Below are 65584 nucleotides of genomic sequence, written 5' to 3' on the forward strand. Positions count from 1 at the left end.
TCAATGTTTTGGAAAAATCATGAAAATGTGTTTTTTGTAATAAATTAAATTACGGTAATGTAACACATTGGAAAATATAGTTTCTGTGGCTGATAACCTAACAAAGCTCTAACATTTGTTTACATGTGAAATGTTTTGGTTACCTTTTTGTTTATTTATCATGTGCATTTCTTAATTTCCTCCCTTAATGTCTGCTCACTAGGCATGTTAAATCATTTTTAAGCACTTTGGCTGCAGGAGAGGGCCACAGAACTTTAAAAGGCTGAACAAAGTTTGAATCTTATATCTTTTAAAAATGCAGAGACACGTGGGGCAAGAAAAAAAAGCTTATTTTGTGTTTTTAACTTTTGTCCATGACAATCTGTGGGAACCCTGGTTATAGATCCCTGTTTGACATTCAAGCTTTTGTGTGTCTTTAGACAGTCACGAGACGCGAGACAAGTAGCATTAAAAAAACCCTTTATGTTCAGATTATCCAAAGAGCATCCTCGTGTTTCTCTTCTCAGTGACGGGGAATCTTTTCCTGCATTTAATCACAGTCTACCGTATCACTCCCCATCAAGACACGGCTGAAGATTGAGCAAAGCCTCGGGCCAGAAAACTTAGCCGCTGTGCAGCTGTTGCTCCCACTCAAGCATCCTACGACCGCCACCACTACCCCCACACCAACACACACTGACAATGTGTGAGACACACCCAAGGACATATGCCTCGGACTCGGAGCACAGTCACACCACCAGCACTGATTGAGATGTTTGAATCAGTGCCCCGAATTCCTCGCTGCTGTAGTGCTTTAGAGATGTTTAGGAATGACTGCTGTGCCTCTGACGCTGCTGCTCAAACATGATTAAATTTGAATAGCTACTAAAAACACTCTGAAATAATGCATTCCTAGAAATGAATTTATTATGTGTTTCCGCTCTCCAATTTTTGCTGAAGAGCTGGCAGAGTACGAGGTCAGTGGTGAAGTCACCCCAGAGGTTTCCTTGTTTAATTTCCAAGTGGAAGGCCTGATTGGAGGCAGTGAATGTGATTTTTAAGGCAGTCTCAACTTTGGCTTATCCAGTGTTCAGCCATAACACTTGTTTAGTCAATAGTAATTCACCGGGGAGTCATTGATCTGCAGGACTTAGTCTGTTTTCTCTTCTCTCGGCACAGAAGAACTGCAATTACCCATCACTAATCAGCAACTCAGCTTCTCACCATGAAAAGTAATTGATTGTTCTGTATTTCTCACCTCAAATGTGTTGCTTGTAATCTTTATCTTTCACCTTTTTTTAATAAATAGGTCATATTTCATCGTCATCCTTCATCACCCACAAACCACCATATCCATTTTAATCCATATCTAAAAACTGCATACAAATAATAACCGTAACAGCATATGGAAGGATTCCAAAAGTTTTAGAAACAAAAAACACACATTCACCCAGGTGATTCCCATGCAAAATTCGCATTAAAAAATAAAAAAAAGTAGTAGCAGTAATAGTCAAACAGTTACATTTTAGATGAAGACTGCAAACCATCAAAAACATACCCTTCATAACTGGATACATTTATAAAAAGATGACAAAAACTCCACTTTGAAGTAATTGTATAACCCTACAGTTTGTTTTTGTGATCAAATTTTTATTTAATTTTGTGCAGAGTAAAATAATACATTATAAATGCATGCTACATCTCATCCATATGTTGCCCAAATTCTGCAACTGTTTTAATCAGAAATTCTGTTATAGTATCTGAAAAATTTTCATAGACACAAAATAGGAATACAGCCCATTACCAATCAATATTACAGTAACACTTTGTAATAAGATTAATGGAGAAAGAGCCACAAAATGAATGTAGGAAGAGAGATGAATAATGAATAAATAAATAAGTTTAAAAAAGCAACTCTAAAAATAAGTGTTAAGAAGTGTCTTTTCTCCTGAGGCAGGTCCTTATTTTAATATTTCTGTAACTTGTACATCAGTCCCTGAATTATGAGAAACAGTAAATATTTCTGTTTGGAGGAAAATTTGGGCGTAATATTTGGTTTATGTGGATTTTACATAAATCCGGGGGCTCAATCTGTGCCATCCGTGAGGTTGATATTTAAAGATTGTCCTAGGGTCAAACCGGGTCCCATCTGGACTAAGGTATGAAGCGTGCCACACCTTGTTGCCATACCCAGTTGTTCCCGTTATGTGGCAGTTTGTCAGTGCAGTGCGCGTCTTGGACACGGCGCTGCGCTCTCGGCGCTCCGCCGCTCTGCTGTCTGAAAGCTCACCCCGCCCTCCCTCCACCTCCATCTCCACCTCAACCAGCTCCGAAACCACACAGCAGGAGCACAGAGGACGTCCATCCGCGTCTTTCATAGTAACCGAGCCACATAACCAGCCGCACTCCTTAACCAGGGCACCGGCGGCTCTCACCGATCAGTCCCGGAGCTGCGCCCCGCTCTGCCGCTCGCCTGCCAGCCGCTCCGCGCTCCGTGCCGCTCCGCCCCGGGTCGGTCCGATCGCTTCCCCCTGGAGAGCAGTTTCTTCCCTGGAAGCTGGATGAATTATTGGAGAGTTGTGAACAAGTGCGAGAAGACAGCTGAGGCTCGGGATCTGCCTCACCGCTCCGGCCAGGGAACACGACACTCCGCCAGAGTTGTGGACGATAATGGAGGGGACGTCCCTGTATCTCCCTATTGTTATTTTACTCATGCAATGTAAGTGGCACATGGAAACTATTCATTCAGGAGAACTAACCGTGTGTGTGTTTCCCTACTTACCTCCGTGAGATAAAGCTTAGGAAAAAGATGATTACATTTGATCACAGCTTCAGTGTACTTAAACCGCTCTGGTCACTTTTTTATTATAAGGATTTCTCTTTTTTATTCTAACCGTCCATGGATTTCCTGGGATCCATACTGGAAAAAAAAATATATATATGTCAAGAGCCGTTAAATGAATCACATTAGGGCACTTAGAGGTCCCTGGAGAGAAGTCCTATCAAATTGGGGTCCCATGTGATAAGATTTTGATTCCGGGATCTCCAAGTTAAAAGATTTTGGTTGTATCAAGACCAAAATTCAATGGTTGTGGACCACAACTGAGGAGATAACTGGAAGAAGAGAAATCTTTGGTCAGAAAAATTCCACCTCATGACTCTTACTCACACTTATATAGGGAATTGGATAATGAAAATTAATTTATTTTCTATTTATTGTTTTCTATTTTTGGGGGGACACCCCCACCCCCCATGGACCCCTGGTTGAGAACCAAAGCTCTAGATTTATTTCATTTATTTTTTTAATATATATATTTTTAAATTGGGGACACTTTATTTTATTTTATTTTTATTTTTTCAAACAAAGTCATTTTATTTGACTTCTCTAATTCCCCAGTTGAGATGAACAGCTCTAGATTTATTTTTTTTTTTTGTGATGCATGATATTAATTTTATTTTATTTTTTCCCAATTTGGAGACGCTTGTTTTTTAAGTGGTTTTATTTAGTGATATTTGTGTTTGATTTTTCAAAGAGACATTTGAAAACATGGATTTGCATTTAAATTTCTGGTGGCAGAGTTTCATATTTGAAAGATTTAAATGCATTATTTATGTAGTTGTTAAGTGTTATTCCGCAGTCCTCCAGTTCAGTTAAAGCCCCTCTGTGAGGGCCGGCTGTGCAGCCAGGCTTGGTTCCTACAAGTTGGCCCTAAAGTTGTATTTGGCCGGGTGCCACACTATGGGTGTGGGCGGCATGTTGGTGGCGGGTGGGCACCCGTTTTTTTGGCAGTAGAGGTGGCATATCTGTGCATGAGGTCAGCAGTTGGATTACCACCAGAAACCTCACACTGTTTCTCCTCGTCGAGGTGTTTTCATAGCGAAGATGTTACCAGGGGACTGAAACCGGAAAATACAAGTGGAGACAAACATGAGAAATTTGTTTGATTAAGAAAAAGGCGGCTAACTTTCCCTGATTGAAAGAGGAAGCCTTTAGGACTCCAGGGGAGCAGCGTGAGATGGATGTGATGAGACAGTGAGAGTGACGCAGATTTTACTCTGTGTTGTCCACGTTTTGCCACCTGTCAGGCCACTGGGTCACGAGTTCACAGAGGTGTGTGTGTGTGTGTGTGTGTGTGTGTGTGTGTGTGTGTGTGTGTGTGTGTGTGTGTGTGTGTGTGTGTGTAGTCCCACTGTGACAGTTATCACTCATCATGTGGCACAAAGATGTCAACAGTTTAACAGAGCAGCTTGAGCTCTACTGAACGTCTGTGGAGTGTATTGTTTAAAAAAAAAAACAGAAGGAAATGTTTTGGGTGGGTCTCTGTGGCAAGCTTCCTCGATCTGAACCCCCTCACACACACACACACACACACACACACACACACACACACACACACACACACACACACACACACACACTCACACCGTGTCTGCCTGAGACAGCTGTTGCTCACAGGGATACAGTTGCACAGAGAGGCTTTGTTTGAATGGAGAGAACACACACACACACACACACACACACACGCACAGTCCTCCCTGTTTGTGTCCGTACCCACACAGCCTTGAAACGTGTGCCGTCCACATTATCTGTATCACACAGCCGGACAGGATATGCACCACGGGTCCATCTCTCTTCCTCTTTCATTTGTCCTGTTAATTTGAATAAGTGCCTTAATTATGACTGCGCCATGCTTTTGACCTCGCCACAGCCCTGCCAACACCCACCCCAGTCTCTGTAACACTCTGTACGGACCACGTAATGAGAGTAAAGCTGAGTGCCAAGGAGCGAGCGTGCCATCTTTCTATTTTTTGCTCAGGCGAGAGGGTGGCTGTCCCTCAGTGAGTTTGAGCTGTCGCAGTGTTTGGTTGATGTTGATGCCATGCACGAGGTGTGTGTGTGCGCATGTGTTTGTCTGTGAGCCTGTCTGTGTTGACGCCTTTGTCTCGATTTTCTCTGCGCTTCAGAGCCACAACAGGCCGTCCGCAGAGGCATTCTAATTACCTTATCTGATGCCATGTTGGAGAGCCATCAGAGACCTCCTGCTGTGAGGCACATGAAAGACTTTTTTTTTTTAAAAAAAAAAGTCTATATTAGCAATTTTCCAACAGCCTTATTTGTTTGTGATTCATACTCTGTAAAATGATATTTTTGGCACAGCAGATCATGTTAAACTGAAGCTTTAGGCCATAAATTCTGCTGCTCAGGATCCCAAAGATGCTCTGCTCAGCACTCAGTGTGTTTCCATGATGTGAGAAAAAGTCGAATTATTGTGTTAGTCCGACTAAAACTGGACTTTTAACATGTTAGTCCGATTGAAATAGTAAGTTGAATTTGTCAAAGTCGGACTAGCACACCTAGATAATGCAGTTGGGGATCAATTTACTTCTTATGCATACATCTCAATCGAACCTGAACTGGTCTAGGCGTTCTGCGCATACTCCATAGTCCCCACGCCGGCCTTTGACCCAGAAGTCAAACAGCATAAATTCATAGAAGAAAGTCGGAAAAAACAAAAGAAAAAGAGAGAAAACAATAAAAGACGAGGGTTTAAACATGGCAAGTGCAAGAGCAAAAACCACACATGATGAAATGAGCAGCGCTGAAAAGTTATTCATTCAGTCAGGGCTTGTAAAGTTAAGACATTAGTTCGGTCTTCACACCTTATGTTCATTTTCATCCTTCTTTAGTAGGTACTCTTTTGCCATAGACTTCTCCAGGAATGGTTAATGCTCCCTGTATCGCTCTGATACGTCCCAGATTTGCTTTGCAACAACTCCTCATTTGTTTTCTGCTGCTTTATCGCCTGCATTCTGTCTGAGGAAGAACTTTAGCTCCAAATGTATCTTGTAAATGTGCCAATAAGTTGCACTCAAAGGAGCTACAGACCTTTCTTCATGCTTCCAGTTGCGATCTTTTATTGTTCCAGCATCTGCCCGAAACAGTTTTTGGATGGGAAGTTTTGTGTACTCGTTTCCCATCGCCTTGATTCAAGTCATTTGCCATTTGAACATGTACAGGCAGTACAAGTACATAGGAGTCTCACGTTACTCTCAGTAAGAGCTCCACCTTGTCATCGGTACAACCAAGGAAATCTCTGGTGGTTCTGTTCGCTATATCTATAGTATATTCTGTAATTACCTAACCGAAGGAAGAGTAGACAATCTGTTTCCTGTTTACATCCGCACGCACATGCCAGGTGCACATGAATGGACATGTGATATGCATTTTCATGTGATAGTATGGATGTAGATTATTTCCGAAACAGTGTTTAAACACTTGTGTGGACAGAGATCATTTTCATTTTAAAATGCAGTTTTTAACAAAAAGTTGAGTGTGGATGTGGCCTTAGTCCATGTTGCATGAGTATCGTTTATATACATTTTTCTGGCTGTCGCTTTCATTTAGTGCGATTCTGAGATTTTGAATGTTTGTTCTTTTCTTTTACAAACCGGCCAAAACCTAGAGCAACTTCACTTCTTGTGCGGCTTTTCGATGCCTTTTGCAAGTATTCAAACCTTGGAACCCTGAGCATATTGATGCGATTTCTTTCCCAAAAACATTGGAAAAAAGGCAATGAGCAACTTGTTAAAATGTTCCACAAATTGCAAGAAATAAGATTGGATTAGATTTGAAAAAAAAAGATAAAAAGCCAGGAAAAAATGTTGAGGGGAAAAGAAAAAACTAGGGGGAAAAAAAGTTTAAAAATATTATCATTATAATCTGTCCCAAGTTTCGATAACCTTGTTTGCCTGATTTTTACTTTAGCTTTTCTTTTGTACTTTTTTTTAAATGACGTTTCAGTTGCATAACATGTATATCAGTGGTCAAATATACAGTGTTTCCCCTCATGCAGTAGCACATTCCCACAGATAAAGAAAATTAAATTAACAATAACAATAATAATTCTAATAATAATAACAGATTATAAATTACCAACATACATTAATAATTTATTATGTTTTAAAGTAATAATAATAATTGCATAAATAATAAATAAAAAATAGAATAGTAAGTAATATAACAAATATCAAATAAATAAAATGGAAATGTAAGATGAAAGGCAGAATCAATACTTATCCATACAACATTTCCTTTTCAGTCAGTGATACATGTTTCGTTGGAAATGAAGTACATGAATGAGTCCCAGATGTTGGTTGATGTTGATGCCATGCACGAGGTGTGTGTGTGCGCATGTGTTTGTCTGTGAGCCTGTCTGTGTTGACATGTTGTGATTCATGTTGAAGTACATGAATGAGTCCCAGATTCAAACTCTTTTTGTTAACCTTTCGCAGACTCTCCCACCCAAGATGTGTCACCAGTTCCTTTTTCCACATTCCAAGTCATTTTTGTATTAACTTCTTGCTAAGTTTTGAGTCATCCTGTTCTTCATTGCCCTCTTCCTATGTTTTCAAAAGAAATTAAGCCAATTTGCTCAGGTTTCGCAGGGTTAAATCCATGCATCTACTGGCCAATACAGCCAGAAAAAAACCTCTCCATGTGAGAAACACCAGAGGCACGACACTGAAGTGCTCAGTGGGTCAACCTCTGGATGCTGGCACACATTTGTCTCTAAACATGAATAACTGTTGACATGTCGGACAGGAAACCTTTATTTTTTAGGAAGCTGCACCATGTTAACATTACCCACCATGCACTTGTGAAATGATCCGAACAGGCCATGTGTTCATTGTCTGCCTCGACGCCTTTGTAGTTAATTGAGGCCATTGAAGCTGACAGTGTGCATAGTAGTGGAGCACAGTGAGGCACGACACAGTGGGCAGCGGGACCTCACATACAGAGCCTCTTTGCTCTTTTTTTTTTTTTTTTGATGCGTGTGCTTTCGTGTGCATCAGTCAGCGCAGCGGTAAAGTGCGGACATGTTGTCAGCCCTGCTCCATTTCTTTTTTTTCTCAAAGAGACACCCTTCAAGGTGGCGGCAGGCCTGGTCTCACACTATGTGACAAGAGCTTCTTCCATTCACAGTCCCACTGTCTGAGAGGATCTCCCTCGCCTTCAATCCCACTCTCTCTTTTATTCATGCTTCTGCGGGTCTCTGCCCCCCTCCGCCGCCAACCTCCACCCGCCTCCTCCACTCCACTTCATTTGTATTCTATTCTTAGGGCCGCTCATCTCTCCTTTGTCGTCCCTCCTCGTCCCTTTTTAATCTCATTGTATCTCCCTCCTTCGTCATGTTCATCCTTTAGTGAGACAATGCTCCTCAGAGGGTGTCGAGGTATGCAAGCCAAGGCTACGATGATAATCCTGTTACACTGCCGCAAGTCAACACATGGCAAAGCGAGGGGAAGAGGGAGCGTCTGGAGGGAGAGTGTGCAGTTTTAATTCACTTAGCTCAAAGTTTGACCAAGTGAAGCTGGTGTAAATTGAGCCAACTTCAGGAAAAGCTTTTTTAAAAAAAACTTGATGCATTTGGGAGATTCCATTATTATTGTATAGGCTGTTGTTTATTTAAAGGTTAATTTAAAAATAGCTTGAAATAAGAGTGAGAGAGACCTTTAAGGTCCACTTATGAGCTCCAGTTTGAATGGTCATCCAACATGGCCGCCTTCCTGTTCTTTGACACACTTCCTGCCCTTTGTCTCAGCTTGCCCTCCATTCTTCCACGCCTCCCGTCTCTACATGGGAGAAAACTCCTGTAACTTAATTTGCTGACAATGGGCCGATGCAGGAAGTCACTGACAAACAGGAAACTGCTCACGGTAATTTTAACAGACGTGTGGTGAAGTATTGCTAAATCTGTGCTCGCCACGCCATTTGCAGAAACAATGGCAGGAAAAGTAAACGTGTTTGTGAGAGTGTGTTTTCTGGGAAGAAATTAAACTTTCAGGAATATGTGAAGGTGACATCTTCATTACGCCAAATTAAAAGTTTGTTTTTCATAGCCCTTAATGTTCTGAGGAAGCACCCTTGAGGCCCATTCAACATTTATTATGTAACTTCAAAAATGCATGGCCTTCGGTCTAAAAATCTTTTTCCCCTTTTCATAAGTCGCAGACCTGTGGGAGATGTTATAGGCTTTGGTGCAGCAGCAGAGAGTGTTTACTGTTTTCCTTTTTTTAAAAAAAAAAAGAAAGTTCATTACACATTTTCTGGTGTCTCCCATATTCCAAACCTTTTGCGGTATTTGTTTCATCTTCATGTGTATTGTCTTAATTTATTTTTTTCCCCAGATTCCTTGTTGTTCCTTGCCTTATGGAAATTTACTTTTGGCACAAACATCCACTTAGACTCAAGCATGAACTGATTACATTTTCTTGTCAAAGGTCAAGGTCACTGTGACCTTGCGGCTGTCTCATACTCATGAACATGATATATAAAGGCCGTGACACACCAAGCTGATAGTTGCCCTTCGGCTGCCACTGAGCGACTGCGCCCCGTGACGCCGCGGTGTGTTTAGCATGACAAACAGTTCAGCTCAGCGCACATGATGAGAAACGGTGGCATATTCACAGAAATGAACAATGTCAACAAACAGCTAAAGTTAAGAGTGAGGGAGCTGGAAACAATCTTGTTATATATGAGGTCAGATAGTTTTTCTTCTGCTATTAAACTTTTAACAGAAACGTTTCCTAATAGTTTGTGTTGTTGTTGTTCACTGGCACACAGTAAATATGCTTTGTTCTTTCTTTGTTTTGAATGATGAATATAGACAACCACCATCTGCTGGTATGGAGGGGAATCTCCTGCAGGTGCAGATGTCGGTTTGGTGTGTTTCTGTGCATCTTTTTGGCTGAGACACGTCGATGTCAGGTGACGCAGCAAGGGGCTTCAGTCGCCGCTAGTTCTCACATGTTGGCACAGTGTGTCGCTGCCTTAAGGGACACCTCATAGAAAAACGTCCACAATTTGGCACAAACGTCCACTTGGACTCAAGCATGAACTAATTCGATATTGCTGTCAAAGGTCACCGTGGCTCTAACTTAGCTGTACGCCTAATATGACAACATTTCACACAAATGTCTAATATGATTAAATGATGAAGTGATGACATTTTATATCCAAAAGGTCAAAGGTCAACTTCATTGTGACATCACAATCTTCTGCAAAAATATTTTTTCTGCCTATTATTCAACACCATAACTCAGGAACACAAGGGGAGAAATTTGCTTAGGTACTAAATTGGTGACTCTAGTCCTGAAACAGTGCTGATTGTATCGATCTTTGCTGCCGGGTTGAAGATTTTTTTAAGGCATTAATGTTTTATAACATGCATGTATAATTTGTGTGTCTTTGGCACCTGGCACAGGAGTGCAGACAGACATGAATGTGAACTTTGTCCATCTCACTGAGGCAGTGTTTTACTGTTGTTACTGTGGGCATGTCACTAACCTGCTTTTCCCCTCAGGTAACCTTCACCCACGCTGAACCTGTATTTAATAACAGGACGACCAGACAATAATCTGCCCTGTAAACCAATCAGCACACAGGAAGGGTAGCTCCTGCTTCCTCTTCCTGTTTGGATGTGGCGTATCAGTGACACACAGACGGCATGGGAAACAAACACAGACAGTGTGCCGGTTGCTCTTTGCTAATGCCCCCTCATACATCAGGTTAATCTGGACAAGCCTCCGGTGAGATGCTCGCTGACCTTGTCCTAACCTGCGCTTAAGTAAACATACGCTGCTTAAGCCGGCGGGATTAAAGCGGAAGAGGGAGTAATCCTGCCCTCACTTCAGATCTCCTGGAGACTCCAGTTGTGTCCGCCTCAGACAGTCGACCAAAGACAGCCATTAAGCATTCTCCTCTTGCAGTTGGCGGGCAACGTGGAGCACTTTAACCAATTCACCTTGCCCCCTAATGGATGACAAGTGATATTGCGTTCTGAAATGCTCTCACCCCTCTTTTTTTTCTTTTCTATCTCCCACTCTCCCTCCTCTCCTCCACCAGGTTCCCCCTCTGCTCCTGTCACCGTGTCAACCAACCAACACAAGGTGGAGGTGCACGAGTTCTCAGGTGAGGCAGAAAAAAGCAGCGGCTCATCTCCAGGCCGCCTCGTCTCGCAGCCGAGTCATTTTTACCCTCAGGAGCTGCTGCTCTATCAGATTCTCTCTGACAGAATAAACCATAGGCTATAAATAGACCAAGCAGTTAAAAATGCCACTGATTGAAGGCTTCTGCCATAAATATCTCATTGGCTCTCTGTCTTCAGATGCGGTGCTGTCCTGCACGTTCCGCACAGAGAGAGACCCGAACCCACGCATCGAGTGGAAGAAAAAGGGGAAAGATGTATCGTTTGTGTACTTTGATGGACACTTCAGAGGTGAGAATGCAGCCTGTTGCTGTTTATCCCCAGAGTGACAAACAGGGCATTTGTTTTAATCAGCTTGCGGGACCAGCTGGGAGAGGTTTGCCTTCATAGGATGAGAAAAAAACACCACCTGGATACTGTGAGACAGCAATGATGGATCAACTGTAAGAGATATTTTAGCACAGTCTGTGTCAATAGTGTCAAGGCATAAAATCTTAACCTGTCTCGTCTCCTTGATTCCTCTCCTTTGTGGGTTAGGATGAGGATTTTATGGGTGAAATAAATAATAAATCATACACTAGCTTTCACCCGGTCACTCTCTTTTATAGCCTGACAATGTTCTCAAATATGTCGAGCCTCCTCTTCTTCACAGATGAATTTGGGTTAAAAGGTGGCATGAATGAAGCTTTCACAATGTCAACAAGCGTCTAACAAATTCGTGAAAAGTCACTGAAACCGACTCTTCCACCCACTGGCTGGATTATCCGATTAGGGGTCCCTGGGGCAACAAATTTGCTGTTTCATGCTTGCTGATACATGAGGTACAGTACTGTGCAAAACTGGCAGGCCTTTGTTATCTTAGCATGGATACAATTATTGTTTGTATTTATTTCTCAGTAGTCTCTTAGGTTTAGGTTTGGTTTATTTAAAGAGGGACTGTGCAAATTAATAAATACACAAAGTATAAAAATGCCAGAATTAGCCAGGAAGCTATTTTCCATCCATAGTCTGCACTAAAATACAACCAGAACACACAGGAAATATGTGCAGCAGTAGCCAGTTTCCATTGAGTTTAACTGTCACAGATTTTGTATGTGATGCTGAACAGATAAAGGGATAAAGACCAAATGTGAAATTTTACAACCAAAACAAAAAGTAGTAAGTGGTTATCATAGTTTTAAACTGGCTCATAGTAACAATTGTGTTGAGTTTGAATGTACGTTGTAAGTAAGTAAGTAAGTAAGTTCCAGATAGATGCAGCAGAAAAACTGAAAGCAGTGATGCAAATATTTTGACTCATGATAAAACTTATCTGAGGCATAGTAGTAAGAAATATAAAGATCTTTAATCAGAGAGCTGAGCTGGTTTGCAAAGCAACTGAATCATGCCACATTTGACAGATATTGGTATCACTTTCTCATAGGGGCCAGTCTTCTTTCACACACCGATCAAAACAGACATTCCCATTCTCAAAAATCATCTGATCGAAGTACCATGATAACGTGTCAATATTTTAGCACAAGTCAAGACAAATAAAATATAGTGTAGTGTATGGTGTATGTGAGAGTATGCCATAAATAATGATCTAACTATAATTTTCCACCACAGCAGTTTTTCATAATTCAGTATTCGTCCAGGAAACATTGAGCATAAAGCAATCACTTGAACATGTAGAATAATTACTATGTGAACAATTTAATGAAGTCCTGAGGTTTGGAGGCATGTTGCTTTTCAAGACTTTATTAATGAAAAGAAACCAATGCACATCTCTTCTCACAGATAAAGGTTCCAGTCCCACCTAATGAAATGCAATGATGGGTGGATTAACTGTTACCTGTAATGTATCTGAGTGCAGATTGATAAACTGTATACATATTTCCTCTATGTTCTGATTGTATTTTAATAGAGACTAAGAAATAAATACGTATGATCATTATGTCCTTGCTAAAATAAAGTTTAAGGTGGCCTGAGACTTTTGCACAGTACTATAAATGTTCCCTGTGGCCTGCGCGTTTGTTTCACTACAGTGTAACCTGCGGCTTCAAGGATTCCTGGAGGTCTTGGGCCACTTTGCCGAATTGGTAATCCAGCCTTGGCTTGGCTTCCTGTTTTTAGGATTTACAAATGCTTTGTAGTCTATCTGTAAGCAAAGCTATTCCTGAAAAACTGACTTGTTAGATGTTCAGACGCAGTTATTGGCAGATTAGCAGATATTGGTTTATTTTTTATTTTTTGATGATATGTAACAACTCATTTGGCTGATGTCCTCCTTTCCTTTCTTCGAGGTTCCTTTGATGGCCGGGCGACCATCAACGGGGCCACGGTGACGCTGCAAAGGGTGACCCAGGAGGATGCTGGGGAGTACCGCTGTGAGATCAGTGCTCCTCATGACACCGTCAACCTGGGCGAGACCAACGTCACACTCAAAGTCCTGGGTACGACTGAAAGAGAATCAACAATTAAAGGTTTTAGGAGATTGGCTTGTATTTCCAGCTTTTTCTTGTTTCTTTAACTTTTTCTTTGTACTGTCCTGCAGTGCCCCCACAAATCCCATCCTGCGAAATCCCCAGCGGGGCAGTGACGGGCTCAGTGGTGCAGCTGCGCTGTAGGGACCAGCAGAGCATCCCACCTGCTACATACTCCTGGTTCAAGGACAACCAGCTGATCAAACCGCCACGCCACGCCAACGCCACCTACCTAATCAACTCACACACAGGAATACTGGTGGGCAATACACCCGTCTTATGATATGAAAGTTGACTGTTATATTGTGTACATGTGCAGATTTAGGATATTGGAGATTTTTAAAAAAAGCAACTAGATTATAATCTCATCCTTATTGTAGTTATTTTCAAACTTATCACACATACTTCATCATAAAAATGTTTTCAATTTTCAGTTGAGTTTAGAGCGCTCTTTGGTTTTCTCCTTCCCTCTCCATCTCTAATGCAGGAGTTTAAAGCAGTAGCCAAAGAGGACACCGGTCGATACAGCTGCCAGGCCTCGAACGGAGTGGGACAGCCCAAGAAGTGCGAGGGCAAGCACATGACGATAGGTCTGTGTGTGTGTGTGTGTGTGTGTGTGTGTGTGTGTGTGTGTGTGTGTGTGTGTGTGTGTGTGTGTGTGTGTGTGTGTGTGTGTGTGTGTGTGTGTGTGTGTGTGTGTGTGTGTTTTTCTATACTTCCTCCTGCCTCTTCACCACAGCTTTCAGCACTGCAGAAAATCAGAGATGCAGTGGAGAGGAAAGGCCTCCGAAAACCCATTTCACCCTGTTTCTATAATCTGAAGCACCTTAAGGACTGACCTTAAAATTTGAACTTCTGTACCCTTTTTGGGACAAATTACATGGTCTAAAATGAGGCTGTTTTGTTGGAAAAGGTCATTAGCTTTTTAATGAATTATATAATGTACTCTAGGTTAATGCAAGCAACCATTTTATGCACTTAATAAATTATAGGAAATGTTATTACAGTACAGGAGAAGGCATTAGACGGAGATACATTAAAACATGGCCTTCGTGTTGACATACGGAGACTTAATGGTTACCACAGTTAGGAGTTCATATATTTCCTCCTCTTTTGTGGGGTACGGCTTTAATAAATTGAAACTGGAGAGCATCCCGATTGGTTATTTGGGAGGAAGCGTCAAATACTGGACAAAAGTATTTGTACCGCGTTTGATTTGTACTTGTATACAGGGTTCCCACAGATCCTTAAAAAGTCTTTAATTCATTCATCTAAAAATAAAGCCTGGCATTAAAAAAGTCTTTAAAAGTATTAGATTTAATTTGCATTAAGCTGTAGGAACCCTGCTTGTATGTGTGATTTTGATTTATAGCTGTAAACTTTGGACTCATTATTGTGTTCTTTGTGTACTTTTTCAACCCAGAAAATTGACTTTCAACTTGAAAACCTTATTTTTGGCTTCCAAAATGTGATCTATTTGTTCAGATATTTTTTTGAACAATGTGTGTGTTTTTTTTTTTTTTTTTTGTAACGTAAAGTTTCTTTTGTAATATAACCAAGGTCAGTGTGGACCGTAAGGATATATCTTATATAACATTTAAATAGTCTATGTTACTTCTAAAACCCTGGAAAGAAATTAAAAAAAACATATACAAATATATGCACATGCATGTACATACATATAAGTTCAGATATTTCTTAACCGATTTAAATATTTAAATTCATTTGATCAAAACATTCTTACACTTTCACACATTTGAATGTGCTCATATAAATATTTTCACACATTCAGATATGGTCATCCACATCCACAATCCTTTTGTCACTATTTTGACTCCATACCACTGCATATGGGAAACAGACCATGACTCTTTGTCCCCCTCTCGCCTCCAGAGGACGTCAATGTCTCTGCTGTGGTGGCAGCTGTGGTGGTGGTCTGCCTGGTCATCATCATCTGTGGATGCGGGGGACTCCTCTTACACCGTAATGGTTTCTTCAGCCGTGAGTTTGTCTCTTAAGTTAGATTGTTTGCTGTGTTTTTTCAGCCAAACAACCACTTTATCTCCTTGCACGAGCATTAATTAATAGTTTTCTGAGAAATATATAAACTCTGACATTGACTGTTTTCCATCACATGCTCCTCTTGACTCATCCATCAGCAGGACACAGAGGAAGGTAAGAGCTTTGTGATTGCATTAACATCGATGTGAACAAACACAGGCTAATACACCACACACTTAGGATGTGGGGAGGCGGGGGAGGCTGTGGGGGAGGCTGCGTGGGTTGTTGTTGCACTTAGACTGCGTGTCTGTGTGCTGAGTCAGGACAGTATACAGTGACAGCTGTGGTGGTGTGTGTCTCAGTGTGTGTGTTTGAGCCACAGCAGCGCTTGTGTTCCTGCTCGTCTAGTGATTGGCAACAACAGATGTAGAAACCATGGGAAAGGATTTTTTTTTTAATTGATTGCCACTCCCAGGCAGACGTACAACTGTTGGATTCATGTCAAAATGTAGCAAGACAGATGATGTAAAAATGCAGACATTTAAAGGGGGGAGAAATAATCAGTGCCACATAATTATGGAATAATTACCGGCTGTTAATCAGCTAGGAGGGAAATATTGGCAGTGGGAAGAATTGCGAGCAATTAAACTGATTGGATGGGTAATTTGGAATGGATTATTTAGATATTGCAGAGATTGAAGAATGAGACTGTGGCATGACAGAGGGCTGTTAGCGCAAGAGTGGGTGAAAGGACGTTTGGATGCTCGGCCGGTTTTTAACCACAGAGACATAAATGCATGTCCTTGTGTGACTGGCCTAATTCGCTTGACTTTATGTTATTTGATTACTGGCTTGTTACAGCACAGCGTTTGATGGAGAGTCACTGCGGAGCTCTCCTTGTAGCTGATGCGAAAGCTCTTTGTCTAGGTTAAAGTCTGATGCTTATCCCACTGAGCTAACTGGAGCTGTCAGTGTCAACTTCCTATTTATAGAACAGGCTTCTTCACAAAGACTCAAAGACAATGTGACACCGTATCTGATGCACCAATAGTAGGCACAAGTTAACAAAGCAGGGATGCAGATCTCAGATTTAGCTCCGGCTTTTATTGGAAAAATGGTCCGCGGGTGAGATGGATGAACGTTATATCATCCTGAGCAGTGGTCCAATTTTCAACTGTCCTTACAGTGGATGGTTGCTGGGGAAAAAAGAAGGCAAATTTGGGCTGTTTGTCACTGAGATTTAAGATCCTAAAAACAAAACTTGACTTTAAACAAATAAAATGTGCATCTGCTCAAATACACACAGCTGTTGTGTTGCTCGCAATTCTTCCCACAATATTTTCCAATATTTTCCAATATTTTCAATATTAAAGGGTGATAATTATTCCATAATAATGCTGCGCTGATTATTTATCTCTCTCTAAATGTCTGTGTTTTTCCATCATCTGTCCTGCTACATTTGGACATGATGATAACTACAGATGTGTGTCTGCTTGGGAGTACATGGTTTTATTTATTCATAGCTCCCTAAGCTAGTGTTTGAAGTGGATTTTTGATGAAACACTTTGTTTTTTCACTCACAGTGTAAATTTAAAACACTGTGTAAATATGTATAAAAATGAACTTGAGATAATTCAAAAACACAAGTGATACTGTATATATATATATCTTTATTGACTTAATACCCAGTTAGAGCAGATAATCTGTAAAAACCAACTGTGATGCTTCATTTTGGCTCTACTGTTTCCAATATGGTGGTCACAAACTCTCAATTTACAACTAATCATTCCAATAAATTGTGCATTTTAATGAATTATTAATATGAAATTATGCAAAACTGTCAAACAAGGCAGCACTGATCAAATGTAACTTAAGATTCTGTCTCACCTCAAATGTTTTCGGAAACATACAGTATTTTAGTGTACTGTTTAGAAGTGCTGGGAAGGTTACTTTGAAATGTAATAGGTTACAGATTACTAGTTACCATGTTAAAGAGGTAAGATTCATAACTATTTTAATTACTTCAAAGTAATATAATCCATTACATTTAATTAATTTCCTAACAAATGTGTTAAAAAAAAAAAATTTAAAATGTATTTATTTATTTTAAGTTTTGCAATTATTACTAATCTATTTATGTATACACAGCAAGCTGTTCAAATAAATTGCCCCTGGCGGGATTTATAAAGTTGAATCTAAATGCATTATTTCACATATAAACTTTTTAGTGGAAAGATTTTTTTTAAATTGTAATCCAACATTTTGATTAATAATTGTAATTTAATTACACTTTTTTTTTCCTCAGTAACTGACTGATTACAATTATATTTATATTAATTAATAATTTAATTATTGGAACTAGTTACATGCAATCAACATGTAGAGCTACAAAACTTGGGAAACATCTGTAAAAGCCCAAGAACAATAAAAAAAAAAAACCCTAAACCCAACAGGAAGTCCACCAATTTTAATTTTATTAATATTTTTGGCCATTTTTTTGTAATTTATGCTAGAGCCCAACTGATTTTTCAATATACCTATATTATCAGCTGATATGAGCCTTTCACAGACATAATGGAGCAAATCAACCTTGATGCATATTTTTTTCCTTTATGTGTAGATAGGAAAACTGTTCACAGACCGTATAATGCAGAAAATGATGCAGGGTGGTTTTGAAATAGTTGCATTCTATAGTTTGTCCAGCAGATGGCAAGCCTGCAGCAGCGCTGTAAGTGGCAGATCACAACACACACGCGCTAAAATTACTTAGCACATCTCCAGCCTTAGCTCTACATGGAGGAAACACTAACTCACTGCTGCGTGCAGTATTTCGTTTTCACAGGGAGACATGGGTGCATCAGTCGACATTCAGAAAGTAACCCAGACATGCGCGGCGGTGCGAGTTTCATCACTGCTTGCGGTTTTATTTTTTGTAATTATTTAAACTTTTGACATATTTGACGACTCAGTTCAGCAAGATTCTTGAGACATTTAAACATTTGTTTTTGGTCTTTTCAGCTTTATTGCTCTGTTTAAAACATTTGTTAGAGGTAATCAAATATAATTTGCATTACTTTGAATTAAAACTATATATTTTTAGTAGGGTAACTAGAAATCTGTACCACTTTAAGTAATTTGGGTCAACTGTTTCCAATGTGGTGACCAGGTCACAAAAAAAAAAAAATCATAAATGTCAGACTGCGCTGCACTGATCAAATACAAATTAAGATTCTGTTTTAAGTGTACCTTTTGCAAATTTGTGAATCCTAGCGTGGAATGGGCTCTAAGGGGATTAATAAAGTTGAATCTAAATGCATTATTTCACATATAAACTTTTTAGTGGAAAGATTTTTTTTTAATTGTAATCCAACATTTTTATTAATAATTGTAATTTAATTACACTTTTTTCCTCAGTAACTGACTGATTACAATTATATTTATATTAATTAATAATTTAATTATTGGAACTAGTTACATGCAATCAACATGTAGAGCTACAAAACTTGGGAAACATCTGTAAAAGCCCAAGAACAATAAAAAAAACCCTAAACCCAACAGGAAGTCCACCAATTTTAATTTTATTAATATTTTTGTAATTTTTTGTCATTTCTGCTAGAGCCCAACTGATTTTTCAATATACCTATATTATCAGCTGATATGAGCCTTTCACAGACATAACGGAGCAAATCAACCTTGATGCATATTTTTTGCCTTTATGTGTAGATAGGAAAATTGTTCAGACCATATAATGCAGAAAATGATGCAGGGTGGTTTTGAAATAGTTGCATTCTATAGTTTGTCCAGCAGATGGTAAGCCTGCAGCAGCGCTGTAAGTGGCAGATCACAACACACGCACGCTAAAGTTACTTAGCACATCTCCAGCCTAAGCTCTACATGGAGGAAACACTAATTCACTGCTGCGTGCAGTATTTCGTTTTCACAGGGAGACATGGGTGCATCAGTCGACATTCAGAAAGTAACCCAGACATGCGCGGCGGTGCAAGTTTCATCACTGCTTGCGGTTTTATTTTTTGTAATTATTTAAACTTTTGACATATTTGACAACACAGATCTGCAATATTCTTGAGACAACATTTAAACATTTGTTTTTGGTCTTTTCAGCTTTATTGCTCTGTTTAAAACATTTGTTAGAGGTAATCAAATATAATTTGCATTACTTTGAATTAAAACTATATATTTTTAGTAGGGTAACTAGAAATCTGTACCACTTTAAGTAATTTGGGTCAACTGTTTCCAATGTGGTGACCAGGTCACAAAAAAAAAAAAATCATAAATGTCAGACTGCGCTGCACTGATCAAATACAAATTAAGATTCTGTTTTAAGTGTACCTTTTGCAAATTTGTGAATCCTAGCGTGGAATGGGCTCTAAGGGGAATCATGAGAAACTGAACGTCAGCAGGGTACTTACACCACCTGAAAATACTACTTGAACCTTAAATACTGTTTGGAAAAAAAAAAATAAATGCACAGGCTCATCACTGTGGAGGCAGAAACAGGTCTCTGCCTCCAGACCAGTTATATTTATTTTATTATATTTGTTCACAAAACTCAAAATAAGCAATGTAATCAGACAGGCAGGGACAAACTGCTGAAAAGAAAACAGAACATTAGACAAGAACCTCAAAACTCTTAAAGTGTATAAAAATATGCCTTTATTACAATTATTTGTCTTTCAAAAAGGCCTTAAGATGAATTCTTAATAGTGTTATTATAAAAACAGTCCAAATGAAAGTAACCCAAATGAAACCAAGCTGAGGCCACTTGTGGAGAGGCACCACCACGCAGTCACACAGCAATCCTCACAGCAAAAAAAATGGTGCAGCCTTTGTGTCCCTGTGCAGTTACACACAAAAAGTGAAGGAAAAGGACTCACAAAAGGATTGGAACTACTGAGATGTAACCCAGTTGGCTTAAAATACAAAACTACACTACAACTCAGAAAAATATGTCAAAATAAAACAAACCAACAGACTCCAATAAAATAAATCACAAAGGTCACCATTCAAGGGCCAAAACAATACAAATGTGGTAATTCCAATTTAACTCGACACAAATTGCAAACAAATGAGCAAAATAGGACTGAACTAAGAGAAACTAAAGGTATAACAAAAGGCAAAATAATCAAGGAAATTAGAGATTCAAAACTAAGTTAAACATTAAACTAAGGCAAAACCAAAGGGTTTTGGTGTTGGTGAACCTGGAAGATAGAGAACTGCAATTAGCCAGGCTCATGCACTGTCCAACAAAAATGGATTTTAAAGAAACAATAACCCTACTTACCACCACACAGGGCATTAACCAAATACAACTGTCAGGATCACCAAGGCAGGGGGAAACGTCCTCACTACATGTTCATCAAGACTTTAAATAAAGGTTAACATTTGATATGGTTAGTGAGAATGTGCATAAAAATGTGTCTTCAAACATACCTGTGGGAACCACACACCAACAGCCGCAGCAGTGACAGAGTTCAGGAAGCAGAGGAAGAACAATGGGCTCAGGTGCCTTATATAGCCTGGCCCTGATTGAGAGAGGAGGAGGAGTCAGGGCAAGGGTGCATTCACTGACACCATGGTCAACACAGCTTTCTCTAGCACTGAGGGAAGTATTTCCCACCACACTAGGATACCCTTCTGAATTTTGATTCATATTTGATCAGCGCTGCCGAGTGTTACAGTTTGACTTGAGGACACGAGCAGTAATCGACAGGATTGACAGCTGCGTTAAGAGACTCCTTGGCTTTGAATGGGTGTTTTCGTGCCACGAAGCACAAAGAGGAGGAGGAATTATATGGTTTTTACAAAGATTATCTGTCTCATGTACTACTGTGTGGATGTAATGACAGTTTCAGCAATACAAAAGTAATTTTAATGAAACCCACCAACTGTAGCTTTAACACCCAGTAACAGGTCCACAGCTTGCATCCAATCCTAAAAGAGAGTGACAAGATTCAGACATCATATATCAGGGTTTTGGATTGCTGCATGTGATTGGCTCACCACTTGACCCACCAAAGCATATTGTTGAGCTCTGCTGCGCACTGATTGGCTGCATGTCTGTACAGGTGTGCTGCTATAACCACAGCTGTATAAACGTGCACCTATAATTCATGCACATCATTTTTTCATCATAATGTGTATATTTGAAGTGGTAATGAGAGGGTTTGTTGGCGAGTCTGCATGCTGTCATATTTGCAGAGAATTGTCCTCAACATAATATTTACTGACAAACGGTGCAGCGTGCAAACTCGCCAACAAACACTCTCCAAATATACACCTCATGATACAGGAATCATATACACACGTTTACACAACTAGGCTTACGGCTGCACACATGTCACATCAATTTTACTAATTAACCCCCCTCGCAATCACATATTCAAGCATGGTGTGCAGTGTGACCCCAAAATGAATCCCCCTCTTGTTAACCCTTTTAAAGCCACCATGCTGACCCCCACAGGTCATTTTGGATCTCCCAGTGTCACGGTGCAGCCCACATCAGCAGCCAAACCCTGCACAGAACTGAGGACACGTGAGTGAGACCCTCAGGCCGACAGACAGATATGGAAGCGATAATAATCATTTCAGTGTTATACACAAGAAAGGAATACTTTCACACTGTAATGATTACGCTTTGGCCACTGTCATGTCATGTAATCAGCAATAGTTTAGTAAATAACCTCCTGTAAAAGCAAATAGTTGGTTTTCACGCCTGTTTTTAAACAGTCTTAACATACGAGATGTAGAGTGTTAATTAGTTTTAGAGGTGCTGTTAGATTTATTTTACTTTTGGGTAAAGCAAAGCGAACCATTCTGAGTCTGTATGTTGAGCGAACAGTCTCTTTTCTGCAGATTCATATTTAACAAACATCATCATATAATTCTTGGTAAAAACATCTCAAAATTAATGGTAAAAAATAAATAACTGACATTCTTATTTAACAACCATCTATCTGAATCGATTTGTTTTTGGAAATGCTTCTTCGACATTTTCAGTCTGTATTTTCAAGTTGTGCAAAGGTTTGAGGAATTTTGAATTTGTAGTCTCCAATTTTAAACATAAAATAAAAGTTAAATAGAAGCTCTTAAATTCAAGTGGCGTACAACAAAAGTGGTTGCCCACTTTCACTTTGGTGAAATTCAGGCACCAAAATTCACAATAAAAGATTTGAGCATCGAGCTGGCAATGATTATTGAATGCAGCAACCTGATTTTTTGACCCGACTTTAAGTCTTAGAGCAATTTTATTTTTTTTTAAATTATTGAATATTGGACACTTTAAATTTTCTCTGAGCTGGTGCATTCTGAAAACAGTTCCTCAGATTTTCAAGTTAAACAATTTCAATGTTATTTCTTTTTCAAAATTCAGTTTAAGATGTTTAAAAATAGCCTAATTTGCTTTTTTGCCGTGAGTTAGATGTTTGTCAACGAAATACACTAAATCTGCAGCCAGGAGACCAGATAGTTTAGCATAAAGACTGAAAATAAGAATACACAGAACAAATCTGCCTACCAACACCTCTAAATCACTAATTATCACTTTGTGTCTCTTTTTAAAAATACATGCAAAAAATGTATGTTTTAAAGTGAAAATTGACAATTAGCGTTTTAATGGGAGAGGTTATGTGCCAGACTTTCTTAGCCAAATGCAGCGACTTCTTGGACTGTCAGCTAATTGCCTGACAGGAAAGCAGCCAAAGCATTTTCATCAACTATTCCCCTAAATATTTAGCATTTTATAATTAGATTTTCAATTGCAGATCCTTAAAAATCTTAAAAGGCATTAAATGAATTGATCTATAAAGAAGGCCTTAATTGGTATTAAAATGAAGACATGAGTTTGTCAAAAGTCCTATAAATGCTTAGATGCTGAATTTTTTGTTGATTTACCATAATGCTGTAATAAGCGGAATTATGATGGATTTTTATTTATCGTGACAGGGAATGTTAAATTTCAGCTATAAGACCACTTTAAACAGGACCTGTGATTATATTACTCATTTATAATGCTCTGAACTTTTGTTCCATTGCTTCACTAAGTGGATTTGACAGCAATTTCCAAAAACATATTTTACTTTAATGTTATTTTGCTGAAAGGAGAAATGCTGTACTAAGTGGATTTGAGAGCAATTTCTAAAAACATTTTAGTTTGTTTACTATGTTATTTTATTGAAAAAACATGTTGCGCTACGTGGATTTGAGAGCAATTTTAAAAAATATTTTAGTGTGTTTGTTTTGGTACTTTACAGCAAAAGGCACATTTTATTTTATTTTTTTTTTAAGTGGAATAGAGAACATTTATTAAAGACATACTTTAGTTTGTCTACTTTGTTATTTTGTGATAAAAAAAAAAAAAAGCTGCACTAACATTAAAAAAACTGCACTAAAAGGAATTGTGATAAGAGCCATACAAAAAATATTTTGTTTGCTTTGTTATTTTGTGAAAATAAAACATAGAACCCCTGAAGGGACTGTTTGGATGCCGACATTTTTTCTTGTATTACATGTGTATGTTAGCATATAAACTGGATTGATTTTTAACAGTTTGAAAGTAGCTGAAATTTGCATTGTGCAGCTGTATTATCCAGGTGAGCACAAGTATCAGATTGGGGGCAAAAAAACTTGAATGGGAAATTCCTGTTTTTCAGTTCACCTGATTTTAATGTTTTGGCTGATCGCTGTATATCGACTGTTTATCACAATCCCTGGACTCCACTTTTCCATCCCCAGCTTAATATAATCCTGCTCAGCTGGTGAGAGTCAGACTTTCCTTTTTACCCAGTGGGAGGTTTGCCATGTATGATGTGCATTATTTATGCAGGGCAAGATATGACTCAGGATACAGCTGTCCGCCTCGAGTTTCTTCTCCTCTCTGCGACTGTGTCAAACTGTCCAATGTGCTTACCCATGTCTTTGTCTTTCAGGTCCAATGTCAACTACATCCCTCCGCCCCAAGAAGTAAGTGTTTCTTTTTTTCCCCTTGTCCTCCCCACATCCTCTCTCTCCCATGTTGAGCTCCAAGTGTTGACATGAGCAAAGCGCTGACTCAAGCACCAGCAGTTTGTACTTACCTAATGAATGTTGCTGTGTTTTTGATTGAAATCACGCCGCCGTTACCTCAGGAGCCATAATTCTGAAATGAGAGAACAATTCAATACTTAAAGCACTTATTATTCTTTTTTCTCTCTCCCCTCCTTCAGCCCCAGGACTTCAAACACACCCAGTCATTCATGCTCTGAGAAGCTGGCCTTCCTGTGAGAACACATCATGATAAGGTGCCAAACACTGGATTTATTTGCTCTCTGGACTCTGAATGAGCTCTTGATCTTCCAATACATGCTCATTTCAATCTCCCTCTTCCACTCCTGTCGGATGGCAAGGCTTCTTCTTCTTCCTCTCTTACTTTGCGTTGTGTGGGTCACCTCAGTCATTGACGTTTTTCTGCTCTCATGGGATTAAGTTCAGTTTAGTGGCGCTCTGCTCCCCCCTGGTGACCAGATGTTGAATTCAAGATGATGTTTTCTGAATAGTCCAGGGACTAGTTGAGCTCTCTACACACTTATATTCTTCCCTCTGCAGGTCAATCATTTCAACTACCTTTGCTTTTTCTTTTGGTTTTTTTACCAAAGACTGACTGTCTAATTTAAAAGAGGGGATTCTGCTTAAAGCCATAGAGAAAGCATTGTTGTCAATCTACTCAAATGCAGTTTACCTCAGCATCTGCCAATGTTTTGTCTAAAGTAATACAGGGGCCCCGGCTTCCTGAGGGGCCCCACAAGATCCTCATGATCTTAGTAACGATAAAAAAACAGACAAAGCAAGTCGAGGCGAACAGGAAGCCACTCCGGCCAATTCTATTGAGACCAACCCCGTTCCATCCTAATGTGCCTGCATGGTCTTTTTATATATCTACATACACATATACATATAAATATATATATATAGATATATATACCTTGTGCCTTTTTAATTTGTCTGTCATATTTATCTATGGATCACACTTTTTTGTAAAGAACTTGCCTTACTTTTTTCTGTCTTTATATTTTTGTGCCACTGTTTGTCAATGTTTTATCAAAATGGAGTGTCTGTTTTTAGACGGTGTGTGAATGGATTGTTCAGAGTTTTATTTGAATGGTGTATCAGTAATAAAATGGTTTTCTATTGAAAAGCATACTTGCCATTATACTTGCCATAATGATTGGGACTGCGGTTGCGATAGGGATTATGTATTGTGCAAACTAGCTTGATTTCATTAAAAAAAAAATGGGAAGAAGGCAATGAGCAACTTAAGTAATGACCCAAAGTTTGTGACAAGTATAAGAAAATTATCAGAAAAATTGCACAAAAAAGTGAGAAAAGTGAAAAAAGGGAAAGTAAGACAACAACCAAATCAGAACAAAAAAAACAACAAAAAACCCAGAAAAACAAGAACAAAAAAGGAAACTCTAAGAAGCTTTTTTAAATCACAGGTAGCATTAAACATTAACAGTTCACTCTATTATTAATCAGGATGACATAACTTGCATATAAAATGTGGTATTATTCCTTCAAATCATACCATTACATTATGTTTTTATGCTAAATTCTGATTTGCTGAAGTCAGTTTTACACTGCTGGTATATTACAGCAGATGGATTAGTCTTTGGTTATTCATCATAAATAATATTCAGTAAGTAAAATTTATTTCATTGAGATTTGTCCAAAAAACTAAAGTCATTTGCATGTCCCCTTCAATAATGTCAGACCTAATAGTTCTTGATTTTAATGTTTAATTTAAATTAAATTAAATTATCATTCAATAATGTGAATCCAGCCACCCAGCCTATCTTTTTTTAATTAAATTTTACTTTTTAGTGCTTACTCATCATTATACAGCTTTGTGTTCTTTGCAGTTTACTGATCTGTGCAACATTGTTCCTATTGTGATACTTAATTTAATACTCTTCTTTCTTTTTTTAATTGACATTCCTTTTGTAAATGTGTATTTATATAACCTCAAACGTTATTAATGACTCAGATACTTTTCTGCCCAAATTATTTAGATCTTCTCCATGCACAGCTACATGTTTTTGAAATAAATCAAGCACATTTTCCAGGTTTCAAGGGATTAAAGCTAATTTGCAGAATATAAAGTAATTAAAATTAGACATTTACAAGATGCAATATTTAAGTAATTTAATCATAATCCAAATCATTCTGAAATTGAACATTCTGCATAATAGTGTACTAGGTTAGTATATTGAGATGCTTTAACTTGTATTTCTACATATTAATGCTGCTTTTACTATTATAGCACAATGTTGTTATGAGCCCTGTCTGTAGAGATGGTCACGTCAGTCCAATTAAGTGGAGTACTTATTAACCACTCTAAAACTTATTAATTGACAGCTTTTTTGTGAACTACTGCATTGTCATTGCTTTATTATTGACACTTAATGCATCCATTTCATCTCTCCGTCATCACATACATGCTGAAAGCCTCTTCTGTGCTCCCGCAGAGGGAAATACTGAAGCGCAGTGGCCCGGCTTGCAAGACTATACATTAATCTTTCAGGTGCATTTCCTGCTGACAGGCATGTAGAATCAGAGAAGGGTTGACAGATGGCTTTAGCTCAGTGAATGAGAGCAAGAGTTCAGTCCCCAAATTACAGTTTAATATTTAAGAGTGAACACTAGAAATAAAATGCTTTGACTTTCTCAGGACTCCCCACTTATTTTTTTTTAAAATTCAGCCATTATGGACTAAATGGGATTTGACCTGATCCTTGGTAGCAAATGCATTTTCTCAGTACAGTTAAGTGCAAAATTGGGACCATGAGTATATCCAAATTCTGCTACTTTCCACATCGAGGCATATGCATTTCAGAAGAATATATACTTTTTTACTCCTCTACAATTCTCTAAAAAGAAATAAAAATGAATAAAATATGCATGGCTTTAAATTAAACTACCCAACAGGGGTGTCTGTTTTTTGTTTGTTTGGGTTTTTTTTTAAATAAAGTTGAGTTTATGATTTTTTTTCCTGTATTTTTAAATAATTTTGGTGTTCTGTTTACGTGTTATTTATTTATTCAAGAATTTATTTATTTAAATATTTATTTATGCATTTAGATATGCATTTATTTGATCATTTTAAGTTTGAGGCGTTTTTGGGGGGTGTTATTTTCTATTTTTTATAATGTTGAGTTTATGACGTTTTTTATTTTCTTTCTAATAATTTAACTTTTTTGGGGGTGAAACAATAGTCTCATTTTAACGCAAATCCTAAACTGAATTAAGGTGGAATTTCACAGAATAGCAGTAAGTACTGTGTCAGCGTTACATTATAGCTCCGCTGTCACGTGAGGTCAGCCCTGCAGTCTGAGGTCGGCCTGATCATGCGCAGCGCTGCGCAACCTGAGCGCAACTTTGAGGTCCGCGAACCCCTCCTTTCACCAAAACAGTCCCACAATCCACCGCGGTCCTCCACATTTGGATTCTGTACTCTGTGGTGTCAAACCCAAGGTGAGTACTGAGCTTTAAATTAAACGCCATAAAACACGATACCGTACTACAGCTGTGATAACTGTACATACATACATACATCTAAATATACCGAGCGCGTGCAGCGGTAGCATGAGCCGCTGGATCGCTGTTAAAAAGCTGCGTCGCGTCAGCTAAAGCTAGTATAGCGTGTTAGCATTAGCAGGTGTATTGATAGATGAAGGAAGTAAACACTTAATAGAGTTAATGTGACTTTATACAGCTTCATTGTGACTTTAATAATGTAAGTCTACTGTTTAGTTAGTCTTACGGATGTTGCCTATAATGTCGCACTTGTCAATCATGTAGCTAAGTCAATGTCATTCAGCTAACGTTGAGCTAACATGCTAACTGTAAATGCAGCTCGCGCTGTTTAAGTTTGCTACTGCTGTGATTAAAGAATTGTTCACATCCTTTACTTAAGTAAAAGTACCAAAACAATCCTGTGGAAATACTCTGATACATGAAAAAGTCATACATTGTAAATGGTTCTTCAGTAAAAGTAAGTATTTGCAACCAGGAACACACTCTGAAAGTATTGAAAGTGTACAAAAAGTAATTAAAGCTGTCAGATGTAGTTAAACAAAAAGTACTATGTTTCCCAATATTCAATATTTCTATATTGTAGTGGAGTCAAAGTACAACGACTCAAGTAAAGTACCTCAAATGACTATTTCGCTACAAAACGTAACAGGCTTCCCATGAATTCTTAAAAGGTCTTAAAAGAAATAGAATTAATTCATGGAAAAATAAGGCCTTAATTGGTATTAAATTGACTGAAATTAACCTTTCAAAAGTCTTGAAACTGCTGAGATATAGGAAGTCGAATTTTATGAAGATTTTTTCCGAAGTTGCATTGTAAAATGTCAAAATAATTGGTTTGGCTAATTGTTAATTGTATTTGGCTTTTTTTTCTGAACAGTTTTTTTTAAATATGTCATTATGGGAATGCAAGGAGTTGAATCTCACGTGCAGATTGAGTAATACAAAATCATCCAGAAGACAGGCCAGTGTCAATGTCAATGTCAGGTATTTCCCACTTCAGTTGGTAATCCAAATAAACACCTTTATCATAATATAATGTATTCATTGTCTTCCATGTGCTCCACCCTAAAAAGAGTTATTTACTTTTGACGTAAATGGTCTTAAATTTTTCATCAGATAAAAAAGTCATGTTTTTGTTACACTAGACATGTAGGCAAAATAAAATTGTCCTTGTTCAATTTTGGTTATTAGTAAATTGATCTTAAACTTAATTTTTAGCGGCATTTAAAAAAGTCTTAAATCTAACTGGCTTTAAGCTGTAGGAACCCTGCTTGACTAAATGTATTTAGTTTCATTCCATCATGGCATATATACGATACATATACTGTGTTTTGAATCGGCTGGATTCGAGTTAAAAACAAAATGGCAAAGCATGATATCTTTTATACAAGAGGAAGTTTCCAGCCTTCATGCTGGTTTTTTTTGGCAGACATGTCCTGCTAAATTCAGGTTATGCATTTCCTACTGAAGACAAGATCACAGCCTAATGTCAGTATAAAAACAAGTTACTTTGTCCCATCAGATGGCACTTCACCGGTTATTCCAGCTGTCCTCCCTGCTGCGCTCTGCCGTGGGTCTGACCCTGCGCAGGAACATCGGCATCTCTGCGGTGCTCTTCAACAAGGCTAAGGAGCTCGACCCAGTCCAGAAACTGTTCCTGGACAAGATCCGGGACTACAACACCAAGAGCAAGTCAGTGGATGATGCTCAACTGCTGCAAAATGAAATGTCCATGCTTTTTCCAGACATCATGTTTAGATCAGATATAGATAGATAGATAGATAGATAGATAGATAGATAGATAGATAGATAGGTGGATAGATAGATAGGTACTTAATTAAATCTTCACAGGAAATTACATTTGTTACGGCATTTCATTGTTGGTTAACCTCACACAGCCACACATAACATAAAATCACGTTTATAATTTTCCACAAGAAAAAATCCAAAAGTAATAAATACTATGTAGTGTAAAAAATGTCAATGTGCAAAAGTGCAGTATTTAAATAAAATTATTAAAGGTATATATATATATAAAGTTATTGAAGAGCATTCAAATATGGATGATTAGAGTCCAGATTGAAGCTAGCAGATAGAAGCTCAGAGATTCTGGTGAAAAACTTTAAATACCCTTGAAAAATGACAAAAGGTACTTTGTGGCGTCTTCAGTATGCACTAAAATAGAAGTGTCTACTTGATTACTACTAGATAACTGTATGAAACTGCTAATTTGTGGCTTTACTCATTTTATGTAGCCTTAATTTATCTGGTTTTTAAGTGGAATTATTGCTTTTATTTTTTATGGAATTAATGAATTTCAGCAAGGAAGTTCAAGTGTTTGTATGTATTACAATATGTTTGTGTCGATGTTGTATGACGCAGCAGCTTTAAGTCCAAAACAAATTTACATGTGGGGCAATAAAGTATATCTAACCTCACAAACTTGTCGTGGCTCTCCCAGGATGTCTGGTGGCGTTGTGGACGCAGGACCTGCGTACCAGAAGAACCTGTCCGAGGAGGTGACCAAACTGCAGAGGCTATATGGCGGAGGGGACCTCGCCAAGTTTCCTGATATCAAATTCACAGGTTAGTTTGGGCTTTTGTTTACATTTTGTTCTGTGATTATAAAGAAAAGCGAATGTGTTGCCTTAAAAGTGGTAAGAATAAATCAATCTCACACATTTTCAATTATGTCATTTTTATATAACAAGCGGAGGTCTGAACGTTGACCCCAGTTCTCTGATATGAGGAGGAGTTTTGAAGGACAAAGTGACCCAGACAGCCTGTTTCGTCATTGATCCAAAAAAGACAGCGTGCATTCAAATCTGTCTTCTGTAAAAGAAAAGTCGTGACTTTGGGTCGGCTCCAGCACTGGAATGACAATTAGATGTGCTTATTATGGCATAACTGTTTTTAATGCCACTACTTTCAGAGATTTTTTTTGCTTTCACGCAATTTAACAGTTCCCCCTCATAAATATTTATTCCTTTGCCACTTGAGAGACACACTGTGATTTGGGGCTTTGTCTGCGTCTATATATAGCACATAGATAAAGACACTTTCTCGTGCTGTTTGAAACTGGTTCAGGAAGCTTTTGTTTTTAGCTTCACTATATGATGTCTAGCCAGTTTCTAAATGTTGATGTCTTTGTGTAGACTTATACTTTTACTCCACAACAATTAAGAGGAACATTTTGTACTGTTTACTTCATTACGTTTATCTGAACACCTGAGTTAATTTACAAATTAAGATTTTTGCAGAAAAAAAAGAAGAGTTTTAAAATATAATGTTTATGTGATAAAAATTTTGTTTTATTTTTTTATATTTTCCACCTCTGCTCATTTCAAAAATCAGAAAATTGCATTTACGGGGTATCATGACTAATTGTTCTCTCTTTTTTTTTTCCAGAGCCCAAGTTCGATGAAGGAGCCAAGTGAACGCTGTCCATGTTGTAAATCTCCTACATGTCAAAAATCTGTTGTATTTAATAAAAAGAGAGTGGATTGAACCATGATTGTTGTCTTTTAAGCTGCCTCACTCTGCGTAATGATGAATTATTATACAGTTATTTAAATGAACTGTTCAAATGTTGATATGATTGAAAATATTATATATTGCCCTGAAACTTGATAGGCACTAACTTGGTGGCCAGAAGAAAATGTTGCCATTGTTCATTTATGAAAACCATGAACACATTTGTATGTTTTGTAACATATGGACATTTCTTAAGTGATGTAAGTTATCAGCTGGATTTGTCATCATGAGGTGGAGGTGATGGTGGATGCCGTGACATCGAGGTGAGACAACCCCCAAGCTACAAACCACTGTTTGAGACCAACAAACAACAAAACGGGTTATTTCGTGGAGTCAGTGCTGTGTTTTACATGACATCTGAGCTACCAAATTGAGTATTTTTTAATTAACTGTAGCTGTTTTTACTGCGAGGACAGTGCCACAAAAAATTGTTTTACTTTTTTACAGACATGGCAGCAGTCTGAACTGTGATTGTGCCACCAAAATATGATATTTTCCAAACCATAACCAAGTGGGTTTGGTGCCTAAACGTAGCTGCACAATAACTACAACTTTATGTCAGGTTTTGATGTATCTGCTTAAAACAACTCATTAAATTAAACAATGCAACCATTTTTAGCAATTTGGTTAAAAGTATCTTACATTATTTTCAGTTAACAACCCTTTGAAGTCAACATCAGTTTCCAGATGCCCATCACAAGCTGTCCGACCCTTTGAAAACGAAACAAATTTGTTTGACTTCTTTCAAAAACATAGAACAAGGCAATGAGCAACTTGATGAGAAATATTCCACAATTTGCAAGAAATTAGCAAATAAAAAGAATTATTTTTTTTTTTTAAATTTTGGGGGTGTTTTTGCCTTCATTTGATGGGACAGTTGAGGCGTGAAGGAGTGAAAGAGAAGGAATGACATCCAGCAAAGGGCTGAGGCCAGAATCAAACCTGCAGCCACTGCAGCAAGGAAACAGCCTCTGTACATGGGACGCCTCTAAAGAACTATTTTTTGAAAAGCAAGGGGAAAATGTACAGGGAACTATGTTTAAAGTGATCACAATTATATATTTGAAATGATTTTACTGTTCCAGTGCTATTATTATTATTATTATTATTATTATTGAGTTGGTTTTAAAAACAAGAGGGTAGGATTATTACAACAGAAATGAAAGATTAACGGAAAATGACCAGAAAATGATTATTTCATTATCGTTATTATTATTATTATTATTATTATTAGTAGTAGTAGTAGTAGTAGTAGTAGTAGTAGTGTCATATCTAAATTTGAAAAAAAAAGTATAACTAAACAAATATTTCTCTCTTTTCAGATCATTTTCATAATGTTATTTTCCCCTTTTTTGGTGTTTATTTCCAGGAAGTGTTCTTGTTACATTTGTTTGTTTTCCTGAAATGTTCCTTTTTTTATTGCCATGTCTTGTGAAGTAATTTGTCACTTTCTCCTCCCGAGATTTTTAAAGAAATCAAAAATATTTGCTCAGATTTCAGAAAGTTAACGCATTCAGATTTGTTCACGAGTTGATTTTGGGCTCGGCAGTTTTCCACCAATCAATGATTGGCAATCATGCGCAGCCGCGATGGCGTCACACTGCGCAGCCGCGATGACGTCACACTGCACAGCTGAATCGTGAGTGGAGACGCTGCAGGCGGAGAGGAAATGTTTGAGTAAAAACTTCGAAAAAAGTGAATCATTTATGGCTGTTTTTGTTTGAAATTGAGTCTAACCGATATGTAAATCAAATGTGACACAATCTGAAGTGATTTTATGTAAAAAATAATCGGTTGATTGCCACGATTGCTCTCCCGCAGGTGCCGACGTTTAGCATGAGGCCCGCTGTGCAAGCTAGCCGTGTTTCCGCTTCAGTGCCGGCATTCAGCGTGCACAAGGTGAGCTACCTGTTTCTGAATGACTTAAAGTGCAGATATCTGAAATTCGCCAACGATAAATGACAGTCGGTTACATGTTGGCTGACCTACATCTGAAAGTTGCTGTGTCTGTGAATCACTCCTCATTGTTCGGTATTATGCAAAGGTTTGAAATGCATGTAAGCCTCTCCAGGATTAATATTTGAAGGCCAAAAATAGCGTCAGAAAGGCTACGTTTCCATCTGACCTGCTGCCTCGAGTTTTAGAGATTGTGCAGCCAAGCTGCAGTTAACACAGCACATGGCGGCATGTTGAGTCTGCGGGGAGGATTTTTTCAAAACCTTATTTCACTGTTTCTCTGGATGGCAATAATAACAGGACAAGACTGATGGAAAAAGTACTGACATCTGTTAATTGATTAAAAGTAGCAATACCACATTGAAATGCACATTTTATTTAAAGGGCCTGGAGTCTGACATGGAGGTTACAATGTAGTGCTGTGGATAGGACCAGAGACAAAACACATTTTAGCCACCTTAAACAAGTCCCACCAAAGGAAAAAAAATGGATAAAGGGACTGTTCTGAATTAATCCGAGGAGTGGGGTGACTTCAATGTTTTGTTTTATTTCATTTATGTATTCGGGTTTTCTTGTTTGTTTCCTTTTGACATTCCACCATAAATTAGTTATTTGGTTTTGAAAACTTAAAAATTAAAGACTAAAATCTTGGATTTTTAACTCTTGTTGTGCATGCTGATAGGTTTGTTCTAACGTTTTATATTTGACCAAATTATAAATAAGACGTAGAATTAAGTGATTTTGTTAAAATATCATTTTATGGTCACATTTGGGTATGTCTGCTTCTGATGGAAGCTTTTATTGCACATGATGTGTCCAAGGACCGAAAATCAGACAATATTTTCTGTTTTTACAGTTACTGGTTAAGATAAATGGTGTAACTTGGACATTTTCTGAGGTAAAATAAATACAAAATACAACCATTTAAAGTTGTATACCCCTTGCCTAATTCAGCATGTACCTAACTCCCACCCCTGAGCTTAAAAAATTATTTCACATGCCTCTCCCTTTTTGCACCAGCCCCTTCTCACTCATAAGTAACAAACAGTCCCTAAATATTTTATAAAAAAGCCCTGGATCTAATAAGCTTGTACTCCAGTTAATATACTAAGTTACATTACACTACTTTTATCATCATTTATCACAGCCAAAAATTGGAAAAGAAACAGAAATTATTGCTGTATTTTCAATCAAAAGTGTTAGAAAATTGCAATGACAAAGTAAAATGTAAATGTAATGTAATGTTTTGCTGTGTAGATATAGAAAAAAAAAAAAACCTTTCCCCCTCACCTGATCAGAAAAAACCCTCAATATTATAATATGAGAACGCCATAACAATGTATGATATATAATATTATATCAGAAAAAAATAAAATAACAAAAGTCAAATTAAAAAAAACAAACAGGAAAAGAACAAACTAACCCCTTCAAAATTATACCAAAACCTCAAAATGATTACAAAAGTAAACACTCAAAAACTCAAAATTATGAGGAAAAAAACACTTAAGTGAAAGTAAGTTAGTATAATCAAGAAAATATACTTTTGTATCAGTACAAATAAAAGTAGCCAGTGCAGAGGAATCTTAAACAAATTATTAAACTTTTGTTTATTTAGATAGAAAACAATGCTCACAGTTATAAAATATAAAAAAGACCAATTGCAAAAGTACCAGAAAAACTAAAAAAATGAAAAACAGGAAAAGAACTAACAAACTCTGTCAAAACTATTCCAAAACCTCAAAATTATTACAGAAGTAAACACTCCAAAACTCAAAATTATGAGCACCCAAATTGTTTTAAAACATGAAAAAAACATCCCCAAAGGGTTTAAATTATAAAATATAGGCCTCCACCCAAAAAAAACATCAAAAAAGAAAACTATAAAAATAGGAGGAACCTCAAAATTATTAAAAATAAACAAAAAAAATAGTTTTTTTATCAAAACAATATTTACCTCTGAAATGTGGAGTAAAAGTTTAATATGGTCTGAAAAATACTCAAGTGAAGCAAAGTGAAGTACCTCAAATTTGTACAAAAGAACAGCACTTAAGTATATGTATTACGTAACTTTGACTGTTTAATGACATAATAACCAGTGACTTTGTTAATGAATATTTTATGGCATGCTGTACTCTTTAAACCTTTTAGGATGTTTTATGGCTTTTTTTTTTAAACTTTAACTTTTTGATCAGTTTACAACATATTTTCCTGTTTTATGGCACATTATACTATGACTTTTTTAAAAGTCTTTTTTCCTTTTTTGATCTATATATAGCATACTTTTTGACTTTTCAATGGCAAATTATTCATTGACTAGTTTACAGCATATCAGCCAATGATTTTTTTTTTTTTAAATACCCTTGTATTGCTTATTAAACTTTGTGTATTTTATAGTATGCTTTCCTATGATGGCATATTATCCTAAGACTTTTATAATGACTGTTTTATGGCATGCGATACTAACTTTTAAAATTACCTTTTTATGGTATATTAATCTGAGGGTTTTTTTGTCATTATTTTACTAGTTTACAACATACTATCCCACGACTTCTTTTTTTAAAGGCGTATCTAACTGTGACTCTTAAATGACAAACTATCCACTGACTTTGTTAATGACTATTTTATGGTATACTCTACTTTTTAAACTTTTCAGGATGTTTTATAGCTTTTGTTTTTTTTTTTCACTTTCCTGGCCAGTTTAGAGCATACTATTTGACTGTTTATGGCCATTATATTGTGACTTTTTATGATGTATTATTCTTTCACTAGTTTACAGAAATATCCCGTCAGTTAGTATTGTCAATTACCTTTTTATTGCATATCAAACTTTGAGTATTTCATGGCATACTGTTCTTTGACAGCATACTGTCCTATGAATTATTTTAATGACAGTTTCTAAAAAATATCTTTTTGGGGTTTTCAATTATAACAGACACTACATAATGCAAACATAACCATGCAAAAAAATACAAAAACAACCATGCAATAAAATACTAACACAACCAAACAAAAAATACAAACAAAACCAAACACAAATACACACAAAACTGAGCTCAAAATACTAACAAAACCAAGCACAAAATACTAACAAAACCAAGCACAAAATACTAACAAAACCATGCACAAAATACTAACAAAACCAAGCACAAAATACTAACAAAACCATGCACAAAATACAAACAAAACCGAGCACAAAATACATGCAAAACCACACAAAAACTACCAAAACAACCATGCAAAAACCAAACACAAAACCAAGAGAAAAAAAAAACCAAACACAACCAAGCAAAAAGAAACTACAAACACATCCAAAAAAATCAAAAAATACAAACACAACCATGCAAAGTAATATGAACCAAACAGAAATACAAACAGTACAAATAGTGAAACAAAGTAATAATAATAGTAATAATAGAAATAGTAATAAAAAATAACAATACAAACAAAACACAGACAAACAAAGCAATAAGTTGATAATTTATTTATATTTAATTTTTAGCCTGAAAATCCCCCAAATTGTTAAAATGAAGTCAAACAGAGAATGAACTGAATACTCAATGTTTGATTTTTTAAAAAGAAAAAAAAAGGGTGACATCATTAATATTAAGCCATCTTCCATGTTCTGAGTCATCCACTGCTGCTCAGATAAAGATAGAGAATACAATTTGGTTTTGTTTTTTAACTCTTTAATGGCATGCTATGCTTTGACCAAATGGGCTTTTTTTAATGATGCTTCTGTTTTTGGTCTAGTTTATATGACTTTTTATCGCATCCTTTCCTTTAACTCGTTCATTGCATGCTGTACTTGGACTTTTTTAAATGACTATTTTATGGCCAGCAGTACGCAGACTTTTAAGGGCTTTTTTCACTTTTTTACTAGTTTACAGCAGTATTTTTAGCATACCCTCCATTAACTAATAAACTAATCTGTGACTTTTTGACAGCATGTTATCCTTAACTAGTTCATAATCTAATACTACATTTTTTGTAAACGTGTTATACTTTGGCCGTTTTATAGCATACAGTACTTTTTAATATAGCATACAGTACTTTTTATTATTTTGATGGCTTTTTTTTTTTACTTTTTGACCAGTTTACTACTATCTTTTGACTGTTTAATATCATAGTACACTTTGACTAGTTTACAGCAAACTGAACTTTGTTCTTGCTTTTTGTATGTTTTTGAAACTTTTTTTGACCAGATTAAATAAACTATCCCTCAACTGTGTAATGACATACGCTCAGATTACTTTATACGGCAGATTATACACTGACTAGTTACAGAAAACTGTCCTATGACTTTTTTAAATTACTTTGTTATAGCATGATATTCTTTCACTGCTTCATGGCAAAACTATCCTATGAATTTTTTTTACTAGTTTACAGCAGCATTTTATAGCATACCCTCTGATGACAGTTGTTGCACAGTATTCCTTTGCAGTTTTGTGGCATACTATCCTTTTCTTTTTCTATAAATAACTGCTTAATGCCATGCTATGCTTTTTCTTATTTGCCTTTTTATGATGCTTCTGTTTTGTCTAGTTTACAGCAAACTGTTCTGTGACATTTTGATAGCACATCATAGTTAACTACTACATGGAATCCAATACTTCTTTTAGGTGTTTTTCACGTTTTCACTAGTTTCCGACATACTTTCCTATAACTTTTTTTGTAAAAGTATATTATATTTTGACTGTTTTATAGCACACAGTACTTTAAATTATTTTTATGGCTTTTTTTATGACTTTTTGACAACTGTGTCGTTTGACTGATTAATGTCATACTGGCATGACTTCAGAAAATAGTATTGTGGGGGGAGGGGGTTGTTTCTTTGGTTCTTTGTTTCTGTGTTTGTTTCTTTGTGTTTTACAGGACAGCCGCACAGGGGGGAGGATGACGAGCAGCGAAGAGGCAGCCAGTCAGAATACAACCCCAGCTGTTGTGGAGGCTTCGTCCTGGATGACGCTCACCTGAACCATGTGAGTAAGAGGTCGCCCGACTATCATGTGGCTTTCTTAATGATCTGTTTATTGCATATTATACTTTAACTAGTGTTTTAGACTGGTTCACAGCATACTGTCCTATGACTTCTTTAGTGACTATTTTTGGACATTTTTGGACTTTTTTTATGGCTTTTTACAAAACTTTTTTGACCAGTGTACAGCATACTTTCTTTTGACTTGTTAAAGCCGCGTTATCCTTTGACTGGTTCACAGCATACTATCCTATGACTTACAAATTCCCTTTTTATGGCAAATTAATCTTTGAGTATTTTATGGCATACTCTTCATTTACTTTTTATAACATAATATTATTCTCTTTTATGGCATACTATCAAATTATTATTAAAATAAGTGTTTGTTGGCATGGTGTTTTTTTGATGTTTTTGGCTTTTTATGAAGCTTCTATTTTTGTCTAGTTTAGTTTACAGCAAACATTTCTTTGACTGTTTCATAGCATATAACACTTAACTAGTTCATGGAATACAGTACTTGGACTTTTAGGGCTTTTTTAAACCTAAACAATATAATATCCCACGGCTTTTTTTAAAAAAAAACACATTTAACTTTGACTATTTAATGAAATACTGTCCAATGACTTTGTGAATGACTATTTTATGGCATACTGTACTCTTTGAACTTGTTAGGATGTTTTATACCTTTTTTTCTATTTTATGGAACATTATGCTATGACATTTTTATGATATATAGTCCTATGACTGTTTAAATAACTATTTTAGAGCATGCTGTACTTTATTATGGCTTTTTAAAAATCTTTTACCTTTTTGACCCGTATATAGCACACTATTTTACTTTTTAATGACATTCTTTGGCTAGTTTGATTTTTGATTTTTTTTTTTTAAAAGAATACCATTTTATTGCTTATTAAACGTTTATGTATTTTATAGTATGCTTTTCTATGATGGCATATTGTCCTAAGACCTTTTATAATGATTGTTTTATGGCATGCTATATTTTGACTTTGTTAATGACTATTTTATGGTGTACTCTACTTTTTAAACTTTTTAGGGTGTAGCTTTGTTCTCTAAACATTTTTGAGCAGTAAACAACATACTATTTTACTGTTTATGGCCATTATATTGTGACTTTTTATGATGTATTATTCTTTCACTAGTTTACAGAAATATCCCGTCAGTTAGTATTGTCAATTACCTTTTTATTGCAAATCAAACTTTGAGTATTTCATGGCATACTGTTCTTTGACAGCATACTGTCCTATGAATTATTTTAATGACGGTTTCTAAAAAATATCTTTATGGGGGTTTTCATTTATAACAGACACTACATACAACAAACCAAACAAAAAATACAAACAAAACCAAACAAAAAATACAAACAAAACCAAACACAAAATACAAACAAAACCAAACACAAAATACAAACAAAACCAAACAAAAAATACAAACAAAACCAAACAAAAAATACAAACAAAACCAAACACAAAATACAAACAAAACCAAACAAAAAACACAAACAAAACCAAACAAAAAACACAAACAAAACCAAACAAAAAATACTAACAAAACCAAACAAAAAATACTAACAAAACCAAACACAAAATACAAACAAAACCAAACACAAAATACAAACACAACCATGCAAAGTAATATGAACCAAACAAAAATACAGTGCAAATAGTTTAAAAAAAAAAGCAATAATAATAATAATAATAATAAAAATAATACAAAAAACTACAGACAAAAAATAATAAATAATAATAATAATACAAACAAAACACAGACAAACAAAGCAATAAGTTGATGATTTATTTATGTTTAATTTTTAGCCTGAAAATCCCCCAAATTGTTAAAATGAAGTCAAACAGAGAATGAACTGAATACTCAATGTTTGATTTTTTAAAAAGAAAAAAAAAGGGTGACATCATTAATATTAAGCCATCTTCCATGTTCTGAGTCATCCACTGCTGCTCAGATAAAGATAGAGAATACAATTTGGTTTTGTTTTTTAACTCTTTAATGGCATGCTATGCTTTGACCAAATGGGCTTTTTTAATGATGCTTCTGTTTTTGGTCTAGTTTATATGACTTTTTATCGCATCCTTTCCTTTAACTCGTTCATTGCATGCTGTACTTGGACTTTTTTAAATGACTATTTTATGGCCAGCAGTACGCAGACTTTTAAGGGCTTTTTTCACTTTTTTACTAGTTTACAGCAGTATTTTTGACCATACCCTCCATTAACTTTTTGTTTTTTTGCATAATATTCTTCTGTAGTTTTGTGGCATACTATCCTTTTTTATTTATTTTTTTTAAATAACTGCTTAATGGCATGCTATGCTTTGACTTTTTGGGCTCTTTTATGATGCTTGTGTTTTGTCTAGTTTAGAGCAAACTACTCTGTGACTTTTTGACAGCATGTTATCCTTAACTAGCTCATAATCTAATACTACATTTTTGTAAACGTGTTATACTTTGACCGTTTTATAGCATACAGTACTTTTTATCATTTTGATGGCTTTTTTTCTTACTTTTTGACCAGTTTACTACTATCTTTTGACAGTTTAATATCATAGTACACTTTGACTAGTTTACAGCAAACTGAACTTTGTTCTTGCTTTTTGTATGTTTTTGAAACTTTTTTTGACCAGATTAAATAAACTATCCCTCAACTGTGTAATGACATACTCTCAGATTACTTTATACGGCAGATTATACACTGACTAGTTACAGAAAACTGTCCTATGACTTTTTTAAATTACTTTGTTATAGCATGATATTCTTTCACTGCTTCATGGCAAAACTATCCTATGAATTTTTCGGACTAGTTTACAGTATACATGTTTTTTCTAGCATATTACACTTTGACTGTTGTTATGGCTATTCTGTGACTTTTCTAATGACTATTATGCCAGTAGTACTTGGACTTTTTAAGGGCTTTTTTCACTTTTTTACTAGTTTACAGCAGCATTTTATAGCATACCCTCTGATGACAGTTGTTGCACAGTATTCCTTTGCAGTTTTGTGGCATACTATCCTTTTTTTTCTTTTTCTATAAATAACTGCTTAATGCCATGCTATGCTTTTTCTTATTTGCCTTTTTATGATGCTTCTGTTTTGTCTAGTTTACAGCAAACTGTTCTGTGACATTTTGATAGCACATCATAGTTAACTACTACATGGAATCCAATACTTCTTTTAGGTGTTTTTCACGTTTTCACTAGTTTCCGACATACTTTCCTATAACTTTTTTTGTAAAAGTATATTATATTTTGACTGTTTTATAGCACACAGTACTTTAAATTATTTTTATGGCTTTTTTTATGACTTTTTGACAACTGTGTCGTTTGACTGATTAATGTCATACTGGCATGACTTCAGAAAATAGTATTGTGGGGGGAGGGGGTTGTTTCTTTGGTTCTTTGGTTCTTTGTTTCTGTGTTTGTTTCTTTGTGTTTTACAGGACAGCCGCACAGGGGGGAGGATGACGAGCAGCGAAGAGGCAGCCAGTCAGAATACAACCCCAGCTGTTGTGGAGGCTTCGTCCTGGATGACGCTCACCTGAACCATGTCAATAAGAGGTCGCCCGACTATCATGTGGCTGTCTTAATGATCTGTTTATACTATTCAATTACTTTTTAAATGACTGTGATTACATACTATCCTATGACTTCTTTAGTGACTATTTTTGGACATTTTTGGACTTTTTTATGGCTTTTTATAAAACTTTTTTGACCAGTGTACAGCATACTATCTTTTGACTTGTTAAAGCTGCGTTATCCTTTGACTGGTTCACAGCATACTATCCTATGACTTACAAATTCCCTTTTTATGGCAAATTAATCTTTGAGTATTTTATTGCATACTCTTCATTTACTTTTTATAACATAATATTATTCTCTTTTATGGCATACTATCAAATTATTATTAAAATAAGTGTTTGTTGGCATGGTGTTTTTTTGATGTTTTTGGCTTTTTATGAAGCTTCTATTTTTGTCTAGTTTAGTTTACAGCAAACATTTCTATGATGTTTTGATAGCATATAACACTTAACTAGTTCATGGAATACAGTACTTGGACTTTTTTAGTGCCTTTTTTAAAACTTTTTTACTAGTTGACGATATAATATCCCACGGCTTTTTTTTTTTTTTTTTTTTTTTTTTTTAACATGTTTAACTTTGACTGTTTAATGACATACTGTCCAATGACTTTGTGAATGACTATTTTATGGCATACTGTACTCTTTAAACTTGCTTGGATGTTTTATACCTTTTTTTAAAAACTTTTTGAGCAGTTTACAACATCATTTTAGTCTATTTTATGGCACATTGTACTATGACATTTTTCTAAAATACAGCCCTATGACTGTTTAAATCACTATTTTATAGCATGCTATACTTTATTATGGCTTTTTAAAAATCTTTTACCTTTTTGACCCGTATATAGCACACTGTTTTACTTTTTAATGACATTCTTTGGCTAGTTTGATTTTTGATTTTTTTTTTTTAAAAGAATACCATTTTATTGCTGATTAAACGTTTATGTGTTTTATAGTATGCTTTTCTGTGATGGCATATTGTCCTAAGACCTTTTATAATGATTGTTTTATGGCATGCTATATTTTGACTTTGTTAATGACTATTTTATGGTGTACTCTACTTTTTAAACTTTTTAGGGTGTAGCTTTGTTCTCTAAACTTTTTTGACCAGTGTAGAACATACTATTGTACTGTTTATGGCCATTATATTGTGACTTTTTATGATGTATTATTCTTTCACTAGTTTACAGAAATATCCCGTCAGTTAGTATTGTCAATTACCTTTTTATTGCATATCAAACTTTGAGTATTTCATGGCATACTGTTCTTTGACAGCATACTGTCCTATGAATTATTTTAATGACAGTTTCTAAAAAATATCTTTATGGGGGTTTTCATTTATAACAGACACTACATACATACAAAATAGTCCTGACAGCAAACATAGCACACCACAAAATGGAAAAGCAAAACCAAACACAGCCAAACAAAACATACAACAAACCAAACAAAAAATACAAACAAAACCAAGCACAAAATACAAACAAAACCAAACAAAAAATACTAACTAAACCAAGCACAAAATACACACAAAACCAAACACAAAATACACACAAAACCAAACAAAAAATACAAACAAAACCAAACAAAAAATACAAACAAAACTAAACAAAAATTACAAACAAAACCAAACAAAAAATACAAACAAAACCAAACAAAAAATACAAACAAAACTAAACAAAAATTACAAACAAAACCAAGCATAAAATGCACAATAAACCACACATAAACTACCAACAGAACCTTGAATAAAATACAAACACAAGCAAATCAAAAAATACAAACACAACCATGCAAAATACTATGAACCAAACAAAAACACAAACAGTACAAATACTGAAACAAAGAAAGAAATAATAATAATACAAAAAAAATACAGACAAATGAAGAAATAATAAAAATTTTATTTATGTTTAATATTTAGCCTGAAAATCCCCCAAATTGTTAAAATGAAGTCAAACAGAGAATGAACTGAATACTCAATGTTTGATTTTTTTAAAAGGAAAAAAAAAGGGTGACATCATTAATATTAAGCCATCTTCCATGTTCTGAGTCATCCACTGCTGCTCAGATAAAGATAGAGAATACAATTTGGTTTTGTTTTTTAACTCTTTAATGGCATGCTATGCTTTGACCTTTTGGGTTTTTTAATGATGCTTCTGTTTTTGGTCTAATACTTTAACTCGTTCATTGCATGCTGTACTTGGACTTTTTTAAATGACTATTTTATGGCCAGCAGTACGCAGACTTTTAAGGGCTTTTATCACTTTTTTTACTAGTTTACAGCAGTATTTTTAGCATACCCTCCATTAACTTATTTTTTGCATGATATTCTTCTGTAGTTTTGTGGCGTACTATCCTTTTTTTTTTTAAATAACTGCTTAATGGCATGCTATGCTTTGACTTTTTGGGCTTTTTTATGATGCTCGTGTTTTGTCTAGTTTAGAGCAAACTACTCTGTGACTTTTTGACAGCATGTTATCCTTAACTAGCTCATAATCTAATACTACATTTTTGTAAACGTGTTATACTTTGACCGTTTTATAGCATACAGTACTTTTTATTATTTTGATGGCTTTTTTTCTCACTTTTTGACCAGTTTACTACTATATTTTGACTGTTTAATATCATAGTACACTTTGACTAGTTTACAGCAAACTGAACTTTGTTCTTGCTTTTTGTATGTTTTTGAAACTTTTTTTGACCAGATTAGATAAACTATCCCTCAACTGTGTAATGACATACTCTCAGATTACTTTATACAGCAGATTATACACTGACTAGTTACAGAAAACTGTCCTATGACTTTTTTAAATTACTTTGTTATAGCATGATAATCTTTCACTGCTTCATGGCAAAACTATCCTATGAATTTTTTGGACTAGTTTACAGCAGCATTTTATAGCATACCCTCTGATGACAGTTGTTGCACAGTATTCCTTTGCAGTTTTGTGGCATACTATTCTTTTTTTTCTTTTTCTATAAATAACTGCTTAATGCCATGCTATGCTTTTTCTTATTTGCCTTTTTATGATGCTTCTGTTTTGTCTAGTTTACAGCAAACTGTTCTGTGACATTTTGATAGCACATCATAGTTAACTACTACATGGAATCCAATACTTCTTTTAGGTGTTTTTCACGTTTTCACTAGTTTCTGACATACTTTCCTATAACTTTTTTTGTAAAAGTATATTATATTTTGACTGTTTTATAGCATACAGTACTTTAAATTATTTGTATGGCTTTTTTCTGACTTTTTGACAACTGTGTTGTTTGACTGATTAATGTCATACTGGCATGACTTCAGAAAATAGTATTGTGGGGGGAGGGGGTTGTTTCTTTGTTACTTTGTTTCTGTGTTTGTTTCTTTGTGTTTTACAGGACAGCCGCACAGGGGGGAGGATGACGAGCAGCGAAGAGGCAGCCAGTCAGAATACAACCCCAGCTGTTGTGGAGGCTTCGTCCTGGATGACGCTCACCTGAACCATGTGAGTAAGAGGTCGCCCGACTATCATGTGGCTTTCTTAATGATCTGTTTATTGCATATTATACTTCAATTAGTTTATAGCTAATATCCAATAGCATTCTTTCAAACTGAATATTTCACTTCTTTTTATGGTATACTATTCCATTACTATTTAAATGACAGTGATGTCGTATTATCCTATGACTTTTTAGGACTTATTCGTGACTTTTTATAAAACTTTTTTGACCAGTGTACAGCATACTATCTTTTGACTTGTTAAAGCTGCGTTATCCTTTGACTGGTTCACAGCATACTATCCTATGACTTACAAATTCCCTTTTTATGGCAAATTAATCTTTGAGTATTTTATGGCATACTCTTTATTTACTTTTTATAACATAATATTATTCTCTTTTATGGCATACTATCAAATTATTATTAAAATAAGTGTTTGTTGACATGGTATTTTTGATGTTTTTGGCTTTTTATGAAGCTTCTATTTTTGTCTAATTTAGTTTACAGCAAACATTCCTATAACGTTTTGATAGCATATAACACTTAACTAGTTCGTGGAATGCAGTACTTGGACTTTTAGAGCTTTTTTTTTTTTTTTTTTAAACATATTTAACTTTGACTTTTTAATGACATACTGTCCAATGACTTTGTGAATGACTATTTTATGGCATACTGTACTCTTTGAACTTGTTAGGATGTTTTATGCCTTTTTTTAAAAACGTTTTAAGCAGTTAACAACACATTTTTTTTCTATTTTATGGCACATTATACTATGACATTTTTATAAAATACAGCCCTATGACTGTTTAAATAACTATTTTATAGCATGCTTTACTTTATTATGGCTACTTTTACCTTTTTTGACCCGTATATAGTACACTGTTTTACTTTTTAATGGCATATTATTCTTTGGCTAGTTTACAGCGTACTGTCCAATGATTTTTTTTAAAGATACCATTTTATTGCTCATTAAACGTTTGTGTATTTTATAGTATGCTTTTCTATAATGGCATATTGTCCTAAGACCTTTTATAATGACTGTTTTATGGCATGCTATACTTTTACTTTTTAGGACTGTTTTATGGCTTTTTAAAAAGATTTTTTGACCAGTTTACAGCATACTATCTTTTGACTGGTTAATGGTGCATTACACTTTGACTGGTTCACAGCATCCTAATTTAAAATTACCTTTTTATGGCATATTAATCTTTGAGTATTTTATGGCATACCCTCCGATGACTTTTTATGGCAGATTATCCTGCTGGTTTTGGCCATACTATCAAATTATTTTCTAAATCACTTTTTTACTAGTTAACAACATACCATCACCTGACTACTTTTTTAAAGGCGTATTAAACTTTGACTGTTTAATGACATACTATCCAATGACTTTGTTAATGACTATTTTATGGTATACTCTACTTTTTAAACTTTTTGGATGTTTAATAGCCTTTTTTAAACTTGTTTGACCAGTTTAGAGCATACTATTTTACTGTTTATGGCCATTATATTGTGACTTTTTATGATATATTATTCTTTCACTAGTTTACAGAAATATCCCGTCAGTTAGTATTGTCAATTACCTTTTTATTGCATATCAAACTTTGAGTATTTCATGGCATACTGTTCTTTGACAGCATACTGTCCTATGAATTATTTTAATGACAGTTTCTAAAAAATATCTTTATGGGGGTTTTCATTTATAACAGACACTACATACAACAAACCAAACAAAAAATACAAACAAAACCAAACAAAAAATACAAACAAAACCAAGCACAAAATACAAACAAAACCAAACAAAAAATACAAATAAAACCAAACAAAAAATACAAACAAAACCAAACACAAAATAGACACAAAACCAAGCACAAAATACACACAAAACCAAACAAAAAATACAAACAAAACCGAACAAAAGTACAAATACAGCCATGCAAAATATGCAAAAAATGCGAACAAAACTGTGAAAAAAATACAAACATAACCATGCAAAAACATATCAATACAACTGCAAAAAAAATAAACACAATCAAAAAACAAAAAAATACAAACACAACTGTGCAAAATACTAACAAAACTAACAAAAAATACAAACAAAACCAAGCAAAAAACACAAACAAACAATAATAATACAAAAAACTACAGACAAACAAAGCAATAACTTGATGATTTATTTATGTTTAATTTTTAGCCTGAAAATCCCCCAAATTGATAAAATGAAGTCAAACAGAGAATGAACTGAATACTCAATGTTTGATTTTTTAAAAAGAAAAAAAAAAGGGTGACATCATTAATATTAAGCCATCTTCCATGTTCTGAGTCATCCACTGCTGCTCAGATAAAGATAGAGAATACAATTTGGTTTTGTTTTTTAACTCTTTAATGGCATGCTTAACTAGTGAAAGAATAAGTGCTATGACTTTTATAATAACTTTTTTAGCCAATACCTGGACTTGTAGGACTTTTTTCATTTTTGTACTGGTTTACAACATAATGTTCTACAATTTAAAAAAAAAAAAAAAACGTTTTGAGCATATTACACTTTGACTGTTTTATGGTGCACTATCCTATGACGTTGTTTATGACTATTGACTGGCTTTATAATGATGCTCCTGTATTTGGTCTAGTATAGTTTTAGCAAAGTATTATGTGACTTTTTACAGCATCTTTCCTTTAACTCGTTCATTACATGCTATACTTGAACTTTTTTAAATGACTATTTTATGGCCAGCAGTACGCAGACGTTTAAGGGCTTTTTTCACTTTTTTACTAGTTTACAGCAGTACTTTTAGCATACCCTCCATTAACTTTTTTTTTACGTAATATTCTTCTGTAGTTTTGTGGCATACAATCCTTTTTCATTTTTTTAAAATAAATAACTGCTTAATGCTTTACTAGTGAAAGAATAAATCAAAGCATAGCATGCTATGCTTTGATTTTTTGTGATTTTTATGACGCTTCTATTTTTTCTAGTTTACAGCAAACTGTTCTGTGACATTTTGATAGCATGTTTTGTATTTTTTCTGGGTGTTTTTTCACTTTTACTAGTTTTTGTTTGGAAAAGTATATAATACTTTGACTGTTTTATAGCACACAGTACTTTAAATTATTTTTATGGCTTTTTTTATGACTTTTTGACAACTGTGTCTTTTGACTGATTAATGTCATACTGGCATGACTTCAGAAAATAGTATTGTGGGGGGAGGGGGTTGTTTCTTTGGTTCTTTGTTTCTGTGTTTGTTTCTTTGTGTTTTACAGGACAGCCGCACAGGGGGGAGGATGACGAGCAGCGAAGAGGCAGCCAGTCAGAATACAACCCCAGCTGCTGTGGAGGCTTCGTCCTGGATGACGCTCACCTGAACCATGTGAGTAAGAGGTCGCCCGACTATCATGTGGCTTTCTTAATGATCTGTTTATTATATGTTAAACTATACTTTAACTATCATACAGCTTCTGTTATGACTATTTCATGGCAAACTATCAAATGAATTCTTTCATATTAGTATTATTTTTTTCATGTTATACTTAGACTTTTTTATTGTAAGCTATAATTTGATTTTTTTTTTTTTTGGCGTGTTTTTTATGACATGCTACACTTGGACTTTTTAGGGCTATTTTACTTCAGTTTTTTGGTTTACAGCATATTATAATTCTGGCTGTTTTATGTATTATCCTATGATTGTTTGAATGACTATTTTATGGTATGCTACACTCTGACTTTTTATCGGTTCTTTTATGGCTTTTTAAATTAAATTGACAAGTTTAAAGCATACTATCCTATGACTTTTGAAAAATTACGTCGTTCTAGTATGTTAGTTTTTGAATGTTTTGTGGCATAATATTATTCTGTTTTATGGCATACTATCCACTAATTTCTTTCAATAACTTTAATGGCATGCAATACTTGGACTTTTATCACATACTAAGCTTTATGCTTTGAATGTTTTATGGCATACTGTGATTTATATACTTATGATTTTTTTTATGGCTTTTTGTTTGTTTTTAATTTACAGGACAGCCACACAGCGAAGAGGCAGCCAGTCAGAATACAACCCCAGCTGTTGTGGAGGCTTCGTCCTGGATGACGCTCACGTGAACCATGTCAGTAAGAGGTCGCCCGACTATCATGTGGCTTTCTTAATGATCTGTTTATTATATGTTAAACTATACTTTAACTATCATACGGCTTCTGTTATGACTATTTCATGGCAAACTATCAAATGAATTCTTTCATATTAGTATTATTTTTTTCATATTATACTTAGACTTTTTTATTGTAAGCTATAATTTTTTTTTATTTTTTTTTTGCATGTTTTTTTATGACATGCTACACTTGGACTTTTTAGGGCTTTTTTACTTCAGTTTTTTGGTTTACCGAATACTATCCTCTGACCTCTTTTTTTATAGCATATTATAATTCTGGCTGTTTTATGTATTATCCTATGATTGTTTGAATGACTATTTTATGGTATGCTACACTCTGACTTTTTATCGGTTCTTTTATGGCTTTTTAAATTAAATTGACAAGTTTAAAGCATACTATCCTATGACTTTTGAAAAATTACGTCGTTCTAGTATGTTAGTTTTTGAATGTTTTGTGGCATAATATTATTCTGTTTTATGGCATACTATCCACTAATTTCTTTCAATAACTTTAATGGCATGCAATACTTGTTTTATGGCATACTGTGATTTATATACTTATGATTTTCTTATGGCTTTTTGTTTGTTTTTAATTTACAGGACAGCCACACAGGGGGGAGGATGACGAGCAGCGAAGAGGCAGCCAGTCAGAATACAACCCCAGCTGTTGTGGAGGCTTCATCCTGTATGAGGCTCACGCTGAACCATGAGTTATTAGTGACTATTTTACAATATGCTGTACTTGGACTTCTTAGGCCTTTTTTTTAATAAATTGCGTTTTGAGCAGTGTACAGCATACTAATTTACTGTTTTATTGCAATACTTGGATCTTTTGGGCCTTTTTAAAAATTGTGTGTTGGGGTTAGTTATTAAGGACTACGATATGGCATGCTGCACTTTTTCTTTAGAACTTTTTTGGCTTGTTTACAGAATACTATTTGACTTTCTTATAGCATTTTTTCCTATAACTAGTTTACAGCATACTATTCAGTGACTTTTTAAAATTACTTTTTTATGGCATATTAATTGTAAAGTATTTATGGTATACTGATGACTTTTGGAGAGCTTTTTTGTGACTATTTTATGGATTTCTATCATGTGATTTAATTGCTCTTTTATGGCATACTATGGCTTCAATATGGCATATTAAATTTTGACTTTTTTTGACATATACTATGACTTTTTATTGCATATTATACTTTGACTATTTTATGTTATACTATCCTATCACAATTTTAAAGCATATCATCCGTTGACTGCTTGATGGCATGCTATACTAGACTTTTTTTTTTTTTTTTTTTAAACACAAGTGTGCATGGCATACTATGACCTTTTTGACAACTATGTTATGACATAACACAACACAATTACTTTTTCAAGACTGGCTAATTCTATGACATTTGAGAGTTAAAGATGTCTCCTTGAGCTCTGTGTATAAAGACAGATAGGGGATATCTTTAAATCTCTTACACCTAGGTGACTCTGCCTGACAAAAATAAATGTGTCTACTCACCAAGCAACACCAGTGTTTTCCTTTTGTATGATGGCACTTTGACCACTTCCTCATATGTCACAAGATCTTATTGGTCAAACACTGAAAAACAGAAGAAACATCAGGTGAGCGTGGCATCAGATGTCGAGGTGTTTACATGGTGAATCTTCCTATGGAAAAGTTATCTGACGCTGACTCTGTACGGGAACTGTGAAGGAAGTGGTAAATATAAACTCAGTCACCAGTTTACGAGGTAAACCTAAAAGTCTTATATTTAAATGTATTCATCAAATGTATGTTGTTGGCTGTAGGCGGTAGGGTTTTTTCCCTGTTATTGATAAGAATAGGGTGTACAAAACATTAAATACCTCAATAATGAAATTCAACAGCATCACAGGTTAATACACTGAGTTGAGTCAACATCTCTCTAAATACAATTCAAAACCAAAACACTGCATTACATTAAACTGGATTTACCTAATGAATGGGTAACTGAGTTAACATATTTTACAAATATTTCAAAAACTATATCTTGGATTTAATTTTATTCCAGGTTACGATCAAAAGCACCAAAGAACATTTGTCTTGTTTTTTATGTTTTGTTACCGTGCAATACTAATCAAATACTCACTCTAAAACTTCTGTCATCTCAACCAGGACCTGCCAGCAACAATCCAGCCCAAGTGGGAGTTTCTTTTTCTTTACACCACACCTCCACTCCTTTCATTCAACTGTGTGCTTCTCCTTTTGCTTTATAGTCTACATTTAGGACAAACTAACAACCATCCCAACAAGTCCAAAGTTGCACGTTGGCACTCACAAGCCCCATGTGTTTGTCTTTTTAGAGCACTTTTTAGAGCACATTTCCTGTTTGTCTCTCAAATATCTGATTATTTTCTAGTGTGTTTCTGTGTATGAATTCCCTTTTTTCTCGACATTGTATACTATGACGTGTCGCTCCAAGTTGTAATATGTTGTTTTTTTTAGCCATTTTTTGACACGACCCAAAAAAAAGAAAATTGTGTAGTGTGGGATGACATGAGAGTGTACGGCATTTTTGTTTGTCTTTGGATGACATTTTTTCGCCAAGTTCGATGAATAGGATGACATTTTTATGTATTTCTGGACAACATTCTATTCTATGACGACAGAAATGGAACTTGGAAAACACCTGAAGTGCCGGGAGGATTGGTGCAGAGAGTTCAAGTACGTAGTACTTGAGTAAATAAGTAGTACGAGTAAATAAGTAATTGAGTTAATAAGTAATTAAATAAGTAAGTAATTAAATAAATAAGTAATTAAGTAAATAAGGTATCGAGTAAATAAGTAATTTAGTAGATAAGTAATTAAATAAATAAGTAATCGAGTAAATAAGTGATTAAATAAATAGGTAATTATATAAATAAGTAATCGAGTAAATAAGTAATTAAATAAAGTAATTAGTAAATAAGTAATCAAGTAAATAAGTAATTGAGTAAATAATTAATCGAGTAAATAAGTAATGGAGTAAATAAGAAATCGAGTAAATAAGTAATTTAGTAGATAAGTAATTAAATAAGTAATTAATTAAATAAGTAATTAAGTAATCGAGTAAATAAGTAATCGAGTAAATAAGTAATTGAGTAATTAAGTACTTAAATAAAATAAGTAATCGAGTAAATAAGTAATTGAGTAATTAAGTACTTAAATAAAATAAGTAATTGAGTAAATAAGTAATTAAGTAAATAAGTAATTGAGCAAATAAGTAATTAAATAAAGTAATTAAGTAAATAAGTAATCGAGTAAATAAGTAATTGAGTAAATAAGTAATTAAATAAATAATTATATAAATAAGTAATCGAGTAAATAAGTAATCGAGTAAATAAAGTAATTAAGTAAATAAGTAATCGAGTAAATAAGTAATTGAGTAAATAAGTAATTAAATGAATAAGTAATCGAGTAAATAAGTAATTAAATAAATAGGTAATTATATAAATAAGTAATCGAGTAAATAAGTAATTGAGTAAATAAGTAATTAAGTAAAGTAATTAAGTAAATAAGTAATTAAGTAAATAAGTAATTATGTAAATAAGTAATCGAGTAAATAAGTAATTGAGTAAATAAGTAATTAAATAAAGTAATTAAGTAAATAAGTAATCGAGTAAATAAGTAATTGAGTAAATAAGAAATCGAGTAAATAAGTAATTTAGTAGATAAGTAATTAATTAAATAAGTAATTAAGTAAATAAGTAATCGAGTAAATAAGTAATTAAATAAATAAATAAATAGGTAATTATATAAATAAGTAATCGAGTAAATAAGTAATTGAGTAAATAAGTAATTAAATAAATAAGTAATTGAGTAAATAAGTAATAAATGAATAAGTAATCGAGTAAATAAGTAATTAAATAAATAGGTAATTATATAAATAAGTAATCGAGTAAATAAGTAATTGAGTAAATAAGTAATTAAGTAAAGTAATTAAGTAAATAAGTAATTAAGTAAATAAGTAATTATGTAAATAAGTAATCGAGTACATAAGTAATTGAGTAAATAAGTAATCGAGTAAATAAGTAATTGAGTAATTAAGTACTTTAATAAATAAGTAATTGAGTAAATAAGTAATTGAGTAAATAAGTAATTGAGTAAATAAGTAATTATATAAATAAGTAATCGAGTAAAAAGTAATCGAGTAAAAAAGTAATTAAATAAATAGGTAATTATATAAATAAGTAATCGAGTAAATAAGTAATTGAGTAAATAAGTAGTTAAGTAAAGTAATTAAGTAAATAAGTAATTAAGTAAATAAGTAATTATGTAAATAAATAATCGAGTAAATAAGTAATTGAGTAAATGAGTAATTAAATAAAGTAATTAAGTAAATAAGTAATCGAGTAAATAAGTAATCGAGTAAATAAGAAATCGAGTAAATAAGTACTTTAGTAGATAAGTAATTAATTAAATAAGTAATTAAGTAAATAAGTAATCGAGTAAATAAGTAATTAAATAAATAAATAGGTAATTATATAAATAAGTAATCGAGTAAATAAGTAATTGAGTAAATAAGTAATTAAGTAAAGTAATTAAGTAAATAAGTAATTAAGTAAATAAGTAATTATGTAAATAAATAATCGAGTAAATAAGTAATTGAGTAAATGAGTAATTAAATAAAGTAATTAAGTAAATAAGTAATCGAGTAAATAAGTAATCGAGTAAATAAGAAATCGAGTAAATAAGTACTTTAGTAGATAAGTAATTAATTAAATAAGTAATTAAGTAAATAAGTAATCGAGTAAATAAGTAATTAAATAAATAAATAGGTAATTATATAAATAAGTAATCGAGTAAATAAGTAATCGAGTAAATAAGTAATTGAGTAAATAAGTAATTGAGTAAATAAGTAATTATATAAATAAGTAATCGAGTAAAAAGTAATCGAGTAAAAAAGTAATCGAGTAAAAATAATAGAGTAAAAAAAGTAGTCGAGTATAAAATATAGTAAAATAGTGATCGAGAAAAAAGTAATCGAGTAAAAAAGTAATCGAGTAAAAATAGTAATCGAGTAAAAAGTAATCGAGTAAAAAAATAATCGAGTAAAAATAGTAATCGAGTAAAAAAATTTGTCGAGTATAAAAATAGGGTAAAAGAGTAATCGAGTAAAAAAATAATCGAGAAAAAAGTAATCGAGTAAAAAAATAATCGAGTAAAAATAGTAATCGAGTAAAAATGTAATCGAATAAAAAAGTAATCGAGTAAAAAAGTAATCGAGTAAAAATAGTAATCGAGTAAAAAAAAGTAGTCGAGTATAAAATATAGTAAAATAGTAATCGACAAAAAAATTATCGAGTAAAAATAGTAATCGAGTAAAAATGTAATCGAGTAAAATAGTAATCGAGTAAAAAGTAATCGAGTAAAAAAGTAATCGAGTAAAAAAGTAATCGAGTAAAAATAGTAATCGAGTAAAAAAAGTAGTCAAGTATAAAATATAGTAAAATAGTAATCGAGAAAAAAGTAATCGAGTAAAAAAGTAATCGAGTAAAAATAGTAATCGAGGAAAATGTAATCGAGTAAAAATGTAATCAAGTAAAATAGTAATCGAGTAAAATAGTAATCGAGTAAAAAGTAATCGAGTAAAAAAAAGTAGTCGAGGATACAGGGAGTGCAGAATTATTAGGCAAGTTGTATTTTTGAGGATTAATTTTATTATTGAACAACAACCATGTTCTTAATGAACCCAAAAGACTCATTAATATCAAAGCTGACATTTTTATGTATTTCTGGACAACATTCTATTCTATGACGACAGAAATGGAACTTGGAAAACACCTGAAGTGCCGGGAGGATTGGTGCAGAGAGTTCAAGTACGTAGTACTTGAGTAAATAAGTAGTACGAGTAAATAAGTAATTGAGTTAATAAGTAATTAAATAAGTAAGTAATTAAATAAATAAGTAATTAAGTAAATAAGGTATCGAGTAAATAAGTAATTTAGTAGATAAGTAATTAAATAAATAAGTAATCGAGTAAATAAGTAATTAAATAAATAGGTAATTATATAAATAAGTAATCGAGTAAATAAGTAATTAAATAAAGTAATTAGTAAATAAGTAATCGAGTAAATAAGTAATTGAGTAAATAATTAATCGAGTAAATAAGTAATTGAGTAAATAAGAAATCGAGTAAATAAGTAATTTAATAGATAAGTAATTAATTAAATAAGTAATTAGGTAATCGAGTAAATAAGTAATCGAGTAAATAAGTAATTGAGTTATTAAGTACTTAAATAAAATAAGTAATTGAGTAAATAAGTAATTAAATAAATAAGTAATTAAGTAAATAAGTAATTGAGCAAATAAGTAATTAAATAAAGTAATTAAGTAAATAAGTAATCGAGTAAATAAGTTATTGAGTAAATAAGTAATTAAATAAATAAGTAATTATATAAATAAGTAATCGAGTAAATAAGTAATCGAGTAAATAAGTAATCGAGTAAATAAGTAATTGAGTAATTACGTACTTTAATAAATAAGTAATTGAGTAAATAAGTAATTAAATGAATAAGTAATCGAGTAAATAAGTAATTAAATAAATAGGTAATTATATAAATAAGTAATCGAGTAAATAAGTAATTGAGTAAATAAGTAATTAAGTAAATAAGTAATTAAGTAAATAAGTAATTATGTAAATAAGTAATCGAGTAAATAAGTAATTGAGTAAATAAGTAATTAAATAAAGTAATTAAGTAAATAAGTAATCGAGTAAATAAGTAATTGAGTAAATAAGAAATCGAGTAAATAAGTAATTTAGTAGATAAGTAATTAAATAAGTAATTAATTAAATAAGTAATTAAGTAATCGAGTAAATAAGTAATTAAATAAATAAATAGGTAATTATATAAATAAGTAATCGAGTAAATAAGTAATTGAGTAATTAAGTACTTTAATAAAATAAGTAATTGAGTAAATAAGTAATTGAGCAAATAAGTAATTAAGTAATTGAGTAAATAAGTAATTCTGTAATTAAGTAATTAAATAAATAAGTAATTACATAAATAAGTAATCGAGTAAATAAGTAATTGAGTAATTAAGTACTTTAATAAATAAGTAATTGAGTAAATAAGTAATTAAATGAATAAGTAATTAAACAAGTAATGAAGTAATTAAGTAAATAAGTAATTGAGTAAATAAGTAATTAAATAAGTAATTGAGTAAATAAGTAATCGAGTAAAAAAATAATCGAGTAAAAAAATAGAGTAAAAAATAATGACGTTAAAAATAGAGTAAAAATAGTAATCGAGTAAAAAAGTAATCGAGTAAAAATAGTAATCGAGTAAAAAATAGTAATCGAGTAAAATAATCAATTAAAAATAGTAATCGAGTAAAAAAATAATCATAATAATCAAAAATAATTATGATCGGCCAAACTGCCCACATAAAAGAGACTGGCTGCAAAACCGCATACTAGTAAGAAATGCTGTGCCAAGGCTTGTCATTAAATTATAGAAAAACTGCAGAGGGAGAATACAGAGCGTGTGAGCCAAAGCAGGAGAGAGCACAGGAATTTATATCAATGAAAAGCGAGAGGAAAATGATCCAACGGCATACAAATTCTTTTTATTGACAGCTAATGCACATACAACCACATTGTTTTTTTTTGCTTTTAATGTCCACTGACAAACCAGATATGAAGCCTAAGCCTTGATAGCTAGCATGGGATCTAGACACTACTATGATGAGGAACCGAACTTTATGATGGGGGTGGGAGTAGTTGGGATCTACTTCTACTTAGGGTCCACTTAGAGACATCTTACCTTGATGGACAATTTGTCCTTGATAGCAGGTCTGGAGATCTATGGGGTTGAGAGCATCACATACACACTTACACATATATCATGCAGTAAAAACGTTGGGGGGGATAAACAAAGGAGGTGTGATGAGGGACCCACAGCTGGATGCCAAGTCTTATATATGACAATGCTTATACTGCATCTTATGTATATGCATGCGCAACCTCAGAGCATACACCGTAAAACAGATAAAAATGGGAAAAATTAAGTAAGAGCAGGAAATAACCAAGCCTCAAAGTTTCCAATCATTTTCCATTTCAAATGTTGGTACTTACTTATTACTTTTTATTTTTTTTCAATGAAGTGTAGCAAGGAAATATGTCAACAAAGCCATATTACATTTCACTTTAATAATACCTTCAGCAGGGAACTGAAGGTATTCTCTCAAATATCTGATTATTTTCTAGTGTGTTTCTGTGTAATAAGAGGAAAGATCAGGCCTGGCATTGGAGAGTAAAATTTGATATAAACAAAATAGATGGGAAATGGGAAAAAAGACAAACACATGGGGTTTGTGAGTGCCAACGTGCAACTTTGGACTTGTTGGGATGGTTGTTAGTTTGTCCTAAATGTAGACTATAAAGCAAAAGGAGAAGCACACAGTTGAATGAAAGGAGTGGAGGTGTGGTGTAAAGAAAAAGAAACTCCCACCTGACGGCCTTTGGGCTGGATTGTTGCTGGCAGGTCCTGGTTGGGATGACAGAAGTTTTAGTGTGAGTATTTGATTAGTATTGCACGGTAACAAAACATAAAAAACAAGACAAAGGTTCTTTGGTGCTTTTGATCGTAACCTGTTAGCTGGAATAAAATTAAATCCGAGACATAGGGATTCGATGGTATGAACTTTGCCCCCTTTTTTTTCGACATTGTATACTATGACGTGTCGCTCCGAGTTGTAATATGTTGTTTTTTTTAACCATTTTTTGACATGACAAAAAAAAATAAAATAAAATAAAATAAAATAAAATTGTGTATTGTGGGATGACATAGTACTGTACGGCATTTTTGTTTGTCTTTGGAGGACATACCATAGGATGACATTTTTTCGCCATGTTCGATGATATACTATAGGATGACATTTTTTTGTATTTTTGGACATTTTTTTGTATTTTTGGACAACACGACGAGAGAAATGGAACTTGGAAAACACCTGAAGTGCCGGGAGAATTGGTGCAGAGAGTTCAAGTACTTGCCTCATGACTGGCCCTGGATGTGTTCAAGTCTTACCTGGGACGTGTGAATATTATGACACATATTGACATACCGTTAAACTACTGCTGCAGTATAGTAAAAAGTGATTTAACAGGCAGTCTCTGGCCCCTAACACCCTGACCTGTTTACTCTCTTCTACAACCCTGAGCTCTTAACTCGAAGACACTGAACCCTTCTTTCCCATAGAAAAAGTCATTATGGTTGTTTCACCTAAATATTCTTTGCATTCCACCAGGCACCCAAACTCCAGGAGGAGAGCCGTGTGTACACTCCCCTTTTTGACTCCGCAGCAGAGGTCTGGACAAAGTGTCACACACACAACAGTGGATATCAAAAACAGACTCAGGCACCTTCCAAGCCGGGAAATGACAAACAACGCCAATGTTCCATATGATTTGTGAACCTACAACCTCCAGGTATCAGGCCGGTGTCTTATCACCTGCACTATCCAATCTAACATGCTTACTGCTTGCTTCAACATGAATTTGTCTATCTCATTTGGGAAGTTAGACTTCAAAATCCATTGCACCTCATAAGGATTGAACCGCCATGGCAGTGTGTTATCACCTCATTGTCTGACAGTTCAGTGCAATCTCCATGTGTATTTCTCCTCTTCCTTATGGAAGTTAAAGCTTTAAAATCCACCGCACCACCCAAGTCTTGAAATGCCAACCTCTGGATTACATGGCAGCGTCTTATCGCCTGTATTTCCCCTCTTCCTTATGGAAGTTAAACCTCTAAAGTCCACCGCACCGCATGAGTCTCGAATCGCCAACCTCTAGGTAACATGGCAGTGTCATATCACCTGAGCCACCTTGTCTGGATAGTTCAGCACAGCTTCCATGTGTATTTGTCCTCTTCCTTATGAAACTTGAACCTTAAAAGTCCACCGCACAATGTAAGTCTTGAATTGCCAACCTTTGGGTAACATGGCAGCGTCTTATCGCCTGTATTTCCCCTCTTCCTTATGGAAGTTAAACCTTAAAATACCGCCGCACCACATAAGTCTCATACTGTCAACATCAGGGTTACATGACAGTGTCTTATCACCTGAGCCACCTTGTCTGACAACTTAACACAGCTTCCATGTGCATTTCTCCTCTTCCTTATGGAAGTTAAACCTTTAAAGTCCACCACATCGCATGAGTCTTGAACCACCAACCTCTTGGTTACATGACAGTGTCACCTCAGCACCTTATTACCAGAGCCACCTTGCCTGATAGTTCAACAGTGCTTCCATGCGTATTTCCCCTCTTCCTTATGGAAGTTAAACCTTAAAGTACCACCGCACAACCTAAGTCTCGTACTGTCAACATCAGGGTCACATGACAGAGTCTTATCACCTGAGCCACCTTGTTCCACCATGGAAGCTAAACCTTAAAAGTGCACTGAGCCATATAAGTCTTAAACTGACAGCCTAAGAGTTACATGGCAGCATCTTATCACCCGTATTTCCTCTCTCCCTTATGGAAGTTAAACCTTTAAAGTCCACGGCATTGCATGAGCCTTGAACCGCCAACCTCTAGGTAACATGGCAGTGTCTTATCACCTGAGCCACCTTGTCTGACAGTTTGGTATAGCTTCCATGTGTATTTGTCCTCTTCCTTATGGAAGCTAAACCTTAAAAGTGCACTGCGCCATATAAGTCTTAAACTGACGACCTAAGAGTTACATGGCAGCGTCTTATCACCCGTGTTTCCTCTCTCCCTTATGGAAGTTAAACCTTTAAAGTCCACCGCATCGCATGAGCCTTGAACCGCCAACCTCTTGGTTACATGACAGTGTCACCTCAGCACCTTATTACCAGAGCCACCTTGCCTGATAGCTCAACAGTGCTTCCATGTGTATTTCCCCTCTTCCTTATGGAAGTTAAACCTTAAAGTACCGCCGCACAACCTAAGTCTCGTACTGTCAACATCAGGGTCACATGACAGTGTCTTATCACCTGAGCCACCTTGTTCCACCATGGAAGCTAAACCTTAAAAGTGCACTGCGCCATATAAGTCTTAAACTGACGACCTAAGAGTTACATGGCAGCGTCTTATCACCTGTGTTTCCTCTCTTCCTTCTGGAAGCTAAACCTTAAAGGTGCACTGCGCCATATAAGTCTTAAGCTGACGACCTAAGAGTTACGTGGCAGCGTCTTGTCACCCGTGTTTCCTCTCTCCCTTATGGAAGTTAAACCTTTAAAGTCCACCGCATCGCCTGAGCCTCGAACCGCCAACCTCTAGGTAACGTGGCAGTGTCTTATCACCTGAGCCACCTTGTCTGACAGTTTGGCATAGCTTCCATGTGTATTTGTCCTCTTCCTTGTGGAAGATAAACCTTAAAAGTGCACTGCGCCATATAAGTCTTAAACTGACGACCTAAGAGTTACGTGGCAGCGTCTTGTCACCCGTGTTTCCTCTCTCCCTTATGGAAGTTAAACCTTTAAAGTCCACCGCATCGCCTGAGCCTCGAACCGCCAACCTCTAGGTAACGTGGCAGTGTCTTATCACCTGAGCCACCTTGTCTGACAGTTTGGCATAGCTTCCATGTGTATTTGTCCTCTTCCTTGTGGAAGATAAACCTTAAAAGTGCACTGCGCCATATAAGTCTTAAACTGACGACCTAAGAGTTACGTGGCAGCGTCTTGTCACCCGTGTTTCCTCTCTCCCTTATGGAAGTTAAACCTTTAAAGTCCACCGCATCGCCTGAGCCTCGAACCGCCAACCTCTAGGTAACGTGGCAGTGTCTTATCACCTGAGCCACCTTGTCTGACAGTTTGGCATAGCTTCCATGTGTATTTGTCCTCTTCCTTGTGGAAGATAAACCTTAAAAGTGCACTGCGCCATATAAGTCTTAAACTGACGACCTAAGAGTTACGTGGCAGCGTCTTGTCACCCGTGTTTCCTCTCTCCCTTATGGAAGTTAAACCTTTAAAGTCCACCGCATCGCCTGAGCCTCGAACCGCCAACCTCTAGGTAACGTGGCAGTGTCTTATCACCTGAGCCACCTTGTCTGACAGTTTGGCATAGCTTCCATGTGTATTTGTCCTCTTCCTTGTGGAAGATAAACCTTAAAAGTGCACTGCGCCATATAAGTCTTAAACTGACGACCTAAGAGTTACGTGGCAGCGTCTTGTCACCCGTGTTTCCTCTCTCCCTTATGGAAGTTAAACCTTTAAAGTCCACCGCATCGCCTGAGCCTCGAACCGCCAACCTCTAGGTAACGTGGCAGTGTCTTATCACCTGAGCCACCTTGTCTGACAGTTTGGCATAGCTTCCATGTGTATTTGTCCTCTTCCTTGTGGAAGATAAACCTTAAAAGTGCACTGCGCCATATAAGTCTTAAACTGACGACCTAAGAGTTACGTGGCAGCGTCTTGTCACCCGTGTTTCCTCTCTCCCTTATGGAAGTTAAACCTTTAAAGTCCACCGCATCGCCTGAGCCTCGAACCGCCAACCTCTAGGTAACGTGGCAGTGTCTTATCACCTGAGCCACCTTGTCTGACAGTTTGGCATAGCTTCCATGTGTATTTCTCTCCTTCCTTGTGGAAGTTCAGCTTCTCTCTGAATGTCGTTGCCAGAGTTTTATCACCTGTGCATCAGCTGGCTCATCATAAGCGCTGTTATTAAGCTTTTTTGACACTATGTAAGTAAGTAAGTAAGAGAATACTGAAATACAACATCCAGTTGAGTTGAGTTGTCAGGCAGTTTAGCTCAGTCAGTTAAAGTGCTGGCTCTGTAACCCAGAGGTTGAGTGTTCGAATCTTACTTGATACAAGTGAATTTTGAAGTCACATTACCAAATGAAAAGGTTAAATACGCCCGGAGAAAATCTCTGAATGCCGATGGGGCTGGTGGCGTGTTGGAATGACTGTGTGGACAGTAAACCTAAGATTGAAGGTTCGAATCCAGCGTCGCCAGAACCGGAGGTGCTTCGATCCGTTGGGTGGGAGGGAAGGGAGGACGTAATTCCTCCCGGGGTTTCTGGGGTGTGTAAAGCAGGGGTTATACCGAAAAAACGTAGAATCGGCTGAAGTTTAACAGATGAGTGTAGAAGTAGCAATTGGGTGGGGTTAGAGAGAGGAAGTGGGAGGTAGAGGGGAGGGGACAGGAAGTGGGAGGAGACAGGAAGTGGGAGGAGGTAGAGGGGAGGAGACAGGAAGTGGGAGGAGACAGGAAGTGGGAGGAGACAGGAAGGGGAGGAGTAGGGGGAGGAGACAGGAAGTGGGAGGAGACAGGAAGTGGGAGGAGGTAGAGGGGAGGAGAGAGGAAGGGGAGGAGTAGGGGGAGGAGACAGGAAGGGGAGGAGACAGGAAGTGGGAGGAGGTAGAGGGGAGGAGACAGGAAGTGGGAGGAGTAGAGGGGAGGAGACAGGAAGGGGAGGAGACAGGAAGTGGGAGGAGGAGAGGGGAGGAGACAGGAAGTGGGAGGAGTAGAGGGAGGAAGTGGGAGGAGACAGGAAGTGGGAGGAGGTAGAGGGGAGGAGACAGGAAGGGGAGAAGTAGGGGGAGGAGACAGGAAGTGGGAGGAGACAGGAAGTGGGAGGAGTAGAGGGGAGGAGAGAGGAAGTGGGAGGAGACAGGAAGGGGAGGAGACAGGAAGTGGGAGGAGGGAGAGGGAGGAGACAGGAAGGGGAGGAGACAGGAAGTGGGAGGAGGTAGAGGGGAGGAGAGGAAGGGGAGGAGTAGGGGGAGGAGAGAGGAAGTGGGAGGAGACAGGAAGTGGGAGGAGGTAGAGGGGAGGAGAGAGGAAGGGGAGGAGTAGGGGGAGGAGACAGGAAGGGGAGGAGACAGGAAGTGGGAGGAGGTAGAGGGGAGGAGACAGGAAGGGGGAGGAGACAGGAAGTGGGAGGAGGTAGAGGGAGGAGACAGGAAGGGGGGGGGTAGGGGGAGGAGACAGGAAGGGGAGGAGTGGGAGGAGAGAGGAAGTGGGGGGGGACAGGAAGGGGAGGAGACAGGAAGTGGGAGGAGACAGGAAGGGGAGGAGACAGGAAGGGGAGGAGACAGGAAGTGGTGGGAGGAGGTAGAGGGGAGGAGACAGGAAGGGGAGGAGTAGGGGGAGGAGACAGGAAGTGGGAGGAGGAGAGGGAGGAGACAGGAAGGGGAGGAGACAGGAAGTGGGAGGAGGTAGAGGGAGGAGACAGGAAGTGGGAGGAGGAGGGGGAGGAGACAGGAAGTGGGAGGGGTAGAGGGAGGAAGTGGGAGGAGACAGGAAGGGGAGGAGACAGAAAGTGGGAGGAGGTAGAGGAGGACAGGAAGTGGAGGAGACAGGGAGGAGTGGAGGAGACAGGAAGGGAGGAGACAGGAAGTGGGAGGAGGTGAGGGAGGAGACAGGAAGTGGAGACAGGAGGAGGTGGAGAGACGGGAGGAGTAGGAGGTGGGGGAGGAGACAGGAAGTGGGAGGAGGTAGAGGGGAGGAGACAGGAGGGGGAGGAGGTAGAGGGAGGAGACAGGAAGGGGAGGAGACAGGAAGTGGGAGGAGACAGAGGGGATGGATGGATGGATGGATGGATGGATGGATGGATAGATAGATAGAGATGTACGGACGTACGTACACACACACACACACACACACACGTACGTACGTACACGTACAAACGTACAAAAAGTACATCCCCACTTCCTGTCTCCTCCCCTGGGACTCCTCCCACTTTTTGGTGACACTACAGTACATAAAAGAGAAGTTATTAAAGTTATTAAACTTTATTATTAATAAAAATTCTTAAAATTATGATTTTTTAAAAAAAATATCAAACCAAGTGTTGTAGTATGATCAGCAGCAGCCAGTTGATGGCTGTAGTGATTTTGGTGACACTACAGTGCATAAAAGTGGAGTTATTGAATTTTATTATTAATAAAAATTCCATAAAATTATGATTTAAAAAAAAATATCAAACCAAGAGTTGTAGTATGATCAGCAGCATCCAGTCGATGGCTGCAGTAAATTTGGTGACACTACAGTACATAAAAGTGGAGTTATTGAATTTTATCATTAATAAAAATTCTTAAAATTATGAAAAAATGTTTTTAATATCAAACCAAGTGTTGTAGTATGATCAGCAGGAACCAGATGATGGTTGGACAGAGTTTAATTCTTCTGCAGTGCATAGAGGTGAAGTTATTGCATTTTATTATAAAGTTTCTTAAAATTATATATATATATATATATATATAATTTATTTATTATATTTATACAAGTGCTGTAGTATGATCAACAGGAGCCAGTTGAAGGCTGCAGTGATTTTGGTGACACTACAGTGCATAAGACTGAAGTTATTGAATATCTGTGCAGTGTTTCTCTTCGCTGCTGTAGCGGTTTTGCAATTTGCAGACGGTCCCTATCCACTCGTCTCACCGCCGGCTGCTCATTGACACCAATGTTATTTCTGCAGCTTGAAAGACAGCTACTTTTGATAAAACTGGGCTTGTAGCACATTGTCTACCTTACAACGATGGGAAAGAGGCCTCGTTTATGTTTTGACAACGTATCACTAATGAGTTATTGATGCCGGAAGTCCGAATCTGTGAATATCTTTCCAACTTTACCGAACTCCAACTTTACCGAACTGAGAAACTGTGGGGATTTCATCAGCAATTTAATAACAGTGATTAGGCTGTAATACTATATGCACTGGAAAATGAAATATCATGCTTTGAAATGAATGATAAATGTATTAATTTCTATATTTAAGATAAGACTGTTAATCACAGACTGGGAAACCCTGTGCAAACCTTTCACTTAAACAGATCATGTTGGCCATGATTTATAGTTGTTCAGGATATCTGAAATGTCATGTTTTATTTAGAACTAAGCTTGGTAAATTATCTTTTGGAGGGGGTGGGGGATGCTAAAAATG

General features: G+C 35.7%; 2 protein-coding genes and 2 long non-coding RNA genes across 8 annotated transcripts; 3 read left to right on the forward strand and 1 right to left on the reverse strand.

Annotated features, from left to right (window-relative positions):
* Window positions 1-2286: 2286 nt before the first annotated feature.
* On the forward strand, window positions 2287-25625 carry jam2a (junctional adhesion molecule 2a). 4 transcript variants are annotated; one of them, XM_042512998.2, is made up of 11 exons: window positions 2287-2698; window positions 10886-10951; window positions 11148-11258; window positions 13253-13402; window positions 13504-13691; window positions 13920-14022; window positions 15326-15433; window positions 15592-15607; window positions 21915-21986; window positions 24379-24412; window positions 24655-25625. In XM_042512998.2, the coding sequence occupies exons 1-11, from the start codon at window positions 2650-2652 to the stop codon at window positions 24691-24693; spliced, it is 936 nt and encodes a 311-aa protein (XP_042368932.1). In that variant the 5' UTR covers window positions 2287-2649; the 3' UTR covers window positions 24694-25625. The 4 variants fall into 4 exon arrangements, with proteins under 4 accessions (XP_042368932.1, XP_042368933.1, XP_042368934.1 ...); XM_042512999.2 differs by having other exon boundaries at window positions 15595-15607; XM_042513000.2 differs by lacking the exon at window positions 21915-21986 and having other exon boundaries at window positions 2288-2698.
* On the reverse strand, window positions 19931-20998 carry LOC121962728 (uncharacterized). 2 transcript variants are annotated; one of them, XR_015775944.1, is made up of 3 exons: window positions 20885-20998; window positions 20736-20816; window positions 19931-20667 (listed from the first exon to the last, which is right to left on the reverse strand). It is a non-coding gene; the product is annotated as an uncharacterized LOC121962728 (long non-coding RNA). The 2 variants fall into 2 exon arrangements; XR_006107158.2 differs by having other exon boundaries at window positions 19931-20652; window positions 20885-20988.
* Window positions 25626-27800: 2175 nt separating the features above from the next.
* atp5pf (ATP synthase peripheral stalk subunit F6) lies at window positions 27801-31535 on the forward strand. Its single transcript, XM_042513234.2, has 4 exons — window positions 27801-27958; window positions 29544-29713; window positions 30483-30607; window positions 31430-31535. The coding sequence occupies exons 2-4, from the start codon at window positions 29544-29546 to the stop codon at window positions 31456-31458; spliced, it is 324 nt and encodes a 107-aa protein (XP_042369168.1). The 5' UTR covers window positions 27801-27958; the 3' UTR covers window positions 31459-31535.
* Window positions 31536-33132: 1597 nt separating this feature from the next.
* LOC148185496 (uncharacterized) lies at window positions 33133-51234 on the forward strand. The gene is made up of 6 exons (XR_015775855.1): window positions 33133-33250; window positions 33377-33454; window positions 33896-42059; window positions 45469-48936; window positions 49585-49672; window positions 50315-51234. It is a non-coding gene; the product is annotated as an uncharacterized LOC148185496 (long non-coding RNA).
* Window positions 51235-65584: the final 14350 nt, after the last annotated feature.

The sequence above is a fragment of the Plectropomus leopardus genome, chromosome 24 (assembly GCF_026936395.1).
Source record: "Plectropomus leopardus strain MGB_pleo_1.0 chromosome 24, ASM2693639v1, whole genome shotgun sequence".
Lineage (NCBI taxonomy): Eukaryota > Metazoa > Chordata > Actinopteri > Perciformes > Serranidae > Plectropomus > Plectropomus leopardus.

What these genes read in the sequence shown, in the direction of transcription:
- atp5pf (XM_042513234.2), top strand. Translation starts at nt 29,544, where the DNA reads ATGGCACTTCACCGGTTATTCCAGCTGTCCTCCCTGCTGCGCTCTGCC. An exon ending in GACTACAACACCAAGAGCAA is followed by an intron (nt 29,714 to 30,482) that starts GTCAGTGGATGA and finishes TGGCTCTCCCAG; the next exon opens with GATGTCTGGTGGCGTTGTGG. An exon ending in TCCTGATATCAAATTCACAG is followed by an intron (nt 30,608 to 31,429) that starts GTTAGTTTGGGC and finishes TTTTTTTTCCAG; the next exon opens with AGCCCAAGTTCGATGAAGGA.
- jam2a (XM_042512998.2), top strand. Translation starts at nt 2,650, where the DNA reads ATGGAGGGGACGTCCCTGTATCTCCCTATTGTTATTTTACTCATGCAA. An exon ending in CGTCACACTCAAAGTCCTGG is followed by an intron (nt 13,403 to 13,503) that starts GTACGACTGAAA and finishes ACTGTCCTGCAG; the next exon opens with TGCCCCCACAAATCCCATCC. An exon ending in ACATCCCTCCGCCCCAAGAA is followed by an intron (nt 24,413 to 24,654) that starts GTAAGTGTTTCT and finishes CCCCTCCTTCAG; the next exon opens with CCCCAGGACTTCAAACACAC.